At 38.5% G+C, this 57,350-nt stretch overlaps 3 protein-coding genes across 6 annotated transcripts in view; all 3 read right to left on the reverse strand.

Annotated features, from left to right (window-relative positions):
• Positions 1-2,880, reverse strand: part of chaf1b (chromatin assembly factor 1, subunit B) — an 11,224-nt gene extending 8,344 nt beyond the window's left edge. Inside the window, exons 1-2 of one of the 2 annotated variants that reach the window (XM_053627651.1) lie at positions 2,738-2,880; positions 667-799 (exon numbers count right to left, since the gene is read on the reverse strand). In XM_053627651.1, coding sequence (XP_053483626.1) covers positions 667-792 — 126 coding nt within the window. In that variant the 5' untranslated portion in view covers positions 793-799; positions 2,738-2,880. Of the gene's footprint in view, positions 1-666; positions 800-2,679 lie in introns of both variants that reach the window. The other variant, XM_053627650.1, reaches the window with a different exon arrangement.
• A 4,396-nt stretch (positions 2,881-7,276) lies between these two features.
• LOC128609191 (MORC family CW-type zinc finger protein 3-like) lies at positions 7,277-34,505 on the reverse strand. 2 transcript variants are annotated; one of them, XM_053627660.1, is made up of 18 exons: positions 34,459-34,505; positions 28,062-28,161; positions 22,679-22,751; positions 21,922-22,054; positions 21,519-21,742; positions 20,784-20,922; positions 20,350-20,497; positions 19,282-19,410; positions 19,038-19,157; positions 15,974-16,071; positions 15,680-15,775; positions 14,889-14,963; positions 14,659-14,698; positions 10,282-10,390; positions 10,141-10,198; positions 9,775-10,051; positions 9,298-9,580; positions 7,277-8,991 (listed from the first exon to the last, which is right to left on the reverse strand). In XM_053627660.1, exons 2-18 carry the CDS (start codon positions 28,098-28,100, stop codon positions 8,957-8,959), a joined length of 2,076 nt encoding a protein of 691 aa, XP_053483635.1. In that variant the 5' UTR covers positions 28,101-28,161; positions 34,459-34,505; the 3' UTR covers positions 7,277-8,956. The 2 variants fall into 2 exon arrangements, with proteins under 2 accessions (XP_053483635.1, XP_053483634.1); XM_053627659.1 differs by lacking the exon at positions 34,459-34,505 and adding an exon at positions 31,805-32,008.
• A 1,051-nt stretch (positions 34,506-35,556) lies between these two features.
• LOC128609190 (MORC family CW-type zinc finger protein 3-like) lies at positions 35,557-55,057 on the reverse strand. 2 transcript variants are annotated; one of them, XM_053627658.1, is made up of 18 exons: positions 54,898-55,057; positions 48,937-49,009; positions 48,237-48,369; positions 47,848-48,071; positions 47,296-47,449; positions 46,860-47,007; positions 46,375-46,503; positions 46,131-46,250; positions 42,181-42,284; positions 41,887-41,982; positions 41,292-41,420; positions 41,021-41,092; positions 39,188-39,227; positions 37,830-37,905; positions 37,689-37,746; positions 37,323-37,599; positions 36,846-37,128; positions 35,557-36,569 (listed from the first exon to the last, which is right to left on the reverse strand). In XM_053627658.1, exons 1-18 carry the CDS (start codon positions 54,934-54,936, stop codon positions 36,535-36,537), a joined length of 2,190 nt encoding a protein of 729 aa, XP_053483633.1. In that variant the 5' UTR covers positions 54,937-55,057; the 3' UTR covers positions 35,557-36,534. The 2 variants fall into 2 exon arrangements, with proteins under 2 accessions (XP_053483633.1, XP_053483632.1); XM_053627657.1 differs by having other exon boundaries at positions 37,830-37,908.
• Positions 55,058-57,350: the final 2,293 nt, after the last annotated feature.

Consider the following 57,350-nt stretch of genomic DNA (forward strand, 5'->3'; position numbering starts at 1 on the left):
TTTTATATCGTAAAATAAAACATGAAAATATTTCAACCTTATTTCAGGCTTTTAACCAAAACCCATTTAAAAAAAAAAACCCCACTGACTTCGGGACGATGGATCCGGAAGGGCTAAAACGCTAACGTTTCCAGGTTTTGGCGCTACAAAATGGCGCCATCTCTGCACCACACTATTAGACAAGCAGACACTAAAGAACATTAAAAATTGTGAAAAGAAATCCCACTTAATAACTTTAAAATGATAAAATTTATAATGTTACCAGTACACTCAAAACAAAAGACAGGGACTCGTTTATAGGTTCTTAGTTGGACCCATTCCATTGTTACCAAAATGATGTAGAAACATCATAAACGGAGCTCACACAAAGAAAATAATACACTTTGTTTTCTACCACACTACATCCAAATTTAAAAGGCCACTATGATTAATATAATAGTTTTAGACATGGCACAGCTGGGGTCTTGTGTAAAATGGGCTTCAGAAGTTCTATAAATTCAATAAACACCCCACCAATCTGATGTTCTCACTAGAGCCCCAGACTCGCATAACAAGATTCAGTGACATTTATCTGGGACCAGAGAATCCTGGGTATAATTCGTTTTAACATGTGGTGTGCGTACAGAGAAACACAGCATGTGTAGTGTGTTAGGGAAGCTCACTCACTCGCACTGTGGTGTCCACTCCAGCCGTGGCCAGGCGGTGAATTTTGCCATCTGCGTTCTGTTGAAAATCCAGACTGTATACTGGTTCCTTGTTGTGCCAGGCAATTTCACACGTTACCACCTTCATCCTGGTCCTAAGAGACAAGACAAAACATGCTGAAAAGTAATAATGGGAAAAGAGAAACAGCGAGGTCAGCTAGTGTTTTTTTTTATGATGCACCTGTGATGACCATCAAACCTCGCAGACCTTCTCCAAACTGATACCACAAAGCAGGAGTCATAGCATTGTATAGAATATCCTTGTATGCTGTAGCGTTACGATTTCCTCTTCACTGGAACTAAGGAGCCCAAACCTTGTTCCAGCATGACAATGAACAATGACTTGCTACCAAGTTTGGAGTAGAAGAACTCGAGGGGCCTTCACAGGGCGGCTGTGGCTCAGGTGGTAGAGCGCACCTATAGAGCACACCCAAAATCTAGTGGAAGCCTTCCCAGAGGTTATTAGAACAGCAAAGGGAGAAATTATATGCTTTGTTTGATGGTATATTATATGATGGTTAAGTTGTCCACACACAATTTGTATGTTTGTGACTATCCTGCACTTGATATGGCTCTCCACCTCGTATCATAACCGCTGGTTCAGTCGACTCATTTCCAGTGTATAAAGCCTGACCGAATTGTATTTGAGTGAACTTAATGTTTCCATTCACCAATCTACATTTACATGGACAGTAATAATCTAATTATTGACCTTATTCTGAATAAGACATATAATATTCTCATTAAGGTGTTTACATGAGTCACTTTTAGAATATTCCTTTCATGTTCAGGTTTTATGTGTTATAGAACGTAGAGCGAATAACGGTACACGTCGTTACATCCCGACGCCATGCCGTCCGACGTTCCCTCCAGAATTTCACATATTGACATACAGTTGGTCTTCGTTATGGTACCGTATACAGTTCTGGGTGTTTCATTTTTATTTTTACGAAAGCTTATTTCGAGTGCGGTTAATTATTAGTCATGCTATACGTGCAAATAGATGACTACTTGAAGCCGTAGGCTGCGTCCCAAACTGCATACTTACCTAAATATGTGTAAGTAAGTATGCGGTTTGGGACGCAGCCGTGCTCTTGTTTGCCGCTAAACGGTTGAGCGCTGCCGTGTGTACGTGTCCTGTTGAACAATGCGGTGAAAACCTTAATTCGATTTTTGTTTACTTCGAGTATGACTTTAATCAGAGTAAAGTCATCAATAATCGCTGTTTACATGTTAGTTTCTTAATCAGAATATCGTCTTAATACCGGATTACCGTTGATCATGTAAACGTTGTCCTGAAAGTTGGCGACGCCATCTAGCGGCTTGGAGAGGAAGTACTAGCTACTTTCCCCTGAAAACAGCTAACACTGAACATGTATATAGGCTAACTTGTGTGTGTGTATATATTATACACACACACACACACATATACATATATATATATACACACATCTTTCATGATAAGTAGTTAGATAAGCTTTAGCATATATATTTAATAAGAAACGTGTCACAACATAACCATTTTTCGACTATATAAGATTAACTAAATACAGTAACAACTTAATGGTGTCAAATAAGAATATAAGAATTAAACAACAACAAAACTAAGCCCAAAAACTAAACACGTGGCATTAACAAACCAAACCAAGATGATTTATTTATATAAACAAGGACAATAGCCATAATGTTAAGATTTCACCCTCAAAAATTTAAGTGTATATTTGTGCATAAATAAATTTTAAAAAAAGGATAGAAATTCTCCACACAGACTCCTGTTATGTGTGTTAATAATAATAATAATAATAATAATAATAATAATAATAATAATAATAATCTGCTCAGCAGGCCCGGGATTAGTCAACATCACGGTTCACTACACTTCTACACCCTAAAACCCGCACTCTGACCAGATTAAGTGATAAATATACCCGGAATCATTCCCTACAAACATTTAAAACAAATAAAGCTCATTTACCGAACAGATTAATAGAAGGATAATGTAGTGAAAAGTCTCCCGCTTTCTCCAGACTTACTTCAACCAAAACACTGACGCTTTTCCCGCGCGCGTTTACACACTACATGACTATTTCCGCTTTCACTGGGATGCCAGATCGCGAGGTTTTACATTAAAAAAAGAAGAGCAAAAAACTTGAATTGTATTCACAACAGTGTTGAGTGATTTCACACACCCATTCATACACTATGCACTGGGGGAGGAAACCAGAGTACCTGGAGGAAACCCCCACAGCACAGGGAGAACATGCAAACTCCATACACACAGGGCAGCATCCAGAATCGAACCCCCAACCCTGGAGGTGCGAGGCGAACATGCTAACCACTAAGCCCCTGTGTGCTCGACTACCAGACCGATAAAATATAAAGTTTTCTCACTACGCTAGTCTGGTGTCGCTAGCTGAGAGCAGGCACAGCTATCACTGTATGGGTTTAGCTGCTACAGCGCCATGTAGAGTACATTATCGTTCCTTCTGCTCTGCTCAGATCATGTTCACGTAAACTGGAACTCATCTAGACATTTACACGCCTTGTTTTCCTGCTCAGCATCAGAGGATGTTTGTTGTTTGTAAGATTTCCCTTCACTGGAACTAAAGGGCCTGATCATGTTTCAGCACGACAATGCTCCTGTGCACAATGCGAGCTCCATGAAGACATGCTTTGTCAAGTTTGGAGTTGAAGAACTCGAGTGTCCCACACAGGGCCCTGACCTCAACCCCACCGAACACCTTTGGGATGAACTGGAACGCTGACTGAACCCCAGATCTCCTCACCTGACATCAGTACCTGTCCTCACTAATGCTCTTTTGGCTGAATGAGCACAAATCCACATAGAAATGCTCCAAAATCTTCTGGAAAGCCTTCCCAGAAGACTGGAGGGTATTATCACAGCAAAAGGGGACTAAATCTGGAATGAGATTTTCAAAAAACACATATGGGTGTGATGGTCAGGTGTTCACAAAATCTTGGCACACAAATTTGTACTCTATTTGTATTACTGTTTCCACCAGCGGAACACAAAATGATTCAATTTCCATCCATCCATCTATACCGCTTTATCCTTTTCAGGTTCACGGGGAAACCTGGAGCCTATCCCAGGGAGCATCGGGCACGAGGCGGGGTACACCCTGGACAGGGTGCCAATCCATCGCAGGGCACAATCACATACACACTCACACACCCATTCATACACTACGCACACTTTGGAAATACCAATCAGCCTACCATGCATGTCTTTGGACTGGGGGAGGAAACCGGAGTACCCGGAGGAAACCCCCGCAGCACGGGGAGAACATGCAAACTCCACACACACAGGGCCACGGTGGGATCAATTTCCAAAATCTAAGTAATCATTTATAAGTTATATGTATATACATGAGATTTGTTGCACTTTTACTGATGCCACTGCTACTACCACTACAAACACACACACACACACACACACACACACACACACACTCTCAAGGTTACTCTCTTGTTCTACTTGAATATTATATTTTGATGAGTTTGGGATGTTTCTCATCGATTACACACACGTGTGTGGAAAGTTTGACTTTTCAGTTTACTCTTCTGGGATTCTCTATGAGCAAACTCACCATGGCTTTGTAGGACGAACAGTATGCGGAAGTCTCATTTACATGTTTTCTTACCTTACTTTGCATGTGACGTCATTCACATTTACATTTATTCAATTCATTTAGCAGATGCTCTTGTCCAAAGTGACTTACAAATGAGGAAATATAAGCAAAGCGATATATCAAGCGGAGAACAATAGATTTTTAATTGAGTTATAGAGGAGCAAAGTGCACAGAGTAGAGGTGTAAGAGCCAGAGTAAGTGCAGATTTAAATTTAAAAAACTTAATTATTATTAACATGTTCGCTTCACACCTCCAGGGTCGGGGGTTCGATTCCTGCCGCTGCTCTGTGTGTGCGGAGTTTGTATGTTCTCCCCGTGCTGCGGGGGTTTCCTCCGGGTTCTCCGGTTTCCTCACCCAGTCCAAAGACATGCATGGTAGGCTGATTGGTATTTCCAAAGTGTCCGTAGTGTATGAATGTGTATGTGATTGTGCCCTGCGATGGACTGGCACCCCGTGCAGGGTTTACCCCGCCTGTGCCCCATGCTCCCTGGGATAGGCTCCAGGTTCCCCACGGCCCTGTAGGACAAGCGGTATAGAAAATGGATGGATGGAAAATTATTATACATAAATCAACACATTCACAAACTGCAGGTGCAATTCATGCTAATTAGGTATTTGCGATTTTAATGGTTCATCTTAGTTTTATTTTCTTTCATAAAGTTTAATGCTGACTTCTTTTTTTTTATCTTAAGAGCTTAGGACAAGCCAGTTTAAAACTCCTTGGTTCTGGTATTTCTCATAAGTAACAGTTATTCCTCATGAATGTATTTAAGAAAGTTGTCTTTAAGCGGATCTGGCAACCGACGCGAAGACGAGAAGGGGGATCCACATTTCTCATAATTCACGGGTGCCGCAAAACTACAAAAAATACACAGCTTGCAAAACCAAGATACTTTTCTAGAGAGTAGTACATGTTCGTTTACTTTTAATAAACTAACGTTATTTTTTAAAGAAAAAATAAAAGGTAAGACAAATTACATATAATTTTAGCGCCCCCATGAAATGATTTGTCCCAAGTGATGAACGTGCCAAAGAGACATATAAATACACAGACGCCTGATTGGCTGCTTCGGCCCGTTGGTTCAGTACGTCAACGCGTCCGCCATATTGATCCGGGCAAGACTTCCCTATAAACAAATACAAGTGAACGGTTTTTCTGGATAAAAAGCACAATAACGTTTACAATTCTCAACCAATTTCAATGATTTATGATCTGCGTGGAATACAAAATACTTCTGTCTCCAGTTACTTAGAATCTCTATAGTTAGACTTGGAAAATTATTCATTATTATAAAATATTGTGAAAACTCACGCTTGTCAAGCATAGATTTGGCTTATTTTTCTTGGTTAATAAATGCTGAGACGTCCCTAATGTAATGTAATTTAAAGTACATGTACAAATGTGCATAAAGTGTTTTCACTGTGAAAATTCCTTTTTTTCTGACTTGAACCCCATCATTTTAGCTTTTTTGTATCATGCATCTTTAAGTACTAATAATTGACCATCATTGAGAAAATGAAGCAAAATTGGCAAATACAAATGAAATAGTGAGGCACTGGCAGTCAGTCTGCTTTCTATATATGTATAGCAATAAAAGGATACAGATACACTCCAAAACAGACAATTACAAAGATAATCTGGTTTATGGATCTGGTAAAACATTTACAGTTACAGTATTAAAACATTTATGTGCTGCTGCTGCTGATGATAATAATAATAATAATTATTATTATTCTCGAGCCAGAGGCGACAGGGGTGATGAAAAACTCCTTGAGACGATATGAGGAAGAAACCTTGAGAGGAACCAGACTCAAAAGGGAACCTGTCCTCATCTGGGTGACACCGGATAGTGTGATTAAAAATAAATAAATCCCTTCTATAAATGTCCTAATATTACATGGTCAAATGATGCAATTGTGTAACCAGGAAAATTCATTACAGTTTTTACATGAAGTCTGTTTTGTTGAACTTCTCCACTGTTCACTGATGGAGACTTGAGTGCAGAACTGTTTACGGTAATTGCAGTCCTAAAGCTATAATAGCATGAAAGTAAATACTTTTCATATTGAAGTTCTAGGAGTTGCAAAAGGAGACATTCACACCCCCTACTGTTGGGATTAAAACTGTTTCACCCCTCAGCTAAATGCACAAATTATTAACATCAACATGACCATTTAAACAGAAAATATCTAGTTTCGAAATGTAAATATATGCACAATAAATAAATATTTATATAATTCTACACCAACACTAATCGACTAATACTGCCCAAAATGTTTCATTTTGGATTGCCTTCCTTATAAATTTTCTAAACATTCACAGAATTATCAAATGTGTAATTCCAAGATCTCAACTCATCACACACTGCACACACACCGTTTATAACACATTTTAAACATTGCAAGACACGCAGGGGTTAACTAATAGTGTATTTAATGTAGATACTATACTCTTACAATAAACAAACATAGTGCTGACCCTTGGGAAGCCACCTGATTATGTAAGAAGTTCTATATACTCACTTAATATACTCTCGGACTGTTTTCTGACTATGGGCAGCATGTATTTTCTTCTGTCCTACGTCACTGTTTTTTGTTTGTTTGTTTGTTTTAATGCTGTAATCAATCCATCTGAAAAAAATCTGCAAACAGTGCAAATTCAGAAATAAAGAAAAGCACAATGAAATTCAGATAGAGTTATTAAAATACAGTTTTTGAACCAATATGGTACCTTTTCTCCGAGTAGTATCAAAATGTTATTGTGATAAGGTAATGATTTTTCCATTAAAAATGACAATACACAGGTGTAAGATAATCATTTATAGTGTATTTAGAAAAAATAACAGATCAGAAAAACTGCAAGGATGTTTCATCATCAAATAATAATAATAATAATAATAATAATAATAATAATAATAATAATAATAAGTATAAGAATAATAAAATGACCTCTACACTATTTAATATCACTAGACAATATTATTTCATCTTGCATAAACGTTTATGCTATTATAATATATGTTGAGTCAAATATTATTGCCAATTCATCCCCTTGCACTTCTAAATATCCATTACATAAAATATATATTAGAGACAATCACATAATAAGCACACATTCTTTGCTGATATTCTTGTATCAGGGCAACCACTAGGGGGCAATAAATCCATTAGAGCCATTACTGTGCTTTAATCCTAATTGAAAGTTTTTACTTTACTGTAAGAGTGAGTAAGAGCATTTGATTTGTAAGATGGTATTATTATTATTATTATTATTATTTCTAAGGCAGTCATTTATTTTGCCATACTTCAATGATTTAATTTGTGGAAAACACATTGACAGCAAACCCTCAAAGTACCAAAGTTGCCCTGAGTTACAAAAAACAAACAAACCAGAAAACAGAAAAGAAACCGACAGACAAAGAGCACATAGAACATCATACTGTTAACACATTATACTGAGACTCTGATATAGAAAAATTTGCTTGTGTAAAAACGTGTGTAAACTTTCTAACAGCTAAAAAAATGTGCACACTGATTTTTTTAACAGGAGTCAGTGGAGGATTATGTCTAACCTGAGCAGAATGCCACCTCTGTTTGCCTTAATGAATATGCTATTTGAGTGCTAACTAAAAAGGTCAAATACAGAGTGGTGCAAACTACAAATGGATTAATTCAGCATTGTCAGTGTGATTTATGGAGCCTAAAAATTACTTTGGTTGTAAAAATACAACCAAAGGCCAGATATTAAAAATGGTAAATTTTTAGTAAAATTGAGTAAGTCCATTCTATTATATTATTATTTTAATTTTTTTTTCTCACAGTTTTGTCTCAATATCCTCAAAATTTTGAGAAATATATTTTATTACTATGGTAAAGTTGCTTTTGTAGTTTTCATTATGTTTGTATTATTAATGAGAGCTTTCAAATGTAACTTTTTGCATTTTTGATTAAAAGAGTCTTATCACCTTTAATTTGTGTTTCTGTTTGAGACATAATTACATGTGTGCTGTGTACGAGATCTGAACTTGTTAGTGCTATTGAGAAACCACTAAAGTCTCATTTACATGTTGTTTCTTGTCCCTACTTTGCATGCAATGTTATATACAGACACTATATATACACACAGCATAGAATTTGCTCTAAGCATTTTAAGCATAGAATTTGAAACAATTGCTGATTCAAAAGAAATAGAAAAAAAGGAAGCCTTAAAGCCTACACATGAGCTGTATATCTAAAAATATAGTTTGCACATTTTTATAAAATACCAATGTTTACGTTTAAATACAAGAAATAAAAACTAAACAAAGATAAATGTTGTTAATGATTAATAAGAAACATTTCTGAAGTGGTAGTAGCTGCTGAAATCTTCATGACTAGTCAAGAATAATTCAAAAAAGTATATGTAAGAGTCAGGCATATTAAGAAATTGTTAAGTAATTTAGTAAGTAATTTTGCATTAACCAACCAAATGATAAATGTGCTTTAAAAGGTTTTGCTCTTCTGCTATGCAGACGTTGACTCTTTCTCATCTACAAACTGAGTGAGAATTTCATCGATGGCTTTGCAGTCATAATTCACCTGCTGTAGGTCCAGCGCAGGGACTAAGGTGACCAGGAGACGTTCTCTTGATCTGGGGCTAAAAGAAAGAAAATTGAATTTTTGTGAAAGAGGGAAACCCTATTTGAGTTCTTGTGAAAGAGGGAAACTCTATTTGAGTTCTTGTGAAAGAGGGAAACCCTATTTGAGTTCTTGTGAAAGAGGGAAACTCTATTTGAGTTCTTGTGTTATAGATCAGGACTATGGCTTCTGTCTCAAATGCCAGATAATCTACAGTTTTATATCATTTTGAACTGCGCAAACTGTCTCGTCGTACAGAAATATAATACATATTGTATTGTAATTGTACTGTCCTGCATAGTTCTAGAATTTCTAGATAACTTACCTGCAAACAGTAACTGTGGGTTACTGGTTTCTTGTCCCATTTTTGGTCTGTCCTGTGTCTCATGCTGCTGTGTACCAAAGTCTGTTCTTCTTCCTGAGTTGGAGGCTCTCGATGAAGTTGAAGCACTTTCTTCATGGGAGGAAATATGAAAATCTGTCTGGACCCCTCGATCTTCCACACGTACCTTCGCCTTTTCAGTTTCTCTCTTTACCCTCTCTAAATCTTTCTCCAGGCTCTCACAGCGGGTCAATAAACTGCACTTCTCATTTTTTAGATTCTCCACCTGAGTGTGAGGGAAGGACAAGATCAGAATTGCAGTAATAGGACATGAAACAAACTCACACCTCATCTGGTAATGCATTTTATTTCGACTTACTTAGGTTATATGCATTTAGGTTTAGGTTGCATTTTCCCTTCTAACATTTACAACATTAGTATATCCATTAGCTAGTCTTGTTCTTTTTCTTGGTCTCTCACCATAGGTTGGAGCTGCATTACTGTCTGCATGGCCTGCAGGTACTCAACTTCAAAGGTGGGCTGTGTGATTTCATTGCTCTGCTGCTTCTTCACTTTTTCAACATCCTTCCTTTCTGCTTCATTAGCACCACTATCAGGGGGGAACATGGCAGGTGAACAAAAAGTCTCAGCTGAGACTGTGGATGTTGGCAAATTATCTGGAATGTGACCAGAATTTATACTTCTGGCTTTCTTGTTATCTGGATTCTCTTGATTTGAGTCCAGGGCTCTCTTCTGCCTGAAATGGAGGAGAAATTAAATCATTCAGGATACTCATAATGCCTCACTATTATGAAGGTGCATGAGACAGAGGGAGTGACAGAGTACCTTCCAGGAACAGAAGGGAGCTGAGTGTCAAGTAAAGTGTTAACAGAAGGTCTGGTGTCTAAAGGGTTAAAACACAAATTACAACAAAATTGTAAACAATAAATGCAGATTGATAAACACGTAGATAAAATAGGTCTTTACCGGCCCCTGTGTGAGAAGAGGAAATAAGGACAGAGCTGGGTTTCTTTTTGTAGGATGACTTGTGTCTAGACAGCCTCTGCCAAGCGGAAACATATTGAACAATGGAAAACTGGAAAAAAGGATCGAAAACTGTGAATATTTGATTAATCAAGCAATTCTCACACTGTAATGCATAGATTCTGTAATTATGAATCCATAAAGATCCTTAACCCATGATCCATATTACACATATTTTCCTTTTAACTGTGCATATTTCTATCACCACGTTCACTAAAATCATGCCACATTGTAGATCCACCATGACCGTTCTATATAATGTTTAAGTGCATTTATTTCAGAGCCTAGCTAATATAGGGATAATGCGCAACTTCAGATAATCTTTATATTCTAAATGTTTGTGTGAATGTGTGGGTGCATGACTATGGACTGAGGGAAGTGCTGCAGTAGTAGTAGTATTTTCAAGTGAAGTTACTGATGCTGTATCAGAGCTGACACACAAGGCCCTGAACTTTCCTCAACAGTAGAGCATCCTGCTTGTTCAGAGTTTCAGTCCTCTACAATCAATAAATAACTAGAGCTGACTAATTAAAAGAAATCCTAGAGGTTCATCTTTCTAAAACAATGCACAACAACTCACCTAATTAGTTCTACATCTAGGCAAAGACATACACTTTAGTCATTTTGCACCCATGGAAATAGTCTGTCTTTGATATTAGGGTAGCTTTTCAATAAAACGTCTCTGTTATGCATGTAACCCTGTTCCCTGAGAATGTGCGCGACTGGCATCTGAAGCTTGTGTAAAATCATGCATATTTATAGGCCTGCTGTGATCAGGTGACATGGCAATTAAGTGTGCCGTGTGATATATATATATATATATATATGGCACCTGTGAACTGTGGCATCAGCCTCTATTAGCTGAAGCGAAGACACAATTCACAGGTCTGCCCTGGTATGACAAAGCTATGCAATGTCTCATTCCCTTCTCAGAGAACAGGGTTACATGCGTAACCCAGACGTTCCCTTTCAAAGGGAACTCCACGTTGTGTTTAGCATAGCACTATGGGAAAGAGAATACCCACTCCGTCATACCGAGGGTTCGGCTTGTTTAAAAAGACCCAAGCCCGAGGGTCACTGCAAGACACTCAGGCCCAGGCTGTAGTATCGAATGAATGTGTGTGGCCTGTAAGGATACTCCAGTGGACAAAGCCTTCGAGGAGGCGACCCCGCTAGTGGAATGAGCCCTTATGCACAAAAGTGTAGCAAGGACCGCGCACCTCATAAGCGATAGAGATTGCTTCCACTATCCAATTAGAGATGCGCTGCTTTAACAGAGCATCACCTCTACTGTCGCTGCCAAGCAGACCAGCAGCTGCTCAGACTTACGCCACTGGCCGGAGCATGGACGTAAGTACAGAGAGCCCTTACTGGACACAGCAGGTGTAATCTCTTTTGTTCCAGTGTGAGGAATGGAGGAGGGCAGAAAGCTTGTAACACTACAGGCTGGGCAGCAGATGTAGGCACTTTAGGAACATAATCCGGCATAGGATACAGGAAGGCCTTGGCTAATCCAGGGGTAAAGTCAAGGCAGGAAGGGGCAACAGAGAGAGCTTGTAGATCTCCTACTCGCTTGAGAGATGTCAGGGCAGCAGAAGAGCTATCTTTAGAATCAGTAACTTCTCAGAGGCTGACTCTAAGGGCTTAAATGGAGCCCCTGACAGACCTTCCAGGACCACAGAAAGGTCCCAGTAAGGTATGTGCGGCCTGCAGATGGGCCTCAGCCACCTGACACCATGCATAAACCTCGAAGTTAGAGGATGTTGCCCCACAGAGGCTCCATCAACATTGCGTGACTGGCCGAAATGGTGGCCACATAAACCCTGATTGTAGATGGAGCCAACCCAGCTGAGAAACGCCCTTGTAAGAACTCCAGGACTGTACCTATTGCACAGTTCACTGGGTCTAGCTGACGTTCCTCACATCACAAGACAAAAAACCGCAAGTAACCCACTTGAGTGCATACAATTTCCTTCTGGATGGTGCTCTAGCGTTCAATATGGTCTCCACAACCTCAGTTGTGAGACCAGAATCTATGAGCTGGTGTCCCTCAGGGGCCAGACCCACAGTTTCCATAGTTCCGGCAGTGGGTGATAAATCAGCCCCCCGGCTTGAGACAGTGGATCCCTGCAGATGGGAATTTCCCAAGAGTGACATCTAGCATGGATTTTATCTCTGAGAGCATATTTGAGCAGGCCAATAAGGTGCTACTAGCAGCAGACGTAGACGGTCCTGGTGAACTCTTGCTAGAACTTGTGGGAGTAGAGCGATCAAGAGAAAAGCATATAGATTCGACCTCAGCCACATGTGCACCTTCGCGTCCAGCCCTAATGGTGCGGGAGGAGTGAGGGCAAACCACAGTGGGCAGTGTGTTGTCTCCTCGGAGACAAACACATCCACTTCTGCTTGGCTGAACCTCCGCCATATGGACTCCACCACTTGTGGGTGGAGCTGCCAACCCCCAGGCCTCAGCCCCTGCCTCGGCAGGATGTCTGCCCCCACATTCCTGCTGCCCGGAATGTACATTGCACTCACTGACAAGAACCTTCCCTCTGCCCAGAGAAGAATAAGTTGTGCCTGTCTGAACAGAGGGTGTGAACGTAACCCTCCCTGGTGGCCGAATAATTAGACGCCATGGGGTTATAAACACGACTAGTGTATGGTTTTCCCCAGAAGCGTGATATTTCATCATGCACTTCTGGAAAAAAGGGTAGTTTTCTGCAGTGTGAGGGAGATTTATTTTCACTGGTGAGGAAGCGCTTATCCAGCCTGCTATGAGCCACTTCCTCTTGCCCGGCCCAGTTTTAGTTTTTTAACTGCCCTAGTAATCACTTCAAGCAGCTCTTTATATGCTTGAGAGCTGCATCCGTTTTTGGTGCAATGGCACCCCCTTCTGGCTCCGCATAGTTAGAGAGGGTGTTTTGGCCTACCATAGAAGAAGGAGGAGTCGCGACGCGAGCTCCAAAGTCCGGTGGAGAGCAAGAGATAGAGCAGTGCTCCTCTATGGCTCCTCTTCCAGATCCATACAAGATCTCCAGGACCTGAGCCGGCTGGCTGCCTAAGTAGCTGCTGGCCCAGATCCCCAAGGCTCTGAAACCTATCTGACTTCGGCCAAGAAAAGAGTGAGTCGCCAACGGAGCTGCCTAATTGTAAGGCGTTCACAATGCGCACAGTCAGACGTCTCGAGGGCTGCTGTGGCATGCTCCATCCCTAAACACTTCACACAGAAAGTGTGGCCATGCCCCACCCCCAATGAAACAGGAGCAAGGCATAACACACTTCCTGAATTCTCTCACTGATTCTTTTTTCTTCTCTTTTTTTAAAGGGACATTACAGTAAAGATATTTTTCTTTCTTTTTTTTTGAAACGTTAGAGAGGAAATGAAATGTCTTTTTTGTGAGCATTACACAAACAACTGACATGCAGTCTTGTTGACAATAATAAGACTGACGACGTGGTTCACAGGTGCCATAAATATATCATGTGGCACGCTTAATTGCGACGTCACCTGATCACGGCAGGCCTATAAATAGGCATGATGTTAGACAAGCTTCAGAAAACGGTCACGCACGTGGGCGCATCCCATAGCGTTCAGCTAACGCAACATGCAGTTCCCTTTAAAAGGGAATTGTATTTTGTATTTACTCAAGTTGCCTTTGTTTTTATCTTATATTTTGTTTTAATTTCTGAAACAATTTAGTGTGAGATATACACAGAAACAGAAGAAATCAGAATACTTTTTCACAGCACTATATATCACAGTCTAGCTAATATGGGGATAATGATCAACTTCAAAAATGCTGATATTTATGTGGGTCCTGTTCTTTCCTCATCAAAGCAATATCTTGCTGGTTAAAGCTTCAGTCCTATGCACATCACCATTAAGTTCATTACAAAGTCAATCAACTGAACAATGAGAGCTGACCTGATAAAGAAAAGAAATCCTGGGGCTCATCTTGTAAAAGCAATGCACACAACCCACACAATTATTCCGATGACTAGCAAAGACATAATTTTGTGGAGTTTAGGGATTTAGAGTTTAGTCTTCTCAGGTAATCATAACAATCTCATATATTTAAACAACTGCAATGGTTAAACAAGAATACAGAAAAGGAGATTGAGAACTTCATTTTTTGTTTCACATCCTTTTGCAAAGCTCTGGATTCACATACACCACAAAATAATCTTTTGGAAATAGTTTCTCTTTTTGCTACAGATAATTTATAGAAAAAAAAACCTATCTAGCCTATGTACAAAATGGATCTCATCACTACCAAGTAGTGTTTTTTCACAATCCTTGTTAAAACATCATGTCATCACCTGCTTCCTGTTCTCCTGCTGCAACTTCTGGTTTCGCTCACTGTTTCAAAACATATACACAAGATTACACAAAAAACTGCTGTAATTCCTTCCACATTCACCTGATTCGGATGTACATACCCTCAAATTAAAGCTGGAAGTATAATTTGACATCATATTCATTACTTAAATCCACCTCCAGTATACTGTGGTAGAAATATTTATTGGAAATGAGAGGATTCATTTCTCACTGTTGTTTGTAGGTTTTCTGGTTTCTGGGTTGTTCATCATCAGAATCCTCAGGCTCTTCTTCATCTGTACAACTCCTGTGAGAATCAAGCACTTACATGAGCACAAACACACACACACACACACACACACACACACACACACACACACATACAAACAAACACACACACACACACAGGAAGGTAAAGAGATACACAAGCACATCTGAATTGAGGGTCAGATTTCATGTAGCAGAACCACTTCTTAGGGAGCTTTTTAGGATCAATTCCATCTGGAAGTTTTCGCCGCTTCTGACAATCATCACACTGAATACATATTGGATCTGGTTGCTTCCTGTGAGTCCACACAATCATGTGTTAATGTTTATGTAAATATGCTCCAATGTTAATGAATGTGGCCTTTTACACAGGATGTGTCAGCGCACAAACGGTGTTGCTTCTGCTGTAATGGTCACAACCTGGAAACCTGTAATATCTGATCTGTGCCCATAGCAGTTTAAGACTTTAACAAAGTTATATTGAATATTATTAGAAATGTATTTTATATCTGACTACTGCTCCCGCCTGACTGACAGTATATTCAAAATTTGTCCAAGTTACTATTAATATTTTTCCAGCAACTTCGTGACTCAAATTATGAACTCAACCAAAAAGAAAATACCTGAGGTTCATAATTTTGGCCAGCAAACTAATACCTGACCATGTGAGTGAGTGAGTGAGTGAGTGTGTGTGTGTGTGTGTGTGTGAGAGAGAGAGAGAGAGAGAGAGAGAGAGAGAGAGACTTTTAAACTTACACAGTATCCTCAGTGCAGTTAGGTTTAAGCTCAGGTGCATATACCTGTTGCTTCCAATATTCCTCGAGCTTCTTACCTACATTCTTTAAGATTTTCCTGCACAGACACAAAATAGCATACTTCAATATACCAATGTTTTAAAAAAAATCTGTCAATCTAAAATATCAGTGGTCTTAAGATAATTAAGATAATACTCATACTGTATAATTACTACATTCAACCCTCTGTATATAGATAATTAATTCCTGCACTCCTGAAAGTCATAGGTCATCTGAACATGTTACTCAAACACACCTGTAATCTTCAGTATCATCAAAGTCCTGCTTGTTGTGAGTTGGTGTGAGGTGGTTACACTCAATCACCCCGATAACTCCCACTGCTCTTCCGTCGGCCTGGTAACAGAACATAACAACCACTCTAAATATCATGAATAAAAGACAATTTTGATTTGTTTTCTTCATAAAATACCCCTGAACTGAATCTGATTATGTATTTTCTTGCATGATGAAAGGCCCTGATATACAGTAAGTAGTCTTGCATATTGGTCTACATGTGCTCAAGCACAATTAGCTATAATCTGTAATTACCCATAAAAGGTTTTCATCTTGTGCAAGTATGTGCAGTGGCCCAACCTCTGATTAGTCAGCTGAGCAGAATTTTCTATATGTCTGCATAAATATGGCCTAAAACATCATCAGATTTGTATGTGTATCATGTCATAAAGGAGATTTTTGAGGCCCTCAGAGAAAGAGTTATTGATTCCCATCAGGCTGGACAAGTTTACAAAACCATTTCTAAAAAGTTTGGACTCCACCAATCCACTTTTAGACAGATTGTGTACAAATGGGGGAAATTGAAGACCACTGTTACCCTCCATTGTTAGGAGTGGAGACCAACAAAGATCACTCAAAGGTGGGTCATGTAATAGACCATGAGGTCACAATAGAACCCATGGTGACTTCTAAGTAACTAAAGGCCTCTCTCACATTGGCTAATGTTAATGTTCATGAGTCCACCATCAGGAGAACACTGAACAACAATGGTGTGCAGGGTTGCAAGGAAAAAGCCACTGCCCTTGAACATTGCTGCCCCTCTTCAGTTTACTAAAGATCACGTGGACAAGCCAGAAGTCTATTGGAAAAATGTTTTGTGGATAGATAAGACAAATATAGAACATTTTGGTTAAAATGAGATGCTCTATGTTTGGAGAAAGGAAAACACTGCATTAGAGCATAAGAACCTTATCCAATCTGTGAAACATGCTGGTGGTAATATCATGGTTTGGGCCTGTTTTGCTTCTTCTGGGCCTGAACGACTTGCCATCATTGATGGAACAATGAATTCTGAATTATACCAGCAAAATATACATGGAAACTCTTGGGAGAAAGTGGGTCATGCAGCAAGTCAAGTCAATGCCCTAAGCACACAAGTCATTCTACCAAAGAATGGTTAAAGAAGAATAAAGTTAATGTTTTGGAATGGCCAAGTCAAAGTCCTGACCTTAATCCAATAGAAATGTTGTGAACCTGAAGCAAACAGTTAATGTGAGGAAACCCACCAACATCCCAGAGCTGACGCTGTGAACCAGTCTCGTGGCTGCATGGAAGGAGCAATGTCCAACAACTTTAGCTTGCAAACTTACAGGACTTTCATAAAACAATTCAGTCCTGTCAGATCAAGAACAGGGCAGAAGCCACCACCCTTGTCCTCAACACAAAAAAGTTGAGAGGAACCCCATGTTCTACATAGGGATCTAAACCCATTATTCTAAAAGGGTCTACTTTTTTGATTCCACAAAATTTTGGACACCCTACAAAATCAGTATTTAGTAATATCCCCCTTGGCAGACATTGCTTGCACAGCACCATTTAAGATCTTTTCACAGATCTTCAATAATAGTTAATTCAGTGGCCTGTGAAGGCCATTCCAAAAGCTTCAGCTTGCATTTCTTAAAGTAGTTCATGGCGAATTTTGAGGTATGTTTTGGATCAGTTATGTTGTGGAAGTCAATCTCTTTTCAGCTTCAGATTTCAGTCTGGGTCACATTTGTTTCCAGAATTTTCTTACATTTACTGGAATTCATTCTTTCACCTACCTTTTCAATGTTGTCTGTGCCACTGGCTGCCACACAACTCCAAAACATAATATATACAGATCCACAGTTGGAAAGGTGTTCTTTTCATTAAGTGCTAATCCATTTTTCTCCAAACATACCTTTTACTGATTGTGGTCAAAGAACTACATTTTTACTTTATCAGTCTACAGCACTTGTTTCCAGAGTGCCTTTGGCTTAGGTGATTGACTGGGTCATTCTAAAACTGATTTTTTTTTCTTCTCTGAAACCAACTGAGAGTTTCCTTTGCTGTATGTTTTGGATCATTGTCCTTCTGGAAGCTCCACTCACGTCTCATCTTCATCATCCTGGTGGATGGCAGCAGATTCACAGTATCACAGCCAAAAAGTTCAATTTTGCTCTCGTCTGACCAGACTACACTCTCCCAGTATTTCATAGGCTTGTCCAAATGAGTTGTAGCAAACTTTAAACGAGCTTCAACATGCCTTTTCTTTAGTAATGGAGTCTTGTGGAGTGCATTGCCTATTGTTTTCTCTGTGACGATGGCACCTCCTGCCTCCAAGTGTTTCTGGAGCTCTTTCCGAGTGGCCCTTGGCTCTTGGGCTACTCTTCTATCTATTCTTATGACTCCCTGGTCAGAAATCCTGCGAGGAGCTCCTGTGCATAGCCGGTTGATGATGGCGTGATGTTGCTTCCATTTGCAAATAATGGCCCCAATGGTGCTTACTGGGAGATTCAGAAGTTTTGAAATATGTTTGTATCCGATTCCATCAATATGTGTCACAACAATAAGGTTGTGAAGGTCTTGGGAAAGGTCTTTGCTTTTACCCATCATGAGATGTTTCTTGTGTGACACCTTGATAACGAAAAGCCTTTTTATAGACCATTAATTTACTAACCCAGCTGATATTAATTTGCACAGATAGGTTCCTTGCCTTACCTTGCCTTGGAGACCTGCTTTTTCTTAGCATTTTCAATACTTTTTTCCCGGGTCATTCCACTTTATTACACATATCTTTATTTATGGACTTTAATGTTGTGAATTCTTAATATTTATGGATTTCTTGGGTTAATACTGATGTCTGGTGAACATTTCATGTGAATAGCCTCATTTAAAATATATTTACTGAAAAAAAATGTTGATGCATTCACTACTTATTTCCCCCACTGAATATGTGTTTATCTGTCTATTCTTCATCTGTTCTCTCTCTATTCTGTTCCTGTAGGCAAATGATTTAAGAATATAAAATACATTAAGCATTAAATAAAATGTATAATCCTCACCTTGCGCTGACAGGCGACACGCTCATAGGCTTTGATGAGACGGTTGTTGTGGTACATCATCAATCCGTAGTGCTCTCTGCTCTTGGTGTTGTAGCCAAATCTGATTGGTATTGCCTTTTTCTGAGACAAAGACTTAAGGATCATGGCATTTAAAATATTTGAATAATTTAATAAGTAGCTCTTACTTGTGCATCATTGGGTATATTTTTACATTCTTGTGCTATAATATTTGGCATAAGGATACAACAGAATCAGGTTTGTATGTGTCCTTCGAGACATTTGCTAATGTTTTAGTGACCAACTGAGTTTTCACCTTCTTCCCTTTAATGATAATTTGCATTCTTGGCTTCAGGTACAGGATACTGCAGTATGCCTGAATCAAGAAAAAAAAAGAAGAACAAACAGACTTGACTACACTGATTAGTGTTTAATTTAATCTTTACTCCTGACTTAAACTCCACTTGCAGATTTGAGGAGGAGCTGCTGCAAAATCTCAATTCAATTCAGTTCAAATATTAACACATTCTCACTCACGTGCATATCAATTCATGCTTTTTTTTTTTTTTTTGAATAAAGGGCTTCCATCTAACCACCTTAACCCTTAGCCCAGACAAGTGAAGAATATGACAGATTGTTGTCACATGCAACGAGTGACCAGTATTTGCCAGATGTTCCTGTAGCTTCTTTAATGATAGTATAGGACTCTTGGCAGCTTCCCTGATTACTTTTCATTAATTTTGGAGGGACATCCTGTTCTTAGTAATGTCACTGTAGTGCCCCATTTTCTCCACTTGGTCATAATGGCCTTCACATTGTTTCACCAAATTAATGGTTTGACACGATACATCTTGGTTTTTTTACTTCATAAAATTTTACTTCATGCAATTTTAACAGGGGTGTGTACACTTTTTATACCTACTGTATACTTGGCCTCTCCATAACTCCTCATGACATTTTGCCATTTTTGTGTGATTTGAGTATTGTTTCTGATTTCTCCTTTCACTTTGACATTTACGGACCTGAATTGAAATGTTTGTCTGAGGTTCCATCTTTCTGTTTGACATTTTGCCTTATGATTTCAATTGCTAATAACAACTTGCACTTAGATCCATGTGTTCAACCAGGACACAAGTATTTTTTGCCTAATTAAGACATATCTATTTTAATGCTAGCAAGTCTGAAATCCTGCTTTCTGAAATGACCCCTCTTACCTTAGTGAACTCAGCCAGTAATCTCCAATAACTCAATATTCGTATTGTCATATATAATAGTCATATATAATATATGTAATATTTGCTGGTAAAATTCTCACCCGCAGTGAATATTTACTCTCAGGCACTGACACGCCACCTGCTGCCTGCCGCTTGTTTGTCTCCCCGGTTCTCCCGTACACATCAACAGGGATCCGGATGTCGTGACGGTTCTTCATGAAATCAAATTCTAATTCTCCTGAAGGTGTTCTGTAGCAGAATAATTGGTGATGTATATCATTTCTGACAACCCACAATATCGCCCGTGGTCCTCAGCAAAATAAGGTAGGCTACGCTGTCTAAACATTTTTGCAGCACATTTCAAGTGACATGACACGTTTATATCATACTATAATAATGATATTATATGAAAACTATAATGTTATTGCATAATGTTAGCTGTATAACTATATTAGACTTCCTTACTACATTAAAATGTTGTATTTCATTAAATCCTTAGGAAGAAGTGAAGAAATCAAGCTCTCTGCATGTTCACCTGCGTAGGTTCCAGATGATGATGCGGGTTCCACTTGAATCAATGACACTGAACTCAGACAGCAGTTCTTCCTTGGTGTTAAACAGAGAATGTGTCAGGATATCATGGAGACTCTCTGCATGCTCCGGTGAAGCACTGAGTGAACAGCGAGGTTAAGGACCAAACTACACAGAGGATCCTTTAAATTCTCAGAAAGCATCAATTTACCTTTATACTCCTATCCCACTGGCAGGCCCAGTATTTCCTGCACATTCCTCACCCTCATAACTACATATATTTCATATTAGATTTACTATATACACTGAACAAGTCATCGTAGTGACTGCATAATATGCTATAATATAAAATGAAGAAAAATGTAACAAAGTAAGTGGTTAGGTGGTTGACTATACATTGTTTAATTTATTTTTTTTAATAATCTTATCTCTTGCAGTTATAAATGCATTATAAATTTTACATTTACATTCATTCATTTAGCAGACGCTTTTATCCGAAGTGACTTACAAATGAGAAAATCCAAGCAAAGTGATATATCAAGCAGAGAACAATACAAGTAGTGCTACCATACAAGATCCATTAATTGAGTTCCAGAAGAAGCAAAGTGCGCAGAGTAGAGGTGTCAGTGCCAGAGTTATTTATATATATATATATATATATAATTTTATATTCAATGCTTCTATCCACCATTCCTATTAAATATAGCCATCTATCTCTCTGTTTCTAGGTAAAGGATATCAGTCTGTCCGGTGTTGGTGAACATGACAATAGGCACTATGACATTTTGTGCTTCTGTATCCTCGAGGTAAGTCTGTGACAGGAGACCCACACACATGGTGTCGTCTCTCTTTGAGAACACAATGGCATCCTTCCCCAAGCGCATGGAGCCCGACTTAAAACCGTTACCATAAAGACCCACCGGAACATGGCCTCTTATTGTCTGCTTATCACTGAAGCCAAAACTGAGAGAGAGAGAGAGAGAGAGAGAGAGAGAGAGAGAGAGAGAGAGAGAGAGGGCTCTGCCAGTAAAAAGAGAAACTATACACTGTTTAAACATCATCAAATTTGTAGTTAAAGTGAATTGCTAGATGATCTAATTCCCCTCTAAAGGCTAACACAGGCTTCATGAACACACTCCTACCTTAGCATTTTGTGCATCTCGTCACAATCCATGCCATTTCCATTATCCATGAAGATGAGGCAGTCCTGGTCTTTGATCACTGATTTATCAATCCAGAGTTGTTTTGCACTGACATCCGGGTCATAAGCATTGTCTGACAATAAAACAAAACAGGACAAATCTGATACTATCCAATGTTACTAAGGCACAGATTGCTTTACTGTTTACATGTTTTAGCTCAAAAAAGCATAAACCTAAGTTAACCTTGAACAAAAACAAAAGAATTAATATTCATTTCATCTTCAGTAACCTCTTTATTCTGTTCAGGGTAGTGGTAGATCCACAGCCTATCCTGGGAACACTGGTAACGAGGCCGGGATACACGCTGGAACAAATGCCAGTCTATTGCATGACCCCATTTTCAGTGTTTCATTGTTGGGGGTAAGTAACTGATGTTTACCCACAATACCAGTTAACATTACACACACACACACACACACACACACACACACACACACACACACACACACATGTATGCGCACACACAAGCATATGCACAAATTACTTCTTCTTGTATTCATTTGCAAAAGTATTTTTATTTCCTTGTTGTCTGCATATTGTACATCCTCCCTAAGGGTTAGTCTCTAGAACTGTCCTTGTCAAGCAGCTAGAACATTGCCAGTAGCTCAGAATGTGGAAGATTTCAACTCTTTATGAAAAAGGGTCCAGTAATCAGTTGGATGAAGGAAAGAAGAATAAAGAAGCAGTTTTGACTCACCGATCAGTTCTGCTATAGCACTGAATGGCCAGGTGTGGCTAGTGGAGTTTGCATGCAGGTACTGTGGACTGACCTTTAGGAGGAAACAAATATGATAATCCAGTACCATGACACATAAGGCTGCTATAAATGATGAATAAATGTTTCAATATTTGTTTAGTGCTCTAGATTTACAGATTTATAAAGGGCAAAAAAAAGTAGCATTTTTCATTTCTTTTACAAATTCTCACAATGTTTTGAGAAAAAGATATAAGTTAACCTGCTTAAAAAATGACAAAATGATAGTGAAAGCATGTGGATTTTCTTCTTCTTCTTTTTTTTCTTTGTTTTACAGGATAACTGATCAAAGGTGGAAGATGAGTGAATGATGAAGATTGAAATACTGTAGATCCTACATTAAACCTTTAACTATTGACCTTTCCTTTGGTTAATTATGCACTATAGTCTTTGATTTAATTTTTTTTTCTCTTTCTCAGATAATATACAGTTTCTCATATGAAGTCTAGTACAACTCCACATAATCAATAATCAATTTATATAATTTTTAAATAATGAAAAATAATGAATTAATGAAGTTTTCCAGTCTGTTTTTTTACAGTACAGAATCTTAAAATGTGACCTATGACCTGTTACTCGTCGCACCATTCTGGTTTTACTCTATTCAAGTGCCACTTTTGACAATGTAGGTCATACTCTACTCAGCGAGTGCCTGGAGCAGTGTACTCAATTTAATTTTCCTGTCTCAACATAGGCAAACATTTTTCCTTAACCACCATGGTCACTTCTGAGGTTCCCACGTGTTTTTTTTTTCTTGTACATGCTCTTACAGGGACAAACTTTACATAAACATGATATCATTATACTGTACATAAACATACAGCTGTATCTTTCTCTGACATCTCTGGTGACCTCTACTTTTTAACGATGCTCAGTGAGTAGTCAATGTTAAAAATTGTAATTTTAAAAGTATTTTTTTTCTAAATGAAAACAAAACAGGTCACATTGTTCAGTCTGCCCAAATGTACTTTTAAGGGAAACTTGGGTTCTCATACACTTCATGTCACACACATGCAAAAAACTTGAGGTAATATTTTGCTTTTATTTTTCTCCATTTTCTTCACAATTTGGTCACTTGCCAAATCCCACCCATCAACCAGCTTCCCTCCATCACACGACAGCTGCCAGTGAAGGGAGGGAGAAGGCTAACATCCGCTCCCTCTGAAACAATTGAAGTTCTCCAGCCATATCTTTAAACTGTCTCTCATGCTGCATCACAGGACAACGTAACACACTTGGAGGAGAGTGTGTCTGTCCTCTTCTGCAAACATGAGCTCACAGATGCCCATGATTAGCTAGTGTCACTGTGATTGACAGGGGAGAGAGAGGCTCCAGCCACAGACGACTGTAGCATCCTCAGGATTCAAACTCATGAATTCTGATGAACAGGGCAAACACTTTTCTGTTGTGCCACTTGGGAGTCAACCTTAGGGTTTAACTAAGAGCTAAAATTTGACAAGCAAATCAGTTTGTTAAAAGTAGCTTCAGTTCAAAACAATCACAAACTCAAACCATTTCTTTCATCACGTGAACTAGAAAAAAATATTCTGACATCTGCCATTTGTCATCTGTTGCACATCTACAACCAGTTCAAAATTCTGTAGCTCATTTATTTTCAGGTACAAAGAAAGGAATCATATTACTCCAGTTTCAGTTTCCATTCATTATCTCCAGTTAATTGAAGGATTGAGAAGATGAATGAATGCCTTTTATTGTCACTATACACATGTACAATGAAATTGAGAGCCACTCCTTTTTGTTCTGTGCCAACATGTACATAAAATAAACAAGATAGAATAAAATAAAATAAAATAAAATAAAAATAACAACACGAAATAAGTAAATAATAAATAAATAAATGAATAGTACGGGGGGGGAGGGGTACTATAAAATGCACAGTTCTGAGACACTATATATCTATACTGTGAAATCAGTACCTGTATCATGTATGTGTTTAGAATGGTTATAGCTGTTGGGAAAAAACTATTCTTAAATCTATTAGTCCTTGTTCTGATGCACCTGTAACGTCTCCCTGAGGGCAACAGATTAAACAGATCAGAGCCAGGGTGAGAGCTGTCCTTAATGATGGTTTTTCCTCTGCTGAGGCAACGGGAGGTGTAAATATCCATCAGGGAGGGGAGAGGGCAGCCAATGATCTTCTGTGCTGCTCTTATTACTCTCTGAAGCCTCTCCCTGTCTGCCGCGGTGCAGCTACCGTACCACACCTTGATACAGTATGTCAGCAGGCTCTCGACGGACGAGCGGTAGAAGGTCAGCAGCAGACTGGGGTCCAGATTGTACTTCCCGAGAACCCTCAGGAAGTGTAGCCGCGTTTGAGCCTTCTTAATAACCGCTGTGATGTTGTCTGTCCAGGAGATGTCAGCAGAGATAAGGACGCCAAGAAACCGGAAGGTGTGGACCCTCTCCACACACTCACCATTGATGAAAAGGGGGGCTAGCTCAGTGTTGTGCTTCCTGAAGTCTACAATGATCTCCTTGGTTTTCTTAATGTTTAGAGCCAGATTGTTCTCTGAACACCAGGCTGCCAAGTTCAGGTCCTCCTCTCTGTAGGCTACCTCATCTCCCTTTGAGATGAGTCCGACCACTGTGGTGTCGTCAGCAAACTTGACGATAAGATTATTACTGTGGACCGGACTACAGTCGTACGTGTAGAGACGGTACAGGAGGGGGCTCAGCACACAGCCCTGTGGAGAACCGGTGCTCAACGTGCGAGTGGAGGAGAGGTGGGGTCCGAGTCTCACTGTCTGAGACCGGTTAGTGAGAAAGTCCTTTATCCAGGCACATGTGAGGGGGGGGGAAGGCCAAGAGTGACCAATTTGGTGATGAGAATATCCGGAATGATTGTATTAAAAGCCGAACTGTAATCCACAAAAAGCATCCGGACGTAGCTCTGCTGCTGCTCTAGATGTCTCAACATGGAGTGGAGAGCTACGGCGATAGCATCCTCTGTGGATCTATTTGTGCGATATGCAAACTGATAAGGATCGAAGTCTGGGGAGAGGTAGTCCTTGATGTGCTGAAGAACCAATCTCTCAAAGCACTTCATGATAACTGGAGTGAGGGCCACAGGACAATAATCATTTAGGCTAGTGGTGGGAGACTTCTTTGGCACTGGAATGATTGTGGCTGATTTTAGGCAGGGCGGGATGACTGCTTGGGCCAGGGAGAGATTGAAGATTCTGGTAAAGATGTGGGCAAGCTGGTGGGCACACGATCTGAGCACCTTACCAGGTACTCCGTCTGGGCCAGCAGCCTTCCTGGGGTTGACTGCTTGAAACATCCGTCTAACATCGTGTTCCCTCACAGTAAGTAGAGTGGTGCAGGAACCAGGAGGGGATGGAGTCAGGGCTGGACTGGTGCGGGAGCCAGATGAGGGTGGAGGCAAGGCTGGAGCAGATGAGTGCTGTTGTTGTGATGTTTCAAAGCGAGCAAAGAAGCAATTTAGCTCTTCTGCCAGCATCGCACTCAGGTCTCCTGTTGTCGCATCGCGGCCTCTGTAGTTTGTGATGTCTTGTATACCCTGCCACACCTCCCGCTTATTTTTACTGGACAGGTGGGACTCTATGCTCCTCTTATGGTCCGCCTTAGCTTCCTTAATACCACCTTTCAGGTTGGCACAAGCGGCTCTATACAGAGCTCTATTACCAGACCTGAAGGCAGCGTCGCGGGCTCTGAGGAGTGTGCGGACCTGGTTGGTCATCCAAGGTTTCTGGTTTGGGAAAACCCGAATGTTTTTGTCCAGTGTCACATTTCCGATACAGAACTTGATATAGTCCAGTACCGCTCCTGTTAATGTTTCTAGCTCCTGATGTTCAAATAAATCCCAGTCTGTCTGTTCGAAGCAGTCCTGTAGTTTGGAGAATGCATCGTCAGGCCAGGTGGCAACAGTCTTTATAGTGGTCGTGACACTGCGTCTGAGGGGGGTGTAGGCAGGGGAGAGCAGGAGGGAGAGATGGTCTGATTGGCCGAGGTGGGGGAGAACAGCAGGGAGAGATGGTCTGATTGGCCGAGGTGGGGGAGAGCAGGAGGAAGAGATGGTCTGATTGGCCGAGGTGGGGGAGAGCAGGAGGGAGTGATGGTCTGATTGGCCGAGGTGGGGGAGAGGTATGGCTCTATACGCATGCTTAATGTTGGAGTAAACATGATCCAGAGTGTTCTCCCCTCTAGTAAAACACTTATGTTGATAAAATTTCGGGAGTACAGACTTCAAGTTCGCCTTATTAAAATCTCCTGCAATTATGTGAACACCGTCGGGGTAAGCCCGCTGCTGTTCGTTTATGATGCTCAACAGGAGAGAGAGCGCCGTGTTCACATTGGCGTCGGGTGGAATATACACAGCCGTGATAATCACTACTGTTAGCTCTCGGTAGAAAAAAGGGCCGACATCTTACAGACATGCACTCGAGGTCAGGGTTTGTTTATCTATCATTGATAGATAACCCCCCCCCCCCCAGTCCTGTCCCAGCGGAGCAAAGTACGACATGCTAGCTGCAGGCTAGCATCGGGTATCCTCAGATGAAGCCAGTTTCAGTAATAATCAAAACACAACAATCACGAACGTAGCGATTTCCAGCTAGTTGTAATTCCAAATCGTCCATTTTATGCACTAGGGATCTGGCATTGGAGAGAAACAGGCTCGATAAAGGTGGCTTGTGTGGTTGTTTTCTTAGCCTTAACATAACACCGGACCTGCATCCCCGCTTCTGCTTCCTCTCCCTCCTCCGTCTGCACCGCCTCCTGGACCCGACAACATATTTGGGTTGTTGGTTTTAAAAGCTTTAAATGGACCAGCGCACTCTTACATTGCAGATATGCTTTGCATACATACTGCTTCTAGACGTTAAAAGCCCACCACATAGCTACTGCTGATTGTTCCTGTCTGAGCAACAATCACACTTCCTGTGTACAGTAATGATGAAATGAAACTGAAAGTTATCCTACGCGAAACAAGGTTTTGAGAAAGGAAACTGTAACCTGACAGGTATACTTCAGTTGTTCAATTCAAACCATTTTTACTTAACAAAATTCACTTATTTATCATTAATTAACTCATTAATTATTTATCTTGATGTCACAGTGCTGAAGTTTTCACATCTCAAATTAAATGTGCAGGGGAATTAATGGAAAAATACACCTGTTTAATATGAAATTAAAAATATACCTGTTTTATATGAAATTAAAAATACACCTGTTTAATATGAAATTAAAAATACACCTGTTTTATATGAATTATTTTCAACATTTATTGCTACAGTATGCAAAAAGATAGCTGGTTATAGTTTAACCTAATTAAATAAGGACTTACCGAGCTTAAAGGTATTCCTCTACTTGTTACTGCTGCCATCTTTATATGAATCTGCTGTCGACAGTTCCAAAGTGAGCTTCTGATGAAGGATCAGGAGACTCTTCAGCAGTTTTGAAATACAGGAAATAGGCATCAACTTTTCTACTGACTTTAATGAAACTCCACCCCTATGACTCACCACAAAGAGTGGATGCTCATTCTACAGTCAGTGATTGGTTAGTTTTGTAGGGTTTTTGTGTGTGTGTGTGTTTGTTTTTCTTTAAATGCATATGACTTCTGTATATTTCATTTCTGTGAGTATACAGGTATTGCAGAGTTCATATCCAACCCTAATTAAGCACCTCTGGCTATATTATTGGTGAAAATGTTGAACATCTTGATCGGGTATGTTAGATTATAAGCAGAAATAAAATATAAATTAAAATAGCAGTTCTCTAGGAACATGAGCAGACAACAAAACATTTGTGAGATCTGAACTTGATAAGGAGCGAACCACATTTATTTATATGTGTCTTTTTATATTTGACAGGAACTGTACTACAGCGAAAGGAAAATTATGCAGTACTTTGCTTAGGGCTAGGCTTTTCAGGACAATAGTAATAACACGCACTTTCTGTCAAACTGTCAAAATGATTGATTAATGACTCTATGAGTTATGACCCTCTGTGTTCCCCTGACAGACAGTTCTGTAGGTGCACATAATTTTTGACTACTGGTAACTCCTGTGGATCTCAATATGTATGGGTGTGTGTAGGGTGTGTGTGCTATGTAAAATGACTTGTCAGCGTGGATACTAAGACTACAATAAAGAGAAATACTAAATATTTAGTCTATGGTGTGACATGTGTGTGTGTGTGGGGCGGGGGGGGGGGGGGTGGTTGGGTGGGGTATATTTGGGTGTGTGCTAGTGCTTGTTGGAATTATTAAACAATGTGAGATGAATGTCAGACAATCAAATTCATTTAATCCTGCGTCACCAAATATGGGATTAACCCCAGTTGATACTGACATTATTGTAAGAGAGGGTGGTGATATTGGTGGTTATACAGTGGTACAGAGACTTAGATTCAATAGTTTGGAGATACAGCGTTGTATACATATGTGTGCGATATCCACCACAGACTTGGCGACCTACGCTATATACCTGCATGATATTATGGCCGAAACAGTATCGTTTTTCAGACTGTTAGCCGGCGATGGGGGTTTAATCAACAGAACATTGAGAGGTCCTAGTCTAACCTCTGATGTTAACACTGTCTTGGCACCTAACAATGATTACCGTGCGGATGTATTCACAAATCAGCTTGAGAAGATTATGCAAAGTAAATCTAATTTACAGGTTGATGACATCTTGGATCTATATGTGTCTATAGCACGTGGTAAACACGGTGGTGCTTATCGAAACATACGTGATCTAGAACCTATATTGGAGACTGCAGAAGACCGACGCATGTTCAGAACAGCATAAGATAGGTTTTAACGATATCACACATTTTGAGCGGTTGTTACACATAAAAATAGTGGTCTTCCATAGATGGTGCAATGGTATGTTGAAGTATACGTCCAATGACATACCTCATCACAAGACAGTGTTCTTGTACCTGCACAATGGCCACTATTTTAGGATTAAGAATCTGAAAGCGTTCATAGGCACTACATATGTGTGTAATAATGGGAAAAGAGAAACAGCGAGGTCAGCTAGTTTTTTTTTTTGTGATGCACCTGTGATGACCATCAAACCTCGCAGACCTTCTCCAAACTGATACCACAAAGCAGGAAGCATAGCATTGTCTAGAATGGCCTTGTATGCTGTAGCATTAAGATTTCCTCTTCACTGGAACTAAGGAGCCCAAACCTTGTTCCAGTATGACAATGAACAATGACCAAGTTTAGAGTAGAAGAACTCGAGGGGCCTTCACAGGGCGGCTGTGGCTCAGGTGGTAGAGCCACCTAGAGCGCACCTATAGAGCACACCCAAAATCTAGTGGAAGCCTTCCCAGAGGTTATTAGAACAGCAAAGGGAGAAATTATATGCTTTGTTTGATGGTATATTGTATGATGGTTAAGTTGTCCACACAGAATTTGTATGTTTGTGACTATCCTGCACTTGATATGGCTCTCCACCTCGTATCATAACTGCTGGTTCAGTCGACTCATTTCCAGTGTATAAAGCCTGACCGAGTTGTATTTGAGTGAACTTAATGTTTCCATTGACCAATCTACGTTTACATGGACAGTAATAATCTAATTATTGACCTTATTCTGAATAAGACGTATAATATTCTGTTTAAAGTGTTTACATGAGTCGCTTTTAGAATATTCCTTTCATGTTCAGGTTTTATGTGTTATAGAACGTAGAGCGATTAATGGTACACGTCGTTACGTCCCGACGCCACGCCGTCCCCTCCAGAATTTCACATATTGACATACAGTTGGTCTTCGTTATGGTACCGTATACAGTTCTGTGTGTTTCATTTTTATTTTTACGAAAGCTTATTTCAAGTGATGTTAATTATTAGTCATGCTATACGTGCAAATAGATGACTACTTGAAGCCGTAGGCTGCGTCCCAAACTGCATACTTACCTAAATATGTGTAAGTAAGTAAGTATGCGGTTTGGGACGCAGCCGTGCTCTCGTTTGCCGTTAAACGGTTGAGCGCTGCCGTGTGTGTACGTGTCCTGTTGCACAATGCGGTGAAAACTTTCACACGACGTTAATAGTGTGATTAAGGTGTGTACATGTCTGTAACACACATCGATAACACGACTAAAACAGGAATGCTTCACGTCTTAATTCGATTTTTGTTTACTTCGAGTATGACTTTAGTCAGAGTAATGTCATCAATAATCACTGTTTACATGTTAGTTTCTTAATCAGAATATCGTCTTAATACCGGATTACCGTTGTCCATGTAAATGTTGTCCTGAATGTATGTTTCCTGGTTACACGTATAAAACCTTAAAACCTATTATTTGCTCTATTGATAAAACTCTTCTCTATTCAATTACATCTTCACAATATCTACCTTCTTCATGCTGCACGACTTGATAAGCAAATGAGCATGAACTACAACTAATATGCAAATTAGCCCCCGACACCATCTAGCGGTTTGGAGAGGAAGTACTAGCTACTTTCCCTGAAAACAGCTAACAACACTGAACATGTATGTAGGCTAACTTATATATATATATATATATATATATATATATATATATATATATATATATATCTTTCATGATAAGTAGTTAGGTAAGCTTTAGCATATATTTTTAATAAGAAACGTGTCACAACATAACCATTTTTTGACTATACAAGATTAACTAAATACAGTAACAACTTAATGGCGATAAAATAAGAATGTAAGAATTAAACAGCAACAAAACTAAGCCCAAAAACTAAACACGTGGCATTAACAAACCAAACCAAGATTATTTATTTATATAAACAAGGACAATAGCCATAATGTTAAGATTTCACCCTCAAAAATTTAAGTGTATATTTGTGCATAAATAAATAAAAAAAGGATAGACATTCTGCACAAAGACTCCTGTTATGTGTGTTAATAATAATAATAATAATAATAATAATAATAATAATAATCTGCTCAGCAGGCCCGGGATTAGTCAACATCACGGTTCACTACACTTCTACACCCTAAAACCCGCACTCTGACCAGATTAAGTGATAAATATACCCGGAATCCTTCCCTACAAACATTTAAAACAAATAAAGCTCATTTACCGAACAGATTAAAAGAAGGATAATGTAGTGAAAAGTCTCCCGCTTTCTCCAGACTTACTTCCACCAAAACACTGACGCTTTTCTCGCGCGCGTTTATACACTACATGACTATTTCCGCTTTCACTGGGATGCCAGATCGCGAGGTTTTACATTAAAAAAAGAAGAACAAAAAACTTGAATTGTATTCTCAACAGTGTTGAGTGATTTCACACACCCATTCATACACTATGCACTGGGGGAGGAAACCAGAGTACCTGGAGGAAACCCCCACAGCACAGGGAGAACATGCAAACTCCATACGCACCAGGGAGCAGTGGGAATCAAACCCCCAACAATGGAGGTGTGAGGCGAACATGCTAACTACTAAGCCCCTGTGTGCTTGACTACCGGACCGATAAAATATAAACTTTTCTCACTAGGCTAGTTTGGTGTCGCTAGCTGAGAGGAGGCACAGCTAAGCTATCACTGTATGGGTTTAGCTGCTACAGCGCCATGTAGAGTACATTATCTTTCCTTCTGCTCCGCTCAGATCATATTCACGTAAACTGGAACTCATCTAGACATTTACACGCCTTGTTTTCCTGCTCAGCATCAGAGGATGTTTCTGTTTCAGTTTCAACTCTTACTGCTTCAATAAAAATCAGCGTATATCCATCGAGATCCGTCAGCCAAGAAGACACGAGTATTTCTACATGTGTATTTTCCTGTAAACCCTGTCTGATTGGTCTCGCCTCTGTTCACTGAAGATATAAAATTACAACTCCACCGTCTTCTTTTACTGACGTTCAGTTACGTAGCAACGAACCGCTCCGAGTGGAGAATTATTCGTGGCTCAAGAAAAAATCTTCGAGCAAAACGTGATTTATTTTAAAAATGCATCTTACTTAATATTGTTTTCTTAACAATAATTTTATTGACATCAGTAACTGTAATCAAATTCCATACATTTAAAATGTAATGCGTTACATTACTGCGTTATCAGGAAAAGTAATTCGTTTACAGTAACGCGTTACACCCAAGAAAAAAATAAAACGTAAGACAAATTACATATAATTTTAGCGCCCCCATGAAATGGTTTGTCCCAAGTGATGAACGTGCCGAAGAGACATATAAATACATAGACGCCTGATTGGCTGCTTCGGCCCGTTGGTTCAATATGTCAACGCGTCCGCCATATTGATCCGGGCAAGACTTCCCTATAAACAAACATAAGTGAACGGTTTTTCTGGATAAAAAGCACAATAACGTTTACAATTCTCAACCAATTTCAATGGTTTATGAACTGCGTGGAATACAAAATACTTCTGTCTCCAGTTACTTAGAATCTCTATAGTTAGACTTGGAAAATTATTCATTCTTATAAAATATTGTGAATCTTTAAGTACTAATAATTGACCATCATTGAGAAAATGAAGCAGAATTGGCAAATACAAATCAAATAGTGAGGCACTGGCAGTTAGTCTGCTTTCTATATATGTATAGCAATAAAAGCATACAGATACACTCCAAAACAGACAATTACAAAGATAATCCAGTTTATGGATCCGGTAAAACATTTACAGTTACAGTATTAAAACATTTATGTGCTGCTGCTGCTGATGATAATAATAATAATAATAATAATAATAATAATAATAATAACAATAATAATAATATAAACATATTAATAATAATAGGTGAGTTGCTGTATCGTAAGTTGCCTGGACCAATATGGCGGCGACGTTGATGCACGTTCCAGCGACCTATGTTCAATTCAATTCAGTTTTATCTGTATAGCGCTTTTAACAATGGACATTGTCCCAAAGCAGCTTTACAGAAATATATAAATTCAGGATAGATTTTAAATGTATAAATTTATCCCTAATAAGCGAGCCAGAGGCGACAGGGGTGATGAAAAACTCCTTGAGACGATATGAGAAAGAAACCTTGAGAGGAACCAGACTCAAGAGGGAACCCGTGCTCATCTGGGTGACACCGGATAGTGCGATTAAAAATAAATAAATCCCTTCTATAAATATCCTAATATTACATGGTCAAATAATGCAATTGTGTAACCAGGGAAATTCATTACAGTTTTTACATGAAGTCTGTTTTGTTGAACTTCTCCACTGTTCACTGATGGAGACTTGAGTGCAGAACTGTTTACGGTAATTGCAGTCCTAAAGCTATAATAGCATGAAAGTAAATACTTTTCATATTGAGGTTCTAGGAGTTGCAAAAGGAGACATTCACACCCCCTACTGTTGGGATTAAAACTGTTTCACCCCTCAGCTGAATGCACAAATTATTAACATCAACATGACCATTTAAACAGAAAACGTCTAGTTTCGAAATGTAAATATATGCACAATAAATAAACATTTATATAATTCTACACTAACACTAATCGACTAATACTGCCCAAAATGTTTCATTTTGGATTGCCTTCCTTATAAATTTTCTAAACATTCACAGAATTATCAAATGTGTAATTCCAAGATCTCAACTCATCACACACTGCACACACACTGTTTATAATGCATTTTAAACATTGCAAGACATGCAGGGGTTAACTAATAGTGTATTTAATGTAGATACTATACTCTTACAATAAACAAACATAGTGCTGACCCTTGAGAAGCCACCTGATTATGTAAGAAGTTCTATATACTCACTTAGTATACTCTCGGACTGTTTTCTGACTATGGGCAGCATGTATTTTCTTCTGTCCTATGTCACTGTTTTTTGTTTGTTTGTTTGTTTTAATGCTGTAATCAATCCATCTGAAAAAAAATCTGCAAACAGTGCAAATTCAGAAATAAAGAAAAGCACAATGAAATTCAGATAGAGTTATTAAAATACAGTTTTTGAACCAATATGGTACCTTTTCTCTGAGTAGAATCAAAATGTTATTGTGATAAGGTAATGATTTTTCCATTAAAAATGACAAAACACAGGTGTAAGATAATCATTTATAGTGTATTTAGAAAAAAAAAAACAGATCATAAAAAACTGCAAGGATTTTTCATCATCAAATAATAATAATAAGAATAAGTATAAGAATAATAAAACGACCTCTACACTATTTAATATCACTAGACAATATTATTTCATCTTGTATAAACGTTTATGCTATTATAATATATGTTGAGTCAAATATTATTGCCAATTCATCCCCTTGCACTTCTAAATATCCATTACATAAAATATATATTAGAGACAATCACATAATAAGCACACATTCTTTGCTGATATTCTTGTATCAACCACTAGGGGGCAATAAATCCATTAGAGCCATTGCTGTGCATTAATCCTAATTGAAAGATTTTACTTTACTGTAAGAGTGAGTAAGAGCATTTGTTTTGTAAGATGTAATTTATTATTATTATTATTATTATTATTATTATTATTATTATTATTATTTCTAAGGCACTCATTTATTTTGCCATACTTCAATGATTTAATTTGTGGAAAACACATTGACAGCAAACCCTCAAAGTACCAAAGTTGCCCTGAGTTACAAAAAAACAAACAAACCAGAAAACAGAAAAGAAACCAACAGACAAAGAGCACATAGAACATCATACTGTTAACACATTATACTGAGACTCTGATATAGAAAAATTTGCTTGTGTAAAAACGTGTGTAAACTTTCTAACAGCTAAAAAAATGTGCACACTGATTTTTTTAACAGGAGTCAGTGGAGGATTATGTCTAACCTGAGCAGAATGCCACCTCTGTTTGCCTTAATGAATATGCTATTTGAGTGCTAACTAAAAAGGTCAAATACAGAGTGGTGCAAACTACAAATGGATTAATTCAGCATTGTCAGTGTGATTTATTAAGCCTAAAAATTACTTTGGTTGTAAAAATACAACCAAAGGCCAGATATTAAAAATGGTAAATTTTTAGTAAAATTGAGTAAGTCCATTCTATTATATTATTATTTTAATTTTTTTTTCTCACAGTTTTGTCTCAATATCCTCAAAATTTTGAGAAATATATTTTATTACTATGGTAAAGTTGCTTTTGTAGTTTTCATTAAGTTTGTATTATTAATGAGAGCTTTCAAATGTAACTTTTTGCATTTTTGATTAAAAGAGTCTTATCACCTTTAATTTGTGTTTCTGTTTGAGACATAATTACATGTGTGCTGTGTACGAGATCTGAACTTGTTAGTGCTATTGAGAAACCACTAAAGTCTCATTTACATGTTGTTTCTTGTCCCTACTTTGCATACAATGTTATATACAGACACTATATATACACACACAGCATAGAATTTGCTCTAAGCATTTTAAGCATAGAATTTGAAAACAATTGCTGATTCAAAAGAAACAGAAAAAAAGGAAGCCTTAAAGCCTACACATGAGCTGTATATCTAAAAATATAGTTTGCACATTCTTATAAAATACCAATGTTTACGTTTAAATACAAGAAATAAAAACTAAACAAAGATAAATGTTGTTAATGATTAATAAGAAACATTTCTGAAGTGGTAGTAGCTGCTGAAATCTTCATGACTAGTCAAGAATAATTCAAAAAAGTATATGTAAGAGTCAGGCATATTAAGAAATTGTTAAGTAATTTAGTAAGTAATTTTGCATTAACCAACCAAATGATTAATGTGCTTTAAAAGGTTTTGCTCTTCTGCTATGCAGACGTTGACTCTTTCTCATCTACAAACTGAGTGAGAATTTCATCGATGGCTTTGCAGTCATAATTCACCTGCTGTAGGTCCAGCGCAGGGACTAAGGTGACCAGGAGACGTTCTCTTGATCTGGGGCTAAAAGAAAGAAAATTGAATTTTTGTGAAAGAGGGAAACCCTATTTGAGTTCTTGTGAAAGAGGGAAACTCTATTTGAGTTCTTGTGAAAGAGGGAAACTCTATTTGAGTTCTTGTGTTATAGATCAGGACTATGGCTTCTGTCTCAAATGCCAGATAATCTACAGTTTTATATCATTTTGAACTGCGCAAACTGTCTCGTCGTACAGAAATATAATACATATTGTATTGTAATTGTACTGTCCTGCATAGTTCTAGAATTTCTAGATAACTTACCTGCAAACAGTAACTGTGGGTTACTGGTTTCTTGTCCCATTTTTGGTCTGTCCTGTGTCTCATGCTGCTGTGTACCAAAGTCTGTTCTTCTTCCTGAGTTGGAGGCTCTCGATGAAGTTGAAGCACTTTCTTCATGGGAGGAAATATGAAAATCTGTCTGGACCCCTCGATCTTCCACACGTACCTTCGCCTTTTCAGTTTCTCTCTTTACCCTCTCTAAATCTTTCTCCAGGCTCTCACAGCGGGCCAATAAACTGCACTTCTCATTTTTTAGATTCTCCACCTGAGTGTGAGGGAAGGACAAGATCAGAATTGCAGTAATAGGACATGAAACAAACTCACACCTCATCTGGTAATGCATTTTATTTCGACTTACTTAGGTTATATGCATTTAGGTTTAGGTTGCATTTTCCCTTCTAACATTTACAACATTAGTATATCCATTAGCTAGTCTTGTTCTTTTTCTTGGTCTCTCACCATATATTGGAGCTGCATTATTGTCTGCATGGCCTGCAGGTACTCAACTTCAAAGGTGGGCTGTGTGATTTCATTGCTCTGCTGCTTCTTCACTTTTTCAACATCCTTCCTTTCTGCTTCATTAGCACCACTATCAGGGGGGAACATGGCAGGTGAACAAAAAGTCTCAGCTGAGACTGTGGATGTTGGCAAATTATCTGGAATGTGACCAGAATTTATACTTCTGGCTTTCTTGTTATCTGGATTCTCTTGATTTGAGTCCAGGGCTCTCTTCTGCCTGAAATGGAGGAGAAATTAAAGCATTCAGGATACTCATAATGCCTCACTATTATGAAGGTGCATGAGACAGAGGGAGTGACAGAGTACCTTCCAGGAACAGAAGGGAGCTGAGTGTCATCTAAAGTGTTAACAGAAGGTCTGGTGTCTAAAGGGTTAAAACACAAATTACAACAAAATTGTAAACAGTAAATGCAGACGGATACACACGTAGATAAAATAGGTCTTTACCGGCCCCTGTGTGAGAAGAGGAAATAAGGACAGAGCTGGGTTTCTTTTGGTAGGATGACTTGGGAATAGACGGCCTCTGCTGAGCGGAAAAACATGCAGATGAAGGATATGGAATTATCGAAAACTGTGAATATTTGATTAATCAAGCAATTCTCACACTGTAATGCATAGATTCTGTAATTATGAATCCATAAAGATCCTTAACCCATGATCCATATTACACATATTTTCCTTTTAACTGTGCATATTTCTATCACCACGTTCATTAAAATCATGCCACATTGTAGATCCACCATGACCGTTCTATATAATGTTTAAGTGCATTTATTTCAGAGCCTAGCTAATATAGGGATAATGCGCAACTTCAGATAATCTTTATATTCTAAATGTTTGTGTGAATGTGTGGGTGCATGACTATGGACTGAGGGAAGTGCTGCAGTAGTAGAAGTATTTTCAGGTGAAGTTACTGATGCTGTATCAGAGCTGACACACAAGGCCCTGAACTTTCCTCAACACGTGGCACGCTTAACTGCGACGTCACCTGATCACGGCAGGCCTATAAATAGGCATGATGTTAGACAAGCTTCAGATACCGGTCACGCACATGGGCGCTTCCCATAGCGTTCAGCTAACGCAACATGGAGTTCCCTTTAAAAGGGAATTGTATTTTGTGTTTACTCAGATTGCCTTTGTTTTTATCTTATATTTTGTTTTAATTTCTGAAACAATTTAGTGTGAGATATACACAGAAACAGAAGAAATCAGAATACTTTTTCACAGCACTATATATCACAGTCTAGCTAATATGGGGATGATGATCAACTTCAAAAATGCTGATATTTATATTGGTCCTGTTCTTTCCTCATCAAAGCAATATCTTGCTGGTTAAAGCTTCAGTCCTATACACATCACCATTAAGTTCATTACAAAGTCAATCAACTGAACAATGAGAGCTGACCTGATAAAGAAAATAATCCTGGGGCTCATCTTGTAAAAGCAATGCACACAACCCACACAATTATTCCGATGACTAGCAAAGACATAATTTGGTGGAGTTTAGGGATTTAGAGTTTAGTCTTCTCAGGTAATCATACCAATCTCATATATTTAAACAACCGCAATGGTTAAACAAGAATACAGAAAAGGAGATTGAGAACTTCATTTTTTTGTTTCACATCTTTTTGCAAAGCTCTGGAATCACATACAACATAAATAATCTTTTGGAAATAGTTTCTCTTTTTGCTACAGATAATTTATAGAAAAAAAACCTATCTAGCCTATGTACAAAATGGATCTCATCACTACCAAGTAGTGTTTTTTCACATTCCTAAACAAACATTAAAACATCATGTCATCACCTGCTTCCAGTTCTCCTGCTGCAACTTCTGGTTTCGCTCACTGTTTCAAAACATATACACAAGATTAGACAAAAACTGCTGTAATTCCTTCCACATTCACCTGATTCAGATGTACAGTATCTCACAAAAGTGAGTACACCCCTCACATTTTTGTAAATATTTGATTATATCTTTTCATGTGACAACACTGAAGAAATGACACTTTGCTACAATGTAAAGTAGTGAGTGTACAGCTTGTATAACAGTGTAAATTTGCTGTCCCCTCAAAATAACTCAACACACAGCCATTAATATCTAAACCGCTGGCAACAAAAGTGAGTACACCCCTAAGTGAAAATGTCCAAATTAGGCCCAAATAACCATTTTCCCTCCCCAGTGTCATGTGACTTGTTAGTCTTACAAGGTCTCAGGTGTGAATGGGGAGCAGGTGTGTTAAATTTGGTGTCATCGCTCTCACACTCCCTCATACTGGTCACTGGAAGTTGAACATGGCACCTCATGGCAAAGAACTCTCTGAGGATCTGAAAAAAAGAATTGTTGCTCTACATAAAGATGGCCTAGGCTATAAGAAGATTGCCAAGACCCTGACACTGAGCTGCAGCACAGTGGCCAAGACCATACAGCAGTTTAACAGGACCGGTTCCACTCAGAACAGGCCTCGCCATGGTTGACCAAAGAAGTTGAGTGCACGTGCTCAGCATCATATCCAGAGGTTGTCTTTGGGAAATAGACGAATGAGTCCTGCCAACATTGCTGCAGAGATTGAAGGGGTGGTGGGTCAGCCTGTCAGTGTTCAGACCAGACGCCGCACACTGCATCAAATTGGTCAAGCATGGCTGTCGTCCCAGAAGGAAGTCTCCTCTAAATGCACTGATGCATAAGAAAGCCTGAAGACAAGCAGACTAAGGACATGGATTACTGGAACCATGTCCTGTGGTCTGATGAGACCAAGATAAACTTATTTGGTTCAGATGGTGTGAAGCGTGTGTGGCGGCAACCAGGTGAGGAGTACAAAGACAAGTGTGTCTTGCCTACAGTCAAGCATGGTGGTGGGAGTGTCATGGTCTGGGGCTGCATGAGTGCTGCCGGCACTGAGGAGCTACAGTTCATTGAGAGAACCATGAATGCCACCATGTACTGTGACATACTGAAGCAGAGCATGATCCCCTCCCTTCAGAGACTGGGCCGCAGGGCAGTATTCCAGCATGATAACCTTGCTAAAGAAGCTGTGGGTGAAGGTGATGGAGTGGCCAAGTATGTCTCCAGACCTAAACCATATTGAGCATCTGTGGGGCATCCTCAAACGGAAGGTGGAGGAGCACAAGGTCTCTAACATCCACCAGCTCCGTGATGTCGTCATGGAGGAGTGGAAGAGGACTCCAGTGGCAACCTGTGAAGCTCTGGTGAACTCCATGCCCAAGAGGGTTAAGGCAGTGCTGGAGAATAATGGTGGCCGCACAAAATATTGACACTTTGGGCCCAATTTGGACATTTTCACTTAAGGGTGTACTCACTTTTGTTGCCAGCGGTTTAGACATTAATGGCTGTGTGTTGAGTTATTTTGAGGGGACAGCAAATTTACACTGTTACACAAGCTGTACACTCACTACTTTACATTGTAGCAAAGTGTCATTTCTTCAGTGTTGTCACATGAAAAGATATAATCAAATATTTACAAAAATATGAGGGGTGTACTCACTTTTGTGAGATACTGTACATACCCTCAAATTAAAGCTGGAAGTCTACACTTTGACATCATATTCATTACTTAAATCCACCTCCAGTATACTGTGGTAGAAATATTTATTGGAAATGAGAGGATTCATTTCTCACTGTTGTTTGTAGGTTTTCTGGTTTCTGGGTTGTTCATCATCATAAACCTCAGGCTCTTCATCTGTACAACTCCTGTGAGAATCAAGCACTTACATGAGCACACACATGCACACACACACACACACACACACACACACACACAAGCACAAACACACATACAAACAAACACACAAACACACACACACACACACACACACACACACACAAACACACATACAAACAAACACACACACACACACACACAGGAAGGTAAAGAAATACACAAGCACACCTGAATTGAGGGTCAGAGTTCATGTAGCAGAACCACTTCTTAGGGAGCTTTTTAGGATCAATTCCATCTGGAAGTTTTCGCCACTTCAGACAATTATCACACTGAATACAGTTTTGATCTGGTTGCTTCCTGTGAGTCCACACAATCATTTGTTAATGTTTATGTAAATGTAGTCCCATGTTAATGAATGTGGCCTTTTACACAGGATGTGTCAGCGCACAAACAGTGTTGCTTCTGCTGTAATGGTCACAACCTGGAAACCTGTAATATCTGACTTGTGCCCATAGCAGTTTAAGACTTTAACAAAGTTATATTGAATATTATTAGAAATGTATTTTATATCTGACTACTGCTCCCGCCTGACTGACAGTATATTCAAAATTTGTCCAAGTTACTATTAATATTTTTCCAGCAACTTCGTGACTCAAATTATGAACTCAACCAAAAAGAAAATACCTGAGGTTCATAATTTTGGCCAGCAAACTAATACCTGACCATGTGAGTGAGTGAGTGAGTGAGTGTGTGTGTGTGTGTGTGTGTGAGAGAGAGAGAGAGAGAGAGAGAGAGAGAGAGAGAGAGAGACTTTTAAACTTACACAGTATCCTCAGTGCAGTTAGGTTTAAGCTCATGTACATATACCTGTTGGTTCCAATATTCCTCGAGCTTCTTACCTACATTCTTTAAGATTTTCCTGCACAGACACAAAATAGCATACTTTACTATATCAATGATTTAAAAAAAATCTGTCAATCTAAAACATCAGTGGTCTTAAGATAATTAAGATAATACTCATACTGTATAATTACTATCTTCAACCCTCTGTATATAGATAATTAATTCCTGCACTCCTGAAAGTCATAGGTCATCTGAACATGTTACTCAAACACACCTGTACTCTTCAGTATCATCAAAGTCTTGCTTGTTGTGAGTTGGTGTGAGCTGGTTACACTCTATTACCCCGATAACTCCCACTGCTCTTCTGTCGGCCTGGTTCTAGAACATAACAAATACTCTCAATATCATGAATAAAAGACAATTTTGTTTACTTCATAAAATTACCCCTGAACTGAATCTGATTATGTATTTTCTTGCATGATGAAAGGCCCTGATATACAGTAAGTAGTTTTGCATATTGGTCTACATGTGCTCAAGCACAATTAGCTATAATCTGTAATTACCCATAAAAGGTTTTCATCTTGTGCAAGTATGTGCAGTGGCCCAACCTCTGATTAGTCAGCTGTGCAGAATTTTCTATATATCTGCATAAATATAACCTAAAACATCAGCAGATTTGTATTTGTATCATGGCACAAAGGGGATTTCTGAGGCCCTCAGAGAAAGAGTTGTTGATTCTCATCAGGCTGGACAAGTTTATAAAACCATTTCTAAAAAGTTTGGACTCCACCAATCCACTGTCAGACACACTGTGTACAAATGGGGGAAATTCAAGACCATTGTTACCCTTCGCAGGGGTGGAGACCAACAAAGATCACTCCAAGAGCAAGTCATGTAATAGACCATGAGATTACAATGGAACCCGGAGTGACTTCTAAGTAACTAAAGGCCTCTCTCACATTGGCTAATGTTAATGTTTATGAGTCCACCATCAAGAGAACACTGAACAGCAATGGTGTGCAGGGTTGCAAGGAAAAAGCCACTGCCCTTGAAAAAGAACATTGCTGCCCCTCTTCAGTTTACTAAAGATCATGTGGACAAGCCAGAAGGCTATTGGAAAAATGTTTTGTGGATAGATAAGACAAACATAGAACATTTTGGTTAAAATGAGATGTGCTATGTTTGGAGAAAGGAAAACACCGCATTAGCGCATAAGAACCTTATCCCATCTAGGAAACATGCTGGTGGTAATACCATGGTTTGGGCCTGTTTTGCTTCATCTGTGCCTGAACGACTTGCCATCATTGATGGAACAATGAATTCTGAATTATACCAGCAAAATATACACGAAAACTCGTGGGAGAAAGTGCGTCATGCAGCAAGTCAAGTCAATGCTCTAAGCACACAAGTCATTCTACCGAAGAATGGTTAAAGAAGAATAAAGTTAATGTTTTGGAATGGCCAAGTCAAAGTCCTGACCTTAATCCAATAGAAATGTTGTGAACCTGAAGCAAACAGTTCATGTGAGGAAACCCACCAACATCCCAGAGCTGAAGCTGTGAACCAATCTCATGGCTACATGGAAGGAGCAATGTCCAACAACTTTAGCTTGCAAACTTAGAGGACTTTCATAAAACAATTCAGTCCTGTCAGATCAAGAACAGGGCAGAAGCCAGAACCCTTGTCCTCAACAAGAAAAAGTTGAGTGGAACCCCATGTTCTAAACAGGGATCTAAACCCCTTATTCTAAAAGGGTCTACTTTTTTGATTCCACAAAATTTTGGACACCCTACAAAATCAGAATTTAGTAATATCCCCCTTGGCAGACATTGCTTGCACAGCACCATTTAAGATCTTTTCACAGATCTTCAATAATAGTTAATTCAGTGGCCTGTGAAGCTTCAGCTTGCATTTCTTAAAGTAGTTCATGGTGGATTTTGAGGTATGTTTTGGATCAGTTATGTTGTGGAAGTCAATCTCTTTTCAGCTTCAGATTTCAGTCTGGGTCACATTTAATCCCAGAATTTTCTTATATTTACTGGAATTAATTTACTGGAATTTTCTGTGCAACTGGCTGCCACACAACTCCAAAACATAATAAACACATATCAACAGTTGGCAAAGCGTTCTTTTCATTAAATGCTTATCCTTTTTTCTCCAAACATACCTTTTACTGATTGTGGTCAAAGAACTACATTTTTACTTCGTCAGTCTACAGCACTTGTTTCCAGAGTGTCTCAGGCTTATCTATATAGATGTGGTTTTGCATACATCAGACACTGACTTCTCCAATTAAGTCGTAGGTACGGTTTCCTTCTCATGACTCTTTCATGCAGGTCCCTGCTGTCATTTGGGAGTTTTACTTGTTTAGTGTTAGTACTATGTTTAAAGACTCAGAGCATTTGTTATGTTCTGGAATTGTTATTTGTAATGAAAATTCTTGGCTTGCCAAATGAGTCAAATAATGTGTAATGAGTTAATTAGATTCTGAGATTGTTTTGAAGGGTGTCCATTTTAGAACAATTACATTTTTTTTCTCAAATTTTGAAGTTATATATAAAGTTCAAATATAAAGTAACTACAGTCAAGGAAATAATTATTGAATAAAAAAAAATCTGTAAATATATTTCCAATGAGGTTATTCACATGAAATTTTCACCAGATATCAGTATTAACTCACGAAATCCACACATATAAAGAAATCCAAACATTAAAGTCCATAAATGAAGTTATGTGCAATAAAGTGGAATGACACGGGAAAAAAGTATTGAACATGCTAACTGAAATTTATTTAATACTTAGTGGAGAAGCCTTTGTTTGTAATGCCAGATTCAAGACGCTTCCTGTATGAAGAAATTAATGGCTAGCAGTATTCAGGTGTGATTTTTGACCCATTCTTCTAAACATATTGTCTTTAAATCTTGTTCAATTGGATTCAAGTCAGGTGATTTACTGGGCCATTCTAACACCTTGATTTTTTTTTTGTCTGAATCCAATTGAGAGTTTCCTTTGCTGTATGCTTTGGATCGCTGTCCTGTTGGAAGCTCCACCCACATCTCATCTTCATAATCCTGGTGGATGGAAGCAGATTCTTCTCAAGAATTTCCCGGTAAAGGGTTCCATTCATCCTTCCTTCAATTATATGAAGTCTGCTAGTACAATGCAATGAAAAACAGCCCCACACCATGATGGTTCCACCTCCAGACTTAACTGTTGGTATAGTGTTTTTAGGGTGATGTGCAGTGCCATTTCTTCTCCAAATACTGTGTGTAGTATGACAGTCAAAAAGTTAAATTTTGCTCTCGTCTGACCAGACTCCACTCTCCCAGTATTTCATAGGCTTGTCCAAATGAGTTGCAGCAAACTTTAAATGAGCTTCAACATGCCTTTTCTTTAGTAATGGAGTCTTGCGGGGTGAGCGTGAGCAGTGGAGTGCATTGCCTATTGTTTTCTCTGTGACGATGGCACCTGCTGCCTCCAAGTGTTTCTGGAGCTCTTTCCGAGTGGTCCTTGGCTCTTGGGCTACTCTTCTGTCTATTCTTATGACTCCCTGGTCAGAAATCCTCTGAGGAGCTCCTGTGCATAGCCGGTTGATGATGGCGTGATGTTGCTTCCACTTGCAAACAATGGCCACAATGGTGCTTACTGGAAGATTCAGAAGTTTTGAAATATGTTTGTATCCAATTCCATCAATATGTGTCACAACAATAAGGTTGTGAAGGTCTTGGGAGAGCTCTTTGCTTTTACCCATCATGAGATGTTTCTTGTGTGACACCTTGGTAATGAAAAGCCTTTTTATAGACCATTAATTTGCTATCCCAGCTGATATTAATTTGCACAGATAGGGGGTGTAATTACTTTTGGATTTCAGCTGGTTCCTTGCCTTAGAGAACTGATTTTTCTTAACGTGTTCAATACTTTTTTTCCCCCGTGTCATTCCACTTTATTACACATAACTTTATTTATGGACTTTAATGTTGTGAAGTCTTTATATTTCCAGATTTCTTGAGTTAATACTGATGTCTGTTGAACATTTCATGTGAATAACCACATTGAAAATATATTTACTGAAAAAAAAATTGACACATTCAATACTTATTTCCCCCACTGAATATGTGTTTATCTGTCTATTCTTGATTTGTTCTCTCTCTATTCTGTTCCTGTATGCAAATGATTGAAGAAATATAAACACGTTAAGCATTAAATAAACTGCATGATCCTCACCTTGCGCTGACAGGCGACACGCTCATAGGCTTTGATGAGACGGTTTTTGTGGTACATCATCAATCCGTAGTGCTCTTTGCTCTTGGTGTTGTAGCCAAATGTGATTGTTATTGCCTTTTTCTGAGACAAAGACTTAAGGATCATGGCATTTAAAATATTTGAATAATTTAATAAGTAGCTCTTACTTGTGCATCATTGGGTATATTTTTACATTCTGGTGCTGTAATATTTGGCATAAGGATACAACAGAATCAGGTTTGTATGTGTCCGTCAAGACGTTTGCTAAAGTTTTAGCGACCAACTGAGTTTCCACCTTCTTCCCTTTAATGATAATCTGCATTCTTGGCTTCAGGTACAGGATACTGCAGTATGCCTGAATCAAGAAAAAAAAAAAAGACTTATGACCATTTCTGTGTGATTTGAGTATTGTTTCTGATTTCTCCTTTCACTTTGACATTTACGGACCTGAATTGTAATGTTTGTCTGATGTTCAATCTTTCTGTTTGACCACAGTTTGCCTTATGATTTTAATTGCTAATAACAACTTGCACTTAGATCCATGTGTCCAACCAGGACAAAAGTATTTCTTGCCTAATTAAGACATATCTATTTCAATGCTAGTAAGTCTAAAATCCTGCTTTCTGAAATGACCCCTCTTACCTTAGTGAACTCAGCCAGTGATCTCCAATAACACAATTTTCATGTAATATTTCCTGTTAAAATTCTCACCCGCAGTGAATATTCACTCTCAGGCACTGACACACCACCTGCTGCCTGCCGCTTGTTTGTCTCCCCGGTTCTCCCGTACACATCAACAGGGATCCGGATGTCGTGACGGTTCTTCATGAAATCAAATTCTAATTCTCCTGAAGGTGTTCTGTAGCAGAATAATTGGTGATGTATATAATTTCTGACAACCCACAATATCGCCCGTGGTCCTCAGCAAAATAAGGTAGGCTACGCTGTCCAAACATTTTTGCAGCAAATTTCAAGTGACATGACACGTTTATATCATACTATAATAATGATATATTATATGAAAACTATAATGTTATTGCATAATGTTAGCTGTATAACTATATTAGACTTCCTTACTACATTAAAATGTTGTATTCCATCACATCCTTAGGAAGAAGTGAAGAAATCAAACCCTCTGCATGTTCACCTGCGTAGGTTCCAGATGATGATGCGTGTTCCACTTGAGTTGGTGCACAACCCATCAATGACACTGAACTCAGACAGCAGTTCTTCCTTGGTGTTAAACAGAGAATGTGTCAGGATATCATGGAGACTCTCTGCATGCTCCGGTGAAGCACTGAGTGAGCAGCGAGGTTAAGGACCAAACTACACAGAGGATCCTTTAGATTCTCAGAAAGCATCAATTTACCTTTATACTCCTATCCCACTGACAGGCCCAGTATTTCCTGCACATTCCTCACCCTCATAACTACATATATTTCATATTAGATTTACTATATACACACTGAATAATTCATAGTAGTTACTGCATAATATGCTATAATATAAAATGAATAAAATGAAGAACAGTGTAACAGTTTAAGTGGTTAGATGGTTGACTATACATTGTTTTATTGATTTTTAAAATAATCTTATATCTTGCATATATAAATGCATTATAAATTTTATATTCAATGCTTCTATCCACCATTCATATTAAATATAGCCACCTATCTCTCTGTTTCTAGGTAAAGGATATCAGTCTGTCCGGTGTTGGTGAACATGACAATAGGCACTATGACATTTTGTGCTTTTATCTTCTCGAGGTAAGTCTGTGACAGAAGACCCACACACATGGTGCTGTCTTTCTTTGAGAACACAATGGCATCCTTCCCCAAGCGCATGGAGCCCGACTTAAAACCGTTACCATAAAGACCCACTGGAACATGGCCTCTTATTGTCTGCTTATCATTGAAGCCAAAACTGAGAGAGAGAGAGAGAGAGAGAGAGAGAGAGAGAGAGGGCTTTGTCAGTAAAAGGAGAAACTATACACTGTTTACACATCAACAAATTTGTAGTTAAAGTGAATTGCTGGATGATCTAATTCCCCTCTAAAGGCTAACACATGCTTCATGAACACACTCCTACCTGAGCATTTTGTGCATCTTGTCATAGTCCATGCCATTTCCATTATCCATGAAGATGAGGCAGTCCTGGTCTTTGATCACTGATTTATCAATCCAGAGTTGTTTTGCACTGACATCTGGGTCATAAGCATTGTCTGTCAACAAAACAAAACAGGACAAATCTGATACTATCCAATGTTACTAAGGCACAGTTTGCTTTACTGTTGACATGTTTAAGCTCTAAAAAGCATAAACCTAAGTTAACCTTGAAAAAAACAAAAGAGTTAATATTCATTTCATCTTCAGTAACCTCTTTATTCTGTTCAGGGTAGTGGTAGATCCACAGCCTATCCTGGGAACACTGGTAACGAGGCCGGGATACACACTGGAACAAATGCCAGTCTATTGCATGACCCCATTTTCAGTGTTTCATTGTTGGGGGTAAGTGACTGATGTTTACTCACAATACCAGTTAACTGGTATTCACACACACACGTATGTGTACAAATTACTTCTTGTATTCATATGCAAAAGTATTTTTATTTCCTTGTTGTCTGCATATTGTACATCGTCCCTAAGGGTTAGTCTCTAGAACTGTCCTTGTCAAGCAGCTAGAACATTGCCAGTAGCTCAGAATGTGGAAGATTTCAACTCTTTATGAAAAAGGGTTCAGTAATCAGTTGGATGAAGGAAAGAAGAATAAAGAAGCAGTTTTGACTCACCGATCAGTTCTGCTATAGCACTGAATGGCCAGGTGTGGCTAGTGGAGTTTGTGTGCAGGTACCGTGGATTGATCTTTAGGAGGAAACAAATATGATAATCCAGTACCATGACACATAAGGCTGCTATAAATGATGAATAAATGTTCCAATATTTGTTTAGTGCTCTAGATTTACAGATTTATAAAGGGCAATTAGTAGCATTTTTCATTTCTTTTACAAAGTCTCACAGAAAAATAGATAAGCTAACCTGCTTAAAAATGACAAAATGATAGCAAAAGTTGCAAAAATGTTGATCTTCTTTTTTTCTTTGTTTTACAGGAGAACTGATGGAAGTGGCAAGGTGGAAGGAAGGCAAGTTACAACTGTCATTTAAGATCTCAAAAACTTAAAGTTTTAAAACTTAAAGGCTGTTAAAGTTCTAGTATCCTCAATATTTATTGAACATTATTTTGAAAACATTGTCACAGAATAAATTTTTTTTTTTTGTGGAATTAAAGCTGCACTCGTTCCACCTCTCTGTCAAACCTGAGAAGACCATTAAATCAGAATAAAACAGTTATTAAAGATGAATGAATGATGAAGATTGAAGTACTGTAGATTCTACATTACACCTTTAACTATTGACCTTTCCTTTAGTTAATCATGCACTGTAGTCTTCGATAAAAAAAACATATATATATATATATATATATATATATATATATATATATATATATATATATATATATATATATATATATATATATCTTTCTCAGATAATATACAGTTTCTCATATGAAGTCTAGTACAACACCACATAATGATGGTCCATCCTTCTGGTTGAAAGAAATTCGATTTATTGATGTTTTGGCAAATAATTCAAGCTTAATCACTGGCACATTGCCAGCACATTTTAAGCATGCAGTGATCCAATCTCTTTTTTTAAAAAAGCATAATCTGGATTCTAGAGTATTGAGTAACACCCGAGCCATCTCAAAACGTCTTTTATTTTTATTTACATTTTGAATCATAAAAATTAATGAAGTTTTCCAGTCTGTTTTTTTACAGTACAGAATCTTAAAATGTGACCAATGACCTGTTACTCATCGCACCATTCTGGTTTTACTCTATTCAAGTGCCACTTTTGACAATGTAGGTCATACTCTACTCAGTGAGTGCCTGGAGCAGTGTACTCAGTTTATTTTTTCTCTCTCAACATAGGCAACCACTTTTCCTCAACCACCATGGTCACTTCTGGGGTTCCCACATGTTTTTTTTTTTTTCTTGTACATGCTCTCACAGAGACAAACTATACATAAACATGATATCATTATACTGTACATAAACATACAGCTGTATCTTTCTCTGACATCGCTGGTGGCCTCTACTTTTAAAGATGCTCAGTGAATAGTCAATGTTAAATTTGTAATTTTAAAAGTAATTTTCTTCTAAATGAAAACACAACTGGTCACATTGTTCAGTCTGCCCAAATGTACTTTTAAGGAAACTTGGGTTCTCATACACTTTGTCACATACCATGCAAGATACCTTGGGGTAATATTTAGCTTTTATTTTTCTCCATTTTCTTCACAATTTGGTCACTTGCCAAATCCCACCCATCAACCAGCTTCCCTCCATCTTCCCTCCATCACATCTGCTTCCTCTGAGACAATTGAAGTTATCCAGCCATATCTTTAAACTGCCTCTCATACTGCGTCAAAGGACAACGTAACACACTTGGAGGACAGCGTGTCTGTCCTCTTCTGCAAACATGAGCTCACAGAGGCCCATCATTAGCTAGTATCACTGTGATTGACAGAGGAGAGAGAGGCTTCCAGCCACAGATGACTGTAGCATCCTCAGGATTCAAACTCATGAATTCTGACGAACAGGGCAAACACTTTTCTGTTGTGCCACTTGGGAGTCAACCTTAGGGTTTAACCAAGAGCTAAAACTACAAATCTACAACTAGTTCAATATTCTGTAGCTCATTTATTTTTAGATACAAAGAAGAGGAATCATATTACTCCAGTGTCAGTTTCTATTCATTATCTCGTTAATTGTAGGATTGAGAAGATAGTTTTGTTTGTTGGTTTTAAAAGCTTTAAATGGACCAGCGCACTCTTACATTGCAGATATGTTTTGTATACATACTGCTTCTAGACTTTAAAAGCCCACCACATAGCTACTGCTGATTGTTCCTGTCTGAACAACAATCACACTTCCTGAGTACAGTAATGATGAAATGAAAGTGAAAGTTACCCTACCCAAAACAAGGTTTTGAGAAAGGAAAGTGTAACCCGACAGGTATACTTCAGTTGTTCAATTCAAACAATTTTACTTCATAAAATTCACTAATTTATCGTTAATTAACTCAATAATTTATCTCACATCTCAAATTAAATGTGCAGGGGAATGAATAAAAACACACCTGTTTTATATGAAATACAAAATACACCTGTTTTATATAATAATAATAATAATAATAATAATAATAATAATAATAATAATAATAATAATAATAATAAACTTTATTTTATAAAGTGCCTTTAAAAGCAGCTTCTCAAAGCGCTGCACATAAAATAAGTAGTACACAGAAAAATAAAACATATAAAAGTTAATAAGAACAACAACAACGTTAATAATAATGATTATAAAATAATAATAATAATAAGACATCAGCAGACAAAATGCAAGTTTAAAAAAGTATGTCTTAAGTTGAGCTTTAAAAATGTCAAAGGTCTGAGCTTCCCTGAGTTCAGGAGGAAGAGTGTTCCAAAGTGAAGGAGCATAGACAGAAAAAGCCCTGTCACCCGTAGATTTTCGGAGGGTTTGTGGAACAGTTAACAAATTACACTGTGAGGAGCGTAGTCTGTGATTTTGGGTGTAAGGGATTAATAAACCAGATAAGTAATGAGTAAGTAATGAGTAATGATAAGTAATGATAAGTAACCAGATAAAGTAACCTTGTATGTTCACATCATGATCGTAAAATCGACACGGAACCTGACCGGGAGCCAGTGTAAGGACTCCAAAACAGGAGTAATATGATCTCATTTCCTGGTTCCTGTCAAGATCCTGGCAGCAGAGTTTTGAACATATTGCAGTTAGTTAATTGTGGATTTAGAAACTCCGGCTAAAACGTCGTTACAGTAATCCAGCCGAGTGACAACAAATGAGTTAATCAGCTTTTCAGCCACAGAGAAGTTTAGCATTGGGTACAGTCTAGCTATATTTCTGAGGTGAAAAATGGATGCCTTCACAGTGCTCTGAACAAAAAGGCTGGTATCAAAAATTACTCCAAGGTTCCTCATTTTACTTTGAGTCTCTAGAACAAAGCCTGACAACGGTCAGTAAAATACGATTTAAACCAGTTTAAATCTGTCCAAGACACACCAAAAACACTTTCAAGGCAGGTAAGTAAAAGACCATGATCCACAGTATCGAAAGCAGCTCTAAGATCAAGAAGAATAAGAATGGATATAGTACCAGAATCAGAGGCCATCAACAAGTCATTGGAAACTTTGACCAACGCCATTTCAGTGCTGTGAAGTTTACGAAAACCTGACTGCAGGGGTTCAAAAAGGTTATTAATTGTAAGATGATTACATAGTTGATAGGCAACAACACGCTCAAGTATTTTTTGCCAAAAACGGAACATTTGAAATGGGATTTAACGGAAATTGTTAAAATCATCCACGGAAACATTCTTTCTTTGGTACAGGTGTAACAGCAGCAGTCTTTAGTACTGCTGGAACGACCCCAGTCTCCAGTGATTCATTTATAATGCTGAGGATAGTACGGCACTAAACATCAACGCACGATTTAAAGATTCGTGGGAATTGGATCCAGCAAGCAAGTGGTTGATTTCATGCTCGATACCTCCCTTGTGAAAGCCTCAGAATCAAGCAGTGAGAAATGAGTGAAAGAAGCACCAGTGAACCCAGATGGACGAAGGAGTGAAGTGGCAGAGTCAGGTGTGACAGGAATTTCTTTGCGAACATTATCAATCTTAGAATTAAAAAACTGAAGAAAAGAATTACATAGCTGCTGAGAAACAGGCAAAGTAGTAACCTGCATTAACTTGAAGCAATCTGTTTATGGTTTGGAACGAGTGTCTGGGATTATTTTGATTGTTTACAATAGCCTGAGAGAAGTAAGAGGATCTTTCAGTCTCCATTAGTGCTCGATAATCACCCAGAAGATCCTTCCACACTTGATAGTAGACATTCAGTTCAGTAAGGCACCATTTGCGCTCCATTTTCTGACAAGCAGCCTTTCTAGAGCACAGATTGTCATTATACCAAGGAGCAGAGCGGGCGAATGTGACCTTACATGACCTTAGAGGAGCAAAATAGTCAAGAATAGCAGCAAGAGCAGAATTTAACTGTGGAACTTTCTCCTCCAGAGATGAGGGATGAAGATGGCTTAAGGTGGAAACAACCGAATTGGAGAAGGCTGTCTGATCAATAGACTTCCACTTTGGGAAGGTTACTGTTCGGATGGTAGGCTCACTTGGATGATACAATTCCAGGTTAAAAAAGACAGATGAATGATCAGACAGTCCAATGTCAACAGATGAAAACTGCGATACAAACGAGCCGTTTGCAATCACGAGATCCAGCGTATGGCCCTTGTTATGAATCGGGTCAGTTACAAACTGTGTGAAGGTAAAACAATCAGTTAGCGACAGAAATTTTAACATGAATGTTAAAATCTCCCACAATTAGAATTCTGTCAAACTTCATTCTCAACATTGACAGGAAGTCAGCAAACTCTGTCAAAAAAGCTGCATGTGTCTTAGCCTTAGGTGGTTTATAGACTGTAGAGATGATGGTAGAAACAGGAGCAGAAATACTCAAGACCAGGCATTCAAATGATGGAAAGTGGGGAACGGACACAGAGCTTATGTTGAACTTCAGGGTGTAAACCACAATAATGCCTCTACCTCTGCCAGATAGCCACGGGAGGTAAAATACTCTAAAGCCCGCTAGAGTGATCTAGTTAAACAGAAGTCCATCCTTTTCTTAATGCCAGGTTTTGGTTAAAAACAACAAGTCCAGCTTTTTATCTGTAAGAAAATCCGATAAAAGCGGCGCCTTGTTATTCACGGAATAATGCAGCGTAAACCAGACTCTGAAGCGGAAACGACAGTGGTTTAATCTCCATGCAGGTAACCGGTATTAAATTACTGAGATCAACACCAGTATGGAGCAGTTTGTTGTCTTACATCGACAGGTAGGGACAAAGATGTCAGGAGAGAACACAGAAATAAACAGTCCAAAATATATAAAATGGCACCAGTACATCGCAATCGTGATGGCACTAAAAACAATATAACATTAAAAAACTCGCAGTTATTTAACACAATATGACTTAAAATAACAAACAAAAACAAACAAAACAGTAACAGGAGCAGCAGTAAAAAGGCACCTGCATACCTCAAACTCAAACTGTTATAACTGGTTTATGAAATAAAGTATACACCTGTTTTATATGAAACAAAGAATACACCTGTTTTATAAGAAATAAAGAATACACCTGTTTTATAAGAAATAAAGAATACACCTGTTTTATAAGAAATAAAGAATACACCTGTTTTATAAGAAATAAAGAATACACCTGTTTTATATGAAACAAAGAATACACCTGTTTTATAGGAAATAAAGAATACACCTGTTTTATAGGAAATAAAGAATACACCTGTTTTATAGGAAATAAAGAATACACCTGTTTTATAAGAAATAAAGAATACACCTGTTTTATAAGAAATAAAGAATACACCTGTTTTATAAGAAATAAAGAATACACCTGTTTTATAGGAAATAAAGAATACACCTGTTTTATAGGAAATAAAGAATACACCTGTTTTATAAGAAATAAAGAATACACCTGTTTTGTATGAATTAATTTCAACATTTATTCCTACAGTATACAAAAAGATAGCTGGTTATAGTTTAACCTAATTAAATAAGTACTTACCAAGCATAAAGGTATTCCTCTATTTGCTGGTGCTGCCATCTTTATATAAATCTGCTGTCTATAGTTCCAAAGTGAGCTTCTGATGAAGGAGCAGGAGACTCTTCAGCAGTTTTGAAATACAGGAAATAGGCATAAACTTTTATACTGACTTTAATGAAACTCCACCCCTATGACTCACCACAGAGAGTGGATCCTTAGTCTACACTACAGAGAAATACTAAAGATTTAGTCTATGGTGTGACGTGTGTGTGTGTGTGGGGGGGAGATACAGCGTCATATTAATGTGTGTGATGTCTACCACAGACTTGGCAACCTACGCTATATACCTGCATAATATTATGGCCGATATAGTGTCGTTTTCCAGACTGTTGGCTGGTGATGGGGGTTTAATCAACAGAACATTGAGAAGGTCCTACTCTAACCTCTGATGTTAACGCTGTCTTGGCACCTAAAACGATTATAGTGTGGACGTATTCACAAATCAGCTTGAGAAGATTATGCAAAGTAACTCTAATTTACAAGTTGATGACATCTTGGATCTATATGTGTCTATAGCACGTGGTAAACATGGTGGTGCTTATCGAAACATACGTGATCTAGAACCTATAGCGGAGACTGATGAAGACTACGGCGTGAACAGCATAAGATAAGTTTTAATGATATCACATGGTTTGAGTGGTTGTTACACATAAAAATAGTGGTCTTCCATAGATCGTGCAATGGTATGTTGAAGTATACGTCCAATGACATACCTCATCACAAGACAGTGTTCTTGTACCTGCACAATGGCCACTATTTTAGGATTAAGAATCTGAAAGCATTCATAGGCATTACATATGTGTGTGACTACTGCTACCAAGGTTTTACAAGACATAGAGACCATCGGTGTAAATACATTTCTGATATTTGTAAAGGCCTTGATTGCTTTAAATACCATGTCAAAATGAAGCAATGTCACGAATGTTTGTGCTACTGCTACCAAGGTTTTACAAGACATAGAGACCATCGGTGTAAATACATTTCTGATATTTGTAAAGGCCCTGATTGCTTTAAATACCATGTCAAAATGAGGCAATGTCACGAATGTTTGTGGTATTGCAAATCTGACTATTGTTATAACATGCATACAGTTGCAATCAAAATTATTCAACCCCCATTGCACCTTAGGTTTATTGTCAAAATTTACAGACTTTCAGCTGTTTGTAATGAACAAATCAAACGAAAGCAATTGAAATAGTTCGATGCAATGAATGCTTCAAGTGGTTTCACCAAATTCAAATGAAAATGCAAATTATAATGACTTCTCCAGTTTCAAAATTATTCAGCCCCCTGAATAGAATCCCTCACAACACCACAAATTTGAAAAACAGGTGTTGTCTCAAGCAAACCTGATACAGCTGATCAAGTTCTTCATTGGCTGCACCAGGTGTGCTTGAACTGGCTAGGGGTAGAAAATAACTGAAATACTTGGACGGGGCAGAAAAAGGAAGCTATAAATGGCTGCAAGCAGATTTGTGAGAAGGCAGGTTGTGAAAAACCCTCGAGTGACTGCAAAAGACCTGCAGCAAGACTTGGTGTAACAGGCACTGAGGTTTCGGTGAGCACAGTAAGGCGCGTACTAAATGCACAAAGTTTCCATGCCAGAACTCCAAGACGTTCACCACTACTGACCCAAAAGCACATGAAAAGTTGCTCAAAATCATATAAATAAGCCACTGAAGTTTTGGGATTCTGTTCTGAGGAGCGATGAAACAAAACTGGAACTTTTCAGCACGATGGATCAGCCGTATGTCTGGAGGAAGAAGAATGAAGAAAGAACACTCTGTCCACAGTCAAGTGTAGGAAATTATGTTGGAATTTAGAATAATAAAATATAAAAAAATTTGAATATCACCTGACATTTGAAAGCAGCTGTATGTAAAGGTGTACTGTTTGTGCAGTATGTATGTGTGCAGGAGGGCGAGAGCAGAGAGGGCATGATAGATTTACTGATAAGAGTAGGATTTGTGCATTCACAAAGAGGTCCACAAAAGAACATTACTTTTTTACAAGGAATGGTCTCACATAAGATTTCATAGGACACAGTTTTCTTGTTAACCTTCCAGGGAATCTGGATGGCCTGAGTACACTAAGATGCAGAAGGGTACCCCGAGACACATGTCTGAGTAGATGCATCAATTCTTTCCTTCTTCATGAGAGGGACATTTGGGGGATGCCCAGTGTTTCACCTTACGTCTAGTCACAGGAAAAACACAGGGAACATGAAAACTGTTCGGAATACGAGTCCGACCATAAGACGCACAGAAATAAAAATGAAAGTCCATAAGTTCACAGTACAGAAACGGAAAATATGGAAAATCCACCCATGGAGCAGGGACACAGCAGAAGAGCAGATAATGTATAGATAATTCACTCATTCATGGTGGAAAAGGTCTCAAGGGTAAATGAAGAGA

The sequence above is a fragment of the Ictalurus furcatus genome, chromosome 6, assembly GCF_023375685.1.
Source record: "Ictalurus furcatus strain D&B chromosome 6, Billie_1.0, whole genome shotgun sequence".
In the NCBI taxonomy this organism is placed as follows: Eukaryota; Metazoa; Chordata; class Actinopteri; order Siluriformes; family Ictaluridae; genus Ictalurus; species Ictalurus furcatus.

What these genes read in the sequence shown, in the direction of transcription:
- LOC128609191 (XM_053627660.1), bottom strand. Translation starts at nt 28,100, where the DNA reads ATGGCAGCAGTAACAAGTAGAGGAATACCTTTAAGCTCG. An exon ending in GAGATGCACAAAATGCTAAG is followed by an intron (nt 21,743 to 21,921) that starts GTAGGAGTGTGT and finishes TCTCTCTCTCAG; the next exon opens with TTTTGGCTTCAGTGATAAGC. An exon ending in ATCATCTGGAACCTACGCAG is followed by an intron (nt 20,498 to 20,783) that starts GTGAACATGCAG and finishes ATTCTGCTACAG; the next exon opens with AACACCTTCAGGAGAATTAG.
- LOC128609190 (XM_053627657.1), bottom strand. Translation starts at nt 54,936, where the DNA reads ATGGCAGCACCAGCAAATAGAGGAATACCTTTATGCTTG. An exon ending in GAGGAATACCTTTATGCTTG is followed by an intron (nt 49,010 to 54,897) that starts GTAAGTACTTAT and finishes TTCCTCCTAAAG; the next exon opens with ATCAATCCACGGTACCTGCA. An exon ending in AACTGCACTGAGGATACTGT is followed by an intron (nt 41,421 to 41,886) that starts GTAAGTTTAAAA and finishes GTGGACTCACAG; the next exon opens with GAAGCAACCAGATCAAAACT.